Raw genomic sequence first — 60,948 nt, forward strand, 5'->3', positions numbered from 1 at the left:
TGGTGCTCTCCCGGGAGGGGGCGGGGCGAGGCGGCGGGGGCGGGCCGGGCCGGGCCTCGGGGCGGAGGGCTATATAAGACGCGGGGCGGGCCGCGCTCTTTTTCCGGCACCCGCAGGGCAGGGGCGTTGGGGCACCGCTGGGAGGTGAGCTCGGGCGCACTGGCGGGGGCGGGGCGGGCGGGGGCCCCGCCCGGCCGGGACCCACGACGGCCGGGCGGCGCGGCCTCCCGCCTGGCCCCCGGACGCGTGCAGCGTGGGAACCGCCGCCGGGTCCGGGGGGGGCGCGCGCGGCTGGGGCCGGCGGCTGGGGCGGCGGCGAGGCGGCAGCACCAGACGGGAGCCCTCGGGCTTGTGGCGGCGGCCCTGGGAAATCCTTGTGAGCGGCTGCGGGGCCGCCCTGGGACTGGGAGACAGGCCGCGGACGGGCGGCGCTGGGTGGGCGTCCAGCGAGCGCGGGGCGGGGCGGCTCCAGCCGGGTAGGCCCTGTTTACCCGCAGGTTTCTAGATCTGAAGATGGCAGACAAGCCAGACATGGGGAGACGCATTCGACAAGGTGCTCAAGAAGACGGAGACGCAGGAGAAGAACACTCTGCCCACCAAAGAGGGGGCCCGAGGGACCCCCCAGGACGGGCGCGGCCCCGCTCGCCCCCTTCCCACCCCCCGCCCCGCCGTGGCTTTCCCCTCCTCCCCTGCCCCCCGGTTTCCACAAAACGTGTCTTCTGGTCCCCGCAGCGATTGAACAAGAGAAGCGGAGCGAGGTTTCCTAGATCCCCGCGAGGCATGCGTCGTGAAGGGGTCCCTCTCCCCCTTCCCCAGTCCCGGTTTCGAGGGCACTTAGATAGCTACCTGCATTATCCACATGTAAAGTCAAGAAACGCCGGCCAGCGCCGGCGATCGGGCAGTTACCCGTCCGCCAAGGGGTTCGGCACCGGACTTCATGATCTTGAACCGCCGCATCTTAACCTCATTGCCCTGCATTGTTCTAGAAAGTTATTTGTATGACCGATGAAAATAAAGATTACAGGGAAGCTTGGTTGGCCCCTGATTCTTTGGGGTGTGGCCGCCGGTCGGGACGGGGTGGAACGGCCGCCCCCCGGGGCCGAGAGCGAACGGCGAGAGCTCCTGGCTGCCGCCCGGGGGGCCCGATGCCCGGGTGCCGTGAACACCGGATTCCCTTGCCCAAGTAAACCATAGGTAAAATACGGCATTTGCTCGCCCCCAAAGTCCCGTAAACGGGGCCCGGCGTTTCCCACCGACGATGAAGAAAAGGCCGGCATTTGATTAAAAAAAAAATAGCAGCCACCGGCGAGAACAGCCTTTATTCCCCTTGATGAAATCGCTTCTCGCTCTGTATCTGGCTCCCTCTCTGTCTCTCCCCTCACGCACTCTGGTTTTCCCCCCCTGCTTCCCTGCCCCTCCTCGGGCCGCCTCCCCTTCCTTCCCGCCTTCCGTCAGTCTCTCTCTCCTGCTCCCCTTTCCCTCTCAGGTTTTTCCCTCCCTCCTCTTTTTTTTTGGTTTTGTTTTTTTTTTTTTTTTTCCCTCCCCCTTTCTTTTTCCCCTTTCCCTGTTGCTCTTTTTTTTTTTTGTTTCCCTCAGGTTTTTCTTCTTTTCGTGTTTCCCCTTTCACGCCTTTCTTTCCCCTCTCCCCCCCCTCCTTTCCCCTGCGTTGGTCTCCCCTTTTCCCCTCCCCCTCCCTCTGTTCCCCCTCCCTTCTTTTCCTTCCCACCCCCCTTTGGCGGGGGGGCGTGGGGGGAAAGGGGTTCAAAAAAGGGTTGTTTTGGAGAAAGGGGTTTTTTCTTTTAAATAAGCTGGATGTAAAAACGGGAATTTTTCGATCCAATGTTAATTCAGATTTAAGGGGTACAGACCTTTTGAACCAAAACAAAGGGCCTTCTGCCACCTTGCTGCAAAGCCTTGCTAGGCCCTGATTATGGAGGCAAGAATAGAAAGGGGCCTTCGGGAGCCCCTCGGAAAGGGGTGGGGGGCACAGTGTAGCAGGTAAATGCAGATATCTTGCTGGGCAAGTCAAAACCTGAGCCTCCATCTATGTGTCTGAGCTGGCAAGGCTTCCGGTTTTAAAACCGATCCTAAGGGAATTGGAGGGGGGAAGGCTTGGTGGAAGTTCAAACTGAGCTTTGAAGGGATTCAAAGTATAGAAACTTCCCTGGGTGGCTGACCTCGGGCCCTGAGAGAGGGATGGGGTAACCTGAGCAAAGCACCCCTGGAATAAAAGGGGAAATCATATTCTGGAATTTGGTTTCCCCTTGAAGCTTAAAAGATTGGGAACGAGCAACAGGGAGGAAGGGAAAAACATGGCATTTGGAAGCTAAGACCTTGAATTTAAGTCCTGCCTGCTACTTACTACTGGGTGTGAGTTTCAAAAGCAAAAGGATACTATGCCTTCTGTGTCCCTTCCAACCCTAAATCTGTTAATCTGAAAAAAAAATACTCCTTCACACAAAGATAAAGAGTGGGGGCAAGAGAGAAACCTATGGAGATAGTTAAAGCTTTAGAGAAATCCACCAACGAGTGAATACTTCATGTTGGAGATCGGGATATTGGGGGCGACCATATCTTTCCAAAAATGTTCTCTTGGAATTATTATTGGGAAGAATAGTGGCTGGGCCCCAAGTCTCTCCAGCGTAAAAATTCTTAAGAATTTGTGTCACAGAAAAGGTAGAACTTTTAGGGTCACTGAGAAAGATGAATAAACTAGTATTAAGACCTATTATGTGCCAGAGACTGGGATAGGCCCCTGGAGATGACAAAGAAAAAAGCCCTGTCTTCATTGTATAGGAAGATGTGTCATATATAGTATCTTCCCCATAAGGCCTTTCTTTTTTTTTTTGGATAGTATGTTTTTGTGTGTGAAGCAGTTGTGGTTAATTGATTTGTCCAGAGTCACCTAGCTAGTAAGTATCTTAGGCCACATGTGAATTCAGGACTTACTGTCTCCAGGGCCTTTCTTGATCCCTCTTCCCCAAATTATATTTATGAGTTTGTTTTTTACATGTCACATGGTGTGAATAAAGGTTAGGAAGTCTGGACAGTATCATGACTAAGTATGGTAAGGGACCAATAATCCACAAAAGCAATCACATAAATTATCTAATCCACACAAGCATCCCACAAATGTATTAGATAGGAAACTTGCACTGGTAGCTGTGAACCCTGGACTAGAACACAAGACTTATTTTGGGGAGAGAGAGTTTGAAATCCATTGAGTCCCCATTTTATAGTCAAATCTCAGGAGTTGGTCCTTCAAAAGCAGAGTTGAATTAGAGCAGGTAGGGCTTTTCAAACTTCTTCCACTCCAGACCCCTTTTTGCCTGAAAAATTTTTACATGGTCCCAGGTATATAGGTATATGAAATAGAACACAAATCAAACATTTACTGATAATAACTCATAATTGTGTGACCACACACACACTCGATTACAAAACCCCATGTGGGCTCTAGCACCTTAATCTGGGAACGAGAGGACTTGCTAAAGTTTAGGACTAGCAGCTGAGTGGCTCAGTGGATAGAGTGCTAGGCTTGAATACAGACTTAAATTAAAAAGAAAAAAAACGAGCTCAAATCCAGCTTCAGACTGGGCAAGTCCCCTAATCCTGCTTGCCTCAGTTCCTCATCTGTAAAGTGAGCTGGAGAAAGCAAAGATGGCACATCTTTCCAGTTTTCCTGCCCAGAAAATCTCATGGCCAGATAGTGCTGAGGTCCAAAGGCTCACAAAGGGCTGGATGTGACCGAATAACAACAGAGCTCAGCCACAATGAGCAAAGCATAATTGAAATTAGAAGTCCTAGAAATAAATGTTTAGGGCATTTTAATTAAAAAAAAATATGTTTACCCAGCACAGAATCGTGGCAATAATATAATCAAGAATGCAGAACGTTCTTCCTGGTAAACAAACAACTTCCCTAAGAAACCCAAGACTCCCTGCCTGCAAGGTCAGGAAGGACCGGAAAGATGGAAGTTCACAGCCTCATCAGGACTTTTATAGAGCCGGACTTCAAAGGAGGGGAGGTTCCTGGAGGGAGTGGATGGGCGTCAAGGAAAGGCAAGAAGGATGATTTCTGCCAAAGTACAGTTGGGTCAGCTCTGCTGGAGTGAGGAGGCCGGGCTGCCCGGCTGTCATCAAACACTGGGTAAGAGACGTTCTAGCTGGTGAGCAGAGAAATAAAAGGTGGACTGGGGATGAAGGGATGCAGGATCAAGCTCTTATGGTGGGGGTAGATCAAGAAGAAGGGACCATTCGGGAAAGAGAGGAGGAAAGGGTTCTGGTGTCAGCATCCAGGACACCACATCCTAGCTATCAGCATTTCCTACCCAGGACACCGGGCAGATCTCAGATTCCAGAGCTCAGAGACTTCCTCAGTCCTGACTCAGATGCTTGCCCCCTTTGTTATGTCTCCGTGTCCTCATCTGTAAAATAAGAGCAGTGGTCTCCAAGTACTGCCCCCATTCTACTGCCGGGATCCTCATCAAACCCATTCCTTTATAAACTGACAGGATGTTATTCCACCCAAAAGGGAAGCCCACCCCCCCAAACAGAAAGCCCCTTCCAGATCTGACCCAGTAGCAAAGCTAAACTTGGTCCTTTTCAGTTTTCCCCCCATTGCTCCTGGGTCTGCCCTCCAGGGCCCCGTGGAACAAGTCTAGAGTTTCTTTCCGGCCTCTGCTCAAATCCCACTTTCTGTAGAAAGTTTTCCAGGTCCCCTTCAGGGCTCATGCCTTGTTCCCTCGGGATTCCTTCCCATTTACATCACTATACATCATATGCTTGTTTCTATTTTGCCTTCCTGTTCCAATCTGAGCTTTTTGAGGTCAAAGAACATTTTTTTTTTTTTTTGCGTCTTTCTTTTGCCTTTTCCATCTGGCACATCATAAATGTCCCTCCACCCCATTTTTTTCCGGGCGGATCATCCCTAGTTCCTCCCATGCATTTAAGGACCCTCATTATCATAGTTACCGTCCCCTGGGTACTCTCTATATTCATGATGTCCTCAAATAAGGACGCATAACTTGCTTAATTTTATCTCTTCCCCTCTAAATGGATGATCCCATGACTGCCTGGATAATTAGGCAACCAAGAAGGAACACAAATTTGAAGAAACAGAACAGAATAAACACAAAGAACAGAAAATGAACTCAATATTAAATTTCAGGAGTCAGTTTTTGAGATAATCTGAGGTGAACACAGGCAGAAACAAGGGATTAATTATAGGAGTGATCTATGTATGTAAAACACACACACATACACACTCTTCAGTTCACAGAGGTGACTTGGCCATGGCTCAAACTCCATTGGTAGATGAGATAAAATACAGGGATTCTTAACCCTTTTCGTGTCCTGAACCTCTTTGTCTTGGAACCCTCAGAATGTTTTTAAATGTATAAAATTTAAAAAAAAAAAGGATTACACAAAAAAATCAATTCTATTGAAAAATTATGCTGTTGCTAAGTCACTTTGATTATGTCTTACTCTTTGCAACTTTCTTGGGTTTTTTTGGTTTTGTTTTTGTTTTTGTTTTTGTTTTTTTTTTTGTAAAGATAAAGAAGTGATTTTCCATTTCCTTCTCCAGTTCATTTTACAGATGAGGAAACTGGGGGAAATTGAGTGAAGTGACTTGCCCAGGTCACATTGCTAGGAAGTGTTTGAGGCCAGATTTGAACTCAGGAGAATGAGTCTTCTTCCTGTTACCAAAGTTTCCTGAACTGGTTATCATATCTTTAAGACAAGTTCATGATTAAGAACTGCTGAATAAAGAATTCCTGGTCCTGGGGAGCTTAAAGGAAGTCTTATAATACTTCCTTGTGAAGTGATACCCAAATACAATAACCATGATTATGGGTTGTTTTTTTTTTTATTATTTTGATTTTTGAAAGTGTAATTACTGGACACTGTAACGACATAAAAAAATAGTTCCTGTTCTCATGGAGTTTCCATTCTGTTGGAGGAATACTATATATATGCAAGTAAGTAAATTCAATATATATGTTCATCAGCAAACATTTATGAAGGGCCTACCATGGGCTAATTACTGGAGGGGGAATCTCCATTATGGAAGACAGGGGCCCATATAAATATAGACACTATAAAAGAAGGGTAAGGGCACTTGGACGGATCAGGAAAGGCTTCCTGTGGAAGGTCGCTCAGTCAATCGTGAGGCAGAGATTAAGTCAGGCTCAAAATGTGAGGACTGGGAGTGGGAACAAGAAGGCCTGAGCTCTGATTTGAGTGGGGAGTTCTAGGAGGCTCCACGAGACCCCTGGTCATAGGGAACAGACCATACAAAGATGGAGATGGAATCCATGCAAGAAGAACAGAGAGAAGACCAGTTTTTTTGGACCATACAGTGTGGGAAGGAAAGAAAGTGTCATGAGTCTGGAAAGATGTATTGGGTCTGACCTGAGAATAGTTTTAAAAAGCCAGATGGCGAAATTTGACTGTCTTAAAAGGAACGGCTGGTGGCTGGGGGAAGTGGGTGCATCAGGACTGTGCTTTGAGAGAATACTATGGTGGCTGTGTGGAGACTTGATTGGAATGAGAAAAGACCTGATTGCAGGGGGACCAATTAGAAGGCCATTGCCAAATAGTCTGGGTAAGAAGTAAATTCAAGAGGGAGAAACTTAAGGGAAAGTCAGGAACGGCCTCGTGCAGGAGGCAGTGCCCCAGCTGTGCTTTGAAGAAAAATGGGTACCATGCAGGGTTCTATAAATACAGTTTGGTGGGCATTAACTCGATTAACTCATTATTCATTGAAACATCGTTTAAGGAGTGACTTGGACCGCACACATTCCCGTGCATTCTGACAGGGATTTTTTTGCTCTTTTGTACAGAGTGATCTCATCCTGAAGTTCTGTTCCAGGGTTCTCTTCCAGGTACCTCTCGGCCTGCTTCAAGATGGCCCGGCCTGACCTACCTTGGAAATGTCTTCTTATCCAAATGGCCCACTTGCTCTTTGACCTGGATTTTTTTCCTTCCCTCTCTCCCCCATACAGCATTTGTGAATCCAGTCATTTCATGCATGAAAATCCATGCTTATGTAACTAACTCATTTTCTATATTTAACACGATTCTGTCGTGATTTGTCCCATAGAATGCAGACAACTGGAAACACATGATTAGGGAACCTAGATCCGAAGCTGGAAGGGACCACCTACAGGACTGTCTGGTCCCGTTGCTCGTGTGAGAGATGAGGAAACTGAGTCAAGAGCCTCAGAGCTAGGAGTTTAACTCAGGTGCGGATACGGGTGGTACCCGAAGCCTTGGGAACAGATGACTTTTTAGAGAGGGGAAGGGCAGAAGCATGGGCAGTTTAGACTTTAGATTAACTCCAATAATGGGCAGAGGAGCGAAAGGAAGCCAGAAGCAAAAGCAATTCAATTCAGCAGATTTACTTGAGTTCTTACTGGGACCAAGATGTTGCCGAGAGGAAAAAGACAAAGTCCTTGCCCTCGAGAAGTTTATACTCCAGTGCAATAATCTGTTAACACAAAGGAGTATGTGCAAGTGGAGTATTTGGATACAAATTAAAAGGGCCAAAAGCATCACTTTAGCACGGATTTCAAGCCAGATCTGGGCCAACCCTCTTACTTTATCGGTAATGGGGAGGCTGGAGATGGGAGATTCTTCCAATGCTACTGCTCACCATTCTGGGTTATTCCTTGAAATAGCACTACTAGTGACTGGCGCCTCAACCCCATTGATATCTCCTCCACATCACTGATAACCAGTTAACGTGGATTCCCTTTCACAAAGAGGTGTTTACATAAAAGATGCAGCAAAAGACAAAGGAAACCATCTTCAAAGCCAAAGCTCCCCTTGGAATCCCTTTGGTCTCTTGGGAGAATAAATTAAGGTGGTCACTAAACGGCATTGCTCCCGGTGGTCACTCTCCTGCCCGCAGGACGTGGCATCTGAGCAGATTTGGTGCTGGTCATGAAGGTAACTCCTTCAGGCCGGAGGGGCTTCTCAGCCTGCCCCATCATCCTGTCAGCCCCAAGCCCCCTGTCGTGGGATTCTCTGCCAGGGGGTCAGTCCTGGCTTAGCAGCCAGTTAAACGTCACAACATGCTCAAAGTGGGAGAGGGTCCCTCCAGGCACATTTACGTTCCCCTCCAGAAACAGTTTCACCAAATGCCCTGCCTGAGTGGGCAACAGGCGGGTACCCCCTTCACACACACACACACCCTAAGGACTAAGTCCAAATGGCCCATCCCTAGTTACTCACAGTCAAGGGAAATGATGTGTCCCAACAAGAATTAGTAGACCTGAACTTGAACTTTGGTCCTCTATCTTTCCATCTAATGTTCTCTGGGGGAACCTCAAGAAAAAACCTGGAGGAAATTGTATTTGAACAGGCATTTGGAGCACAATGAGAGAAACAGCAGAAGGTTAGTCTTTCTACAAGAATGGGATGGAAAGAGAGAAAGAGATGGGAAAAAAAAAGGTGATTAACAAGCAAACATCATGGAATGGGTTAGGAAGAAATCACGCTCATGAGACTCCAGATATTTAAAGAGTCCTGAGGGGAACATCCACTAATGCTCCGTGGGTGAAGCTGGGAACTGGTCCATCCATTGCGGAGAACGATTGGGAATTGTGGTTACTAGAATGGGACCTAGAAATGCTGCCTCTGGTCTATATCCCGAAGAAAGAGGGAAAGGACCCATGTTCCAAAATATTTGTAGCAGCTCTTTTTTTTGTGGTGGTAGAGAGCTAGAGATTGAGGGGGCATCCATCAAGAAGGAACGATTGAACAAGTACTGGTATGGGATGGACACTACAATGCAATTAAAAATGATGGGAGGAATGGCTTCAGAAAAATCTGAGATTTGTGTAAACTGATAAAGTGAAATTAGCAGAATCAAGAGAATACAATAGCAATAGTGTAAAGACACAAACTTTGAAAAACTTTGGAATTCTAATCAACATAATGGAAGCAACCACAGTTGCAGAGAATCTGTCCCATACATATATAATATATATATATATATATACAGACAGACACTCACATATATTTATACACATGTGTGTGCATCTATGTACATTAATGCAAATGTTGGACTTGGTTAATGCTAGAATTTGTTTTGCTCGACTACATATATTTGCAATGGGTTTTGTTGTTCTTGCTTTTTTGATGGGGGGGAATGGAAATGGGAGGGAGAGAATTCAAAACTAAATATAAAGTAATAAAATAAAATTAAAATTAATTATAATGAAATCAAATTAAAAAGAAATAAAATTAAAAGAAGCGACGGCCCCTAATATGTGGGTTTGTTTTGTTCGACTATTGTAACACCTCTTCTGAGTTTACTCTCTCCAACCTGCATTTATATTCTAGGATTGAGAATACCCAGGTAATAACGACACTGATTTACTCAGCTGAGAGTAAAAGAGCCCTCATGGTGTGATTTCCATTGGTGTCAGTCAGCTGGACTTTATTTTACTTTCATAAAATGTATTTCCTGATAAAGTATAATAAGAACAGTAGTTACAAAGCCATCATTTTCCCCACTCCCCACCTCTATCAGACCCAGGCTGTACTTTCCCCTTGCTCACACAATTTCATTTCCTTGGGGAGAGTGGACTTAAATGTTAAGTACCAAAGTAGAGAGGCCCAAGTGTGGAAAATACATGTGGCAAAGAGTTAGCACAAGTCCTGCTTACTCCACAAGTCCTCTAGTCCTTGGAGGGCTGTTGAGATTCCCTGCAGATACAGCTCAGGGTTTTTTTTCAGGTTCCCAGCCAACACTTGTATTAGTTTCTTTAGGCTGCTTCCTCTTCTAGGTAGCTTTTTTTTTTAAACCTGTCTCTTTTGAGTCTATCTGAGATGAATAAAGAACATGGTTGATGGGGGAGAGGAGGAGGAAAGGAGAGCAGCATCTTCCCTCCTCAAAAGCAATTTCTTCATCTAGACTCAGAATATTGAGCTTCCAAATGTAAAGATTGTTGCCTATCAATTGAACGGACAACTAATGAATTTCTTTCATTATTTAAAGGCCCCAAGTGATGGTGACTCACTTGATTAGACAATCACGCTGCTTCTTTCTTGACACAATTAAAGAAGGGTTCGAGCATAATAAGGGAATCATAGGATATTTTTAAAAAGCATGTTTATCCATTTTGAAAACCAAATCATGTTTTTTCTTGTGTAACATGATGAACATGGAAATATATTTAGAAGAATTGTACATGTTTAACCTAGATCAGATTGCCTGCTGTCTTGGGGGTAGGAGGAGATAAATTTGGAACACAAGGTTTTGCAAAAATGAATGTTGTATTTGGAAAAATAAAATACTTATTTATATATATAAAAACAAAAAAGAAACCTAATTGTGTCTGACTGAGGTTGGGATTTTAAAATCTTATATTACACTTATTAGAAGGAGGTCCAGTGGATAGAGCACCAGCCCCGAAGTCAGGAGGACCTAAGTTCAAATCCAGCCTCAGACATTCAATACTTACTAGCTGTGTGACCCTGGGCAAGTCACTTAATCCCAATTGCCTCAGCAAAAACTAAAAAAAAAAAAAATAGAAAAAGGAGGTCCTTTTTTGAGGTAAAGCAGGGTTATAGGGATAAAGAATAGAGATAGGGACAATAACAACAACAAAAGAAATAAAAGAAAACATAGAAACATTAAAAAATACATTAGGCGAAAGGAAGTTTGGAAAGGAAACCAGACAAGCAGGACCATGTTGAAACTACCATGTCAGCTGAATATAATTTTACTAAATCCAAGATGACATAATACAGTGTCATGTTCCACCTTCTCTTTCTGTTCTTTGTATAAGGAAATGTTCATTTCCTGAAATTCATCAAGTTAATTATAAAAAAAGAAAAATTTAATAACAAAGGAGTCAGTGGAGGTTTGTGAATGGAATAGAATTAGGAGGAGCAAAGGAAGGTAAGAAAAAGGTTATTTGAAAGGGGAAAGGGAGGAGAGATAAGAGTAATGTAGAAAAGGAGCTAGATTTGAAATCAGGAAAAACCTGTGTTTGAGTCTCTGAGACTTGTCATTGGGATACATAGGAAAGCAATCTAGGTGTAAATTCTGAGATCCTGGCTACATCGGTAACCCCAATTGGCATATTGGTTGCACTTAAAAGCTATTTATTTAGCACGCCCTGTATATGAGGCTTTGGATGTGCAAAAACTAGTCTCCAATCTCAAGGCATTTATGAGGGTTCACTTATAAAATGAGGACGTTGAACTAAATGAACTTCAATGACCTCCACTTCCATCCCCCAGTCTAAATCTATGATCTTATTTAAGGAAAAGTGGGTCACAAAAGAAAGGAAGAAAGGGGGCTTAGACATGGGATAGAATTGAGGCTAATTTCAAGGATGCTATATTGATCATGCTTATAGGAAGGCTAGAAATTCAAGAAGTCAGACCATTGAGTTATACTTTTGTTGGTTTTGGTTTTTAGTCATGTTTTAGTCATGTTTAGTAAAGAGTCATACTCTTCAAGACCTTGTTTGGAGTTATCTTGGCAAAGATACTGCAGTGGATTGCCATTTCCTTCTCCAGCTCATTTTACAGCTGAGGAAACTGGGCTATATGGCCCCCAGGAATTGAGACTTCCTTAGTCTGTTCATGAGTTCTGATCTTTTTCTATGTGTAGGGAGTAGAATCTCTGATCTTGGCTTGGGAGTGTGAGTCAGAGGGATCTGGAAATCTAAATATAGGTTGGGTTTGGGAGCCAGTGAGAATGGCTCCCCCAGGAAGCAAGGAGCAGTCTTTGGGAATGACCTTTTGGATTAACTTGGTGGGACTAATGCTATATATGAACAGATCTTAGTTATATGCTCAATCTTTCCTAGAGACTCTCTGGACCCTCCCAAAATCCATGACATTATCTCCAGGTTTGGACATAGTCATCTCAAGAACAAAATTCAATCAGTCACTTACTCAGAAGAGAAAACACATAATGAACAAGGCAGGCAAAGGCCAAGGCAAACAACTTGGGAAGGAAGGGAGGAAGGAAGGAAGGAAGGAAAGAAGGAAGGAAGGAAGGAAGGAAGGAAGGAAGGAAGGAAGGAAGGAAGGAAGGAAGGAAGGGAGGGAGGGAGGGAGGGAGGGAGGGAGGGAGGGAAGGAGGGAAAAAAGCAAAAGAAGGAGAGAAGAAGGAAGAAAGAAGGGAGAAAAGAGAGAGGGAGGAAGAAAGAAGGGAGGGAGGGAGAAATGGAAGTGAGGAAAGAAAAAATCATTTATTAAGCATTTATTGTGTTCCAGGCACTGTGCTAATGGATAGTGATACAAATAAAATATGCAAAAAGAAAGATAATCTCTGCCCTTAAGGAGTTTACCATTCTAATCTGGGAAAACAACACAGAAAAGGAAGTCAGAAAATGGGGGTGGGGCAAAAACAAAAATAAGCAGATAGTTGGATCAGCACAGAGCTGAGAGACACGTTATAGAGAAATAGATCACAAAAGAATGGAAAGTTAGCTGGAGAGACAGGTGAGATGGACAGGCAAAAGGCTGGACAGGTGGATCGCTGATGGACAGCTAGATAGATAAATAGACAGAGAGCTGGATAGATAGAATGTACAACTCAGTAATTATTAAGTTCTTATTATGTGCCAGGCACTGGGCTAAGCCCTGGGGACAAAAACAAACAAAAAACAAGCATAAAAGCCAGTTCCTAGGTCCAGGGCTCACTTTCTATTGGGAGAGAGCATACAGAGTGTCAGAAAGTGGAGGAGGAGGGGGAGGACCTCTGGGGGGAGGTGGTGGTCCTGAGAGTCAGGGGTGACACAAGCTGTGTGCTGGTCACCCCCTGAAGAGCGGCTCCTGATTAGAGCTGAGGATGGCAGGGACCGGGAAAGGATGGGCGTCTGTCCTTCCCTGGCTCTTTCTTTTCATTTGCTACAACCTGCCTGTTTTTCCTGAGCAGCCCCCCTCCACCTTCCCTGCCGGGGCCTCCTCTGTAAAGGGAGAAGGCCGGCGAGAAGACCGTGGCGGGCCCTCCCTGCCAGCTCTGACTCCTGCGCCGCGAGGAGACCACAATGGGCGCTCTGTTCAGGTTGCTCGCTCACCGTTCTCCCTCGTTTACTTTGTCCGATTCCAGTCCTTCCTGGTAGATCTCTGAGTCATGCGTTAACAATCACAGGATCCGCCATGGGGGCGGAGAGCCGTGGGGCCCTCCTGCAGGTTCCCCGGCTGCCAACTGCCCGTGTGCCCAGGGAGGGGGCGGGGCCCACTGGAGCCAGGCCCTTAGCAGCTCTGGGCCCGGTTCCTGCTCTAGAAAGTGGAAGGGGCTCCAGGGGTGGCCAGTCTGGTCCTGGGGAGGAAATCAGGGGGAAGTCAGACCTAGTGGGGCCCGCCACCCAGAGGAAGGGGGGCTCTCCCTGAGCTGGAAGAGCAACCTCATGGCTAGTCAATGACAGGCCCCATAACACCTGCTTCCACAGTGGTCCTTGCTAGAGGTGAAGGGACCTGCCATCAAGGGATCTGGGTTCAAATCTTGGTTCTGTCTTTTACTAGTTTTGTGACTCCCCCCCACCCCAATCAGTCACATTCCTCTCTATGAGCTTCAGTTTCCCCATATGTAAAATGGGGATAATATTGCTTACAGCAATCTTAAACTCCTATAGAAGTGAGAGTTATTAAAAACAAGTGCGGGGTATCCTTCAACAGAAAGTCTGGGAGCATTCTGCCTCTAGGCACTTTCCTCAATCATTCGCTCAGGGTTAATCTCTTCTAAAAACTTCCACCGTGGAGTTGTGAACCGATCCAGCCATTGTGGAGAGCAATTTGGAACTCTGCCCAACGGGCTATCAGATTGTGCACACCCTTTGTCCCAGCAGGGTTTGTCCTGCATTTATGTCCCAAAGAGATCTTAAAGGAGGGGAAGGGACCCACGTGTGCAAAAATGTCTGCGGCAGCCCTCTTTGTAGTGGCAAGGAACTGGAAAATGAATGGAGGCCCATCAGTAGGAGAATGGCTGAGTAAATTGTGGGATATGAATATTATGGAATATTATTGTTCTGTAAGAAATGACCAACAGGATGATTTTAGAGAAGCCTGGAGAGACTTATATGAACTGATGCTGATGAAATGAGCAGAACCAGGAGATCGTCATACACAGCAACAATAAGATTATACGACAATCAGCTCCATGGATGTGGCTCTTTTCAACAATGAGATGATTCAGATCAGTTCCAATGATCTTGTGATGAAGAGGGCCATCCACACCCAGAGAGAGCACTGTGGGATCTGAGTGTGGATCACAACATTGCATTCTCACTCTTTTTGTTATTATTTGCGTGCATTTTGTTTCTTTCTCATTTTTTCCTTGTTGATCTGATGTTTCTTGTGTAGCACGATAATTGTCTAAATATATATACATACATTGGATTTAACATATGTTTTTTACTAGTTTAACATATATTGGATTATTTGCCATCTAGGGAAGGGGCTGGGGGAAAAGGAGAGAAAATCTGAAACACAAGGTTTTGTAAGGGTCAATGTTGAAAAATTATCCATGCATATGTTTTGAAAATAAGAAGCTTTAATAATAATAATAATAAACCTTCCACCTTGAGATCTGAGTTTTTCCTATTTACTTTTCTTTCATCCTCCTCCTCTTCAGTATTTTTGGTATAAAACAGGCTCAGTCAAGTCAATTTGTGAATGAAAAACTATTTGCCTCCATTGTGTAGTGATCTCTGGGTGAAGCCCATTCACAGGTGGATAGAATATGAATATACAGCCTGGTTACATAACAAATTAGCTGGACAGCATTTTCCATGTTAGACTTCGGATCAATCCAGCTGAGAATTCTCTTGGACTCTCCTTATTGTCTTTCTTTGTGAGCCTTGAGGTCCAGCAGGGAAGTTCCAAGGCAAAACCCCTCTGCAAACATCGAAGCCTTGACTTAGTGATGCATTCCCAGAGGCGTCCCATCACAGAATTTGGAGAGCCTTCCGCAGGGCTTTGGCCCAATACAACTAAAAGGAAGGCCCCATATGACAGGTGGCCATCCAGCCTTGACCCTCTAGGGAAGGGGCAGCTGCTGTCTCTCATTCTGGAACAGAAAGTTTTCCCTGACATTAAGCTGAACTGGCCTTTGTGGAACTTCTGCACCACTCCTGGTTCAGGCTCTGAATCCAAGAACTGCCCTTCCAATGCTTCAAGGTGCTTGTCTGGGCCCTTTATCTTTATCTCAGTTCTTCCAGCTGATCCTCATCCATTTGGTCACCAAAGGTACCCACCATATCACCATCATCCACATCACCACTGTACCATCATCACCCAATTATTAAGTGCCTACTATGTGTCAAGCAAAAAAAGAAACAGAGTTCCTGACTTCCTTAAGGACCTCATACTCTACCCAAGAAACCCCATGCAAACAGCTGGCGAGTATAATTGGGAGGAAACTCTGAGAGAAGGCTCTGTGAGGGGTGGGGGTGTGGTGGGGAGACAAAGAGTAAGGCCTTCTGAAGAGGGCCAACTAACCTCCTGGCAGCCCATCAATGTCCCCCATGGCCTTAAAGGCATCCCAATCCTATGAATCTGCCTCAAATCTGCTTCTTCTCCTTTGCCCTTCAACACTGCCTCCTCCTGCCTTACCTGAGCATCCTCTCTAGGGGAGAAGTGTTGGACTGTCTGGCTCTCAGACCATGTCTGAAGTGCTGGACTCAGTTCTACGTAAACTAGAGAATGTCTAAAGGAGATCAGCAAGAATAGTGAAAGCTGTCCGGTCCCTGCCATACCATAAATCAATTCAGATGAAAGAAAAGCCTCAGAACATGGCAGCCACCTCTAAATAGCTGAAATATTTGAAAAACCAGCATAAGGGATTACTTCAGATCTGTTCTGTGTGGTTTAAGGAGCAGAGCTGGGAGGACAGGATGGAAATTATATTGAACCTCTACAGGTTTCAGGTATTAATTTGATTTAAGATTCTATTTCCTAACTATTAGAATTGCTCAAGATGAAAGATGTAGTGGATGCCTCTTCAAATAAAGGCTGGTTGACCATTTGGGGGGATATAGGATATAGAGGGGATTCTTGTTTAGGTATAGATTTGACCACAGGAAGATTATCTCCTATCATCCCCTACTGTGGTTCATTTCTTCCTCTTCCTTATAATCACCACATACCCTCCACTCACAGTTCCATTTCCCTACTTTGCTAGTAATACCAAAATTTTATGAAAACAATCTATACACACATTAAAAAGTCTTTATAAAGAAGATTTGAATAGAAGGAAGATTTTCTCAAGCAATATTTCACTTATAATCACATAACTGATAGAAAGACTATGGTATTCTCGGTGTTTTTGCATGTTGATTGTAAGGAAAGGCAATAGATTTATTAGTGCGAAGTGCCATTTTGGAGGGTTTCCCCCAACCACATTTCCTATGCACTAGCAAGAATCATGCAAGGTTCCTTGAAAGACATAGTGAAAAATATGGCCTTGTTCAACCATGTGCTGATGATTACTATCGAGGGAGGCATAAAATAAGACTTATTTTTCCCAAAGGTAATTGTCACTGTCATTGAGGACATTCAGCACAAAGTGTAGCTCAAAGGATTCTATAAAGAGAGCGATGGCTTGAAACACACCTGTTTGAATATGACACAAATGTTGGGCTGATTATATCAATCCCTAGTAGATTGATGAGCCTCCTACATAATATTATCATTCCTAAGAGTCTGACCTAAATATCCACATGGAAAAAACAAGTGGATGAAGAATATCTATTGTCCAGACTATCATCATTGGCAACCTATGGAGCTCATTTTTCAATAGTAATGATAATAACTATATCTATAGTTATTATATATAGAATATATAGATTATATATAGATCTATAGATCTCCAAGTCCCTGTAAGATAGCTGTTATTATTATGTCTATCTTACAGATGAGGGAACTGATACCGAGAAAGATTAAGGGACTAGTCACACAGCCAGTAAGTTTCCAAAGCATGAGTTAAGCCTTGAAGGAATGCAAGGGTTCTAAGAGGTGACAATGAAAGCACATGACAGTTGTCTTTAAGTACCATAAATATGAGAGAGGGATTGGATTTCTTCCATTTGACCTCAGAGGGCAGAAACAGAAGCAGAAATGTAAGCTATCTATCCTCTACAGTACTGAGGTACTTGTACCTTGGATAGATATTTTGGAACAATGAGTTGGATTTAGAATTAAGCAGAAAATTCCACAATGGTTCCACATTTTCCCCTGGAAGAATAGACCACATTTCTAATACCAATATTCTAAGAGTATTATTGTATGGTTCTGAGATAGGGCATGTAATAGCTGTAACACACTGGACATATCAATTAACTTGTCTGCCTCCGTTTCCTCAACTGTAAAGTGGGAATAATAATAGTACCCACCTCACAGGGTGTTGCAAAGTAATATCTATAAAGTACCTGTCATGTAGCAGGCACTTAATAAGTGCTTATTCCCCTTCCCTTCTCTTTGTAACCCGGAATTTTCTGGGCTTGTCCAATTCTCCTAACATGGAGCTGCCTAGAGGGACCTTTGGAGCAAGTTGCCTAATATGGAAGCCTCTGCATCTCCTACTGTGGAGATTGTGTAAACCGAACAGATCCTATCTTGTAAAACTGACTCTGGGTTGAGATTTAAGAGTTTAATTTTCCTGTAATTTCCACCTGCTTGCTAACTGTAGGAATTGAGTGACATCCTCTTCCATATCCAGGAAAGTCTGCCTGCTCAGGATCTCCTCTTCCAGCTCCTGAGACTCACTCCTTCCCTTCCCAACTCAGAAAGTCCCTAATCTTTCCCCCACTTAAGAATCAGATTACTAAACCTGCATCCTGCTTGATATCCTGTTAATTCTTTGCTTATAATTCATTACAAATGGATCTCCCCCCTGCAGTCGGGACCGGTGCCTTTCTGTGGGAGCCTGGTCCTGATTTGTGTAACCACATCTTGCCAATAAATCGATTAGTTAAAAAGTCCAACCTGTGTTTCCTCAATGACTGTGGCACCGTCCCACTATCTGGGGCGGGGGGCAGCCTTTCATTGGCTGTCTGTGTCTTTAGCACTAGGGAGTCTGAGACAGGGCTTTCCCACCATGTTTTTGGCCTCCCCTTCCTGCTTTGTTGAAAGTGAAGATCCCAAGCCAGAGAGGGGGGAAGGACTTCCTCTGTCTCCCCTTTCTCTGTCCTGGCTCTGAGAGAATCTGTTTCTATTCTGTGTCATTCATTCTTTCCGGTCCCAGGTCCAAGTGGGGGTCCCCACTGAACCTGGGAATTGGGGTGATGGTGACCTAGGAGCGTGGATTCCAGGAGGGAGGATGCTGGGTCCGGGCGCCCGGCACTGGCCTGAGCAAGGTTTTGGGCTTGGAATTGGGACTGTGCTCTATGGCAACTGAGCTAAGTCATAATCTTAATCCTTTTCTCCTCCACAGAGACCACGTGATGGGGTTGAGGGTGGATATTTGTGATTATACTTTCTCAAGAAACTATTTCTGTGTAAAAGCCAGTTTGTCTGTGAGGACTGCCTGGAACTGGGGAGCAAGGGAGCACCTGCCCTATGCTTAGGGATACCATCACTGGGGACTGGAGCCGTTGTGAGAGAGCCTGGATACCTCAGCCCCTTTAGGGTGCTTGGGTAGAAAAGCAAAATCTGACCTACCTGATTCCTAGGGAATCAGTGGGGGACAGGGTAGGCTATGTTAGTTATACCCACAGATATCAAAGAATTGAACATTATTATCACTCAGGACAACGGAGAGGTATGTAATAATAATTACAATAGATGTGTTACTTATGAGAATAGAAAGCAGCACTTTATAAAAAGGAACTTATGAAAAAGACAAATTAATTTCATCAGTTAATCAATAAATATTATTAAATTAAATACTAAATACACACGTGATGCTAAGTGCTGGGGATACAAGGGAAGGTAAAAGGGGACAAGGGCAGAGGAATAAGCACTTAGATAGCACCTACTGTATGCAAGGGAAACAAATGTTAGACCACTGATTGTTAAAGCAACACTGCAAGATGGGCAATGTTATTATCCCTGTTTTACTGCCAAGAAAACTGAGTTGAACAGAGGCTAAGTGTCTTGCCCAGGTTCAAGGCTGAATTTGAACTCAGGATTTCCTGACTCCAGGCTTAGCACTTAACCACTTGCTAGCTATAAAAGTCAGTCCCTGCCTTCAAGGAGCTTATGATCTATTTCATTCGAGAAGACAACATAATGGAAGCTGAAAAGGCAGGTGGGAGTACCCAACGAGGGGACATGTTGGAGAAGTCCAGAGACAAATAAAGAGGTAACTGGCCCAGGTGGCCTTCTCAAATGGGGGTTCTGGGAGGAATGCTTTGCTGTTCACTGCCCAGAGGGAGGGAGGGAGCCCAGGGCAGAAGGATGAGGTCCAGAGCTGAAGGGATGGAGCAGGGTTTATGTGATGCTGTATAAGTGAAAAGGAAGATAGACAGGTCTCCTGACAAAAGCAAGGGGCAATGAGTGCTTCTGCTGCCAAGAGACAATGGGGAAGGTTCCCAATAGAGTGTGTGTGTGTGTGTGTGTGTGTGTGTGTGTGTGTGTGTGTGTTGGGGGAAATCTGCTACCCTGAACTGATGGGAAAACACCCAGGATGGGCTGCCATGAAGAGCCCTGGAGTAAATCCTTTTACTGATAATAAGATCATGGCTCTGGTTGAGTATTTGAATATTGACACAGTTGAAGACAGTGTGTATAGTGTTTCAATCATACTTTCTTTGCTGCATGGAACAGAACTTGAGTAGGGGGAGCATGGGCTGGACTGTCTTTGGGAAACTATAATTCTTTTAATGATCCCAAGCGTCTCACCTAAACAAAGAGCCATCTTCTTTAACATAAGGGCTCAAAGTTGCCTTTCTTGGTTTTGCATGACGGGATAGGAGTTTTGGAGGCTTCCAGTCATATGTGACTCCTATTTGACTGCTGAACCAGCGTAGCTGATGACTTAATGCTTTAAAAACTTTCCAGTTTCTTAGAAGATAAATACTGTTCTAAGCTATTTCCTGGGGGTTGGGAAAATTCCTGTGCTGTCAAATGGTCCTGGAAGGGCAGCTTGAGATCTTATGTTAACACTAATATTTCTTTGAGTAATGTTTACATGACTGAATCATGGAATATTACACTGTCCCATGAAGTCAAAGGAATTTAAGCTGAAGACCACCCAAAAGGTAATAAAGAGGCTCATGGCAGATATAAGCTGGGTACAACATACTTCCAATTTACCCCAATTTAGCATTCTTCCCAAGTTCTCTATTTCTGTGAAGGACACCGCCAAACTTCTGGCTACTCCATCTCACGTCATCACTAATTTCTCATTCTCACTCAATCCACATATCCAATCAATTGCCAAAGCTTGTCGTTTCTACCTCCACAACACCTCTGGTGTCTGTCTCTTTATCTCCTGGAATAACTCCCATCCTCATTAAGAAAGGCTATTAAAATAACCTCCTAATTGGTGGTCCTGCCTCAGGTCGATCCCTTCTCCAAGCCATCAGCTGTCAAGGGAAGGGAGGAGGGAAGAGAAAAAAGAAAAGGAGAACAACTGTTTGGGGCAGTCAACAGCGAAGGAGACCATTGCTGGAGCTGGGCAGGCTGGTGCTCTCTGGGGAAAACAGTCCCGCTGAGGGAAGAGCTGGCTGGGCTTGTCCTGCTGCTCGTTAGCACCCCCTCCGGCTGGAGAGCTCCCTGAAGGTGCTCTGGAAGCAACTTCTTGCAGTTTGTCCTTCATTCTCATGGGGAAGGCGATGTCATGACTGGCAAGGGAATTGGACTGAAGTGAGGGAGGAGACAGACCCTCTGGGGAAGAATTGAGCCCCTGGAACTTGAGAGAGGGGAATCGTCTTGCAGGCACTTGACTGCCTTGCCTGGTACTGTCTTGAAAGAGAGAGAAACTGCTGAGAAACCTAGAAAGGAGATGTGAGGAAATTTGCAGTTCTCCGACTTACAGCAACTGCTTGTCACTGAAATAGCTTCACACTGCTTTAACACCCAGCTCAGGAAGCCAGCCTGGAAAGCTGCAGACTCCAGAGCCAGGGCAGCTGTTTCACTGAAAAAGAATAAAGCTGTTGCTTCATTCACAAGCCTAATACCGGTTCAGCAGCCCAGAAGTAGCAGAAAAGCAGCTCCATCCTGCCGAAGAGCAGGTGACCCTGGTGCAGATGGTTTACTAAAACCACCAAAATTGGGCCTGCAATCCATTATTTGAATATTTAGTCTAGGGTCATGAGGTATATGTTTCCCTCCTTCTGTCCTTCACTGCTACTTTCTGTAAGTTTTTGCCCACTCTCCCCACCCCAAACCTGAAGTAACGTGACCCACATTTGTTGGAAACAGTTTTGTTTTGATTATTCCTGCTTTTGCCTTCTACTGAATACGTTTTGATTTTTTTTTTGTCTCCTCAATTAGCAAAAACTTTATTTTTAGAGGTGGAATGGTGCTCTTGATGAGCTTACTCACACAGCAATGATTAACTACAGCTTCAGAGGACTGAGATAATGAGATATGCTATCTACCTCCTGACAGAGGTGAAATGAACTCAAGGTAAATAATGAGATATACATTTTTGGATGGGGCAAATGTGTCCATTGATCTTGCTTGTCTATATTTATTTATTTTTTACAAGTACTGTGTTGTTTTTTCTTTGGGAGAGCTATGAAGGAAGAGGAACTTGTATTAGTATTGACCAAAAAAGGAAAGAAAAGTGAGTGAAGTATTTTTAAAATACATGGAAGAAAACAGAAGGAAGTTCAGAAGTAAATACAGACAAGCGAGACAGCTTTGAATGTTATATATTGGTCTACCTGCCATCTGGGGGAGGAGGTGGGGAAAGAGGGGAAAAGTTGGAATAGAAGGTTTTGCAAGGGTCAATGCTAAAAAATTACCCATGCATATATATTATAAATAAAAAGCTATAATAAAAAAGAATATTTGTTTCCCCATTTTTAGCTCTCAGTTCATGAGAAGGAAAAGACAAAGTGGAATATATATGTACAGAATAAAAGTTTAATCTTCTACATAAAATGGAAAATCAAAACAAAAAAATTACAACTAAAGAAAAAAATTTTTAAATTTTAAAAAAGAAAGTAGCATGTTGGATTTATTATTTACTTTTTTTTTTTTAAAGCACACTCAGTGTAAAAGAGATTCATGGTTTCATATGTAAACCTATTTTATGGTCCACTTTATGTATGGAAATGATTTCCTTTATTGGTGTTTAATAAATTAAGAATTTTTTTAAAAATTTAAAGAAAAGTCAATAGTGTCGTAGTTAACTGATTTTATAAAGGAGAAGCACTTGGGAACTATAGCAGGGAGTAAGAAGATGGTATTCCCCCCCACACCAGGATTACTTCTAGGACCAATAGAGTGGACTTGTAGCTGAGTGTCCATGGTATTGGCCAGCCTTTCCTAGATCTCCTGATTGGGGTTGAGTATACCAGCCTGAAGACAGAGAAGAGGGATCGGGGTAGAATCTTGTCAGTTATCAAGCCTGAAGATTAAACTCTCAGTATAGGTATAGTGGCCAGATTTTGTAGCCTCACCTGTGCTGCATTGTCAGGACTCATCTAGGAATTACTTTTGCTTTAACAGAGAGATTCTCTATCTAGGATTTATTTAATATTCTAATGTCACAGTGATCTGCTAAAAAGTGATTTTATATGAAAAAAAAGTTTTTTGTTGTGCTTGACAAGTCAGATAATTTTTGGTGATGTGGTTTTCATTATTTGAATATTTAAGGATCGAGGTCTGTTAATTTGCTTTACCTGTTTACTTGACTTACTATACCCAGCTGAGGTTAAGGTGAGTATTAATGATGTAATATGCCTAGAGACCCTGATTACTACAGAGAGAGCCATATAGGAGACTGTTCAGGTAAGAGAATACCATCTAGCCTTTGAATGAAAGGTATTGAGAATATTTTACAAGAGGCTATTGAAAATGTAGGGAAATATGAAGAACTAAGAAGTATAGGGAAGAAAGAACACACATCTGTTTTGGGGAAATTAAAATTCCTAATAAGACAGATGTCATATTATGGTAGATAAAGAACTAGACCTGGAATCAGAAAGACCTGAATTCAAATCCTAACCCCAGATACTTAGACAATGTGATCCTGGCCAGTGACTTTATATCCCAAAGACATCATAAAGGAGGGAAAAGGATCCACATGTGCAAAAATGTTTGTAGCATCTCTGGTGGCAAAGAATTGGAAAATGAGTAGATGGGGAATTGGCTGAATAAGTTATGGTATATGAAAGTAATAGAATATTATTGTTGCATAAAAAATGGTGAACTGACTGATTTTAGGAAGGCCTGGACAGATTTATATGAACTGTTGCTGAGTGAAGCAAGGAACCAGGAAAACATTATACACAGTAACAGCAAGAACATGCAATGATCAACTATGAAAGACTTGGTTCTTCTCAGTGGTTCAGTGATCCAAAGCAATCCCAAATAAACTTTGGATATAAAATGCCATCCGAACCCAGAGAGGAAGCTATGGAGACTGAATGCAAATCAATACATGCTATGATCACTTTTTTCTTTCTTGGTTTTTTTTTTCTCATAGTTTTTCCCTTTTGTTCTGATTTTTCTCTCCTAACATGATTCATATGGAAATGTTAAAAAAATGTACATATATAACCAAAAGATGCTGTTTTACATGTAACTGGGGAAAATTTAAAATAAAGATTAAATTAAACTTAAAAAATTAAAAAGACAACAGGACACTGGGAAAATCACTTGACCTCTTTGTCTAAGTTTTCTCATCTGGAAAATGATGATAACAATAGTAACTACTCCACAGTTGTGAGGATCTACTGAGGTAATATTTGTAAAAAAGGCTTTGCAAACCATAAAGGTACTATGTAAATATTAGCTTTTATTAGTATTAGGGATTTTAGAGGATTATTGGAGTCTGATTACCAAACCTCTCACAAAGAAAGAAAGAATACAGCATAGAGTTAGAAATGTTGTTCATTAAGGAGAGAGTAACTGGAGATAAATTATTAAAATTAATTTATAATAAAAAAAGAAACAGTTATAGATGTTATTAGACTTGACCACACCATTGTGTATAATATGATTGTTGTTTGTCTTTCATTTTTGAAGACCAATGACAACCACAGGGATTAAGGCTCACTCTCTTCCAGAATCACTGAAGTCCAGTGACAAGACAAAAATTAGGATGATTGGTGATGGCCCCAGATGTGGCAAATGACCTTGATGTCTGAGCAAGCCTTCATTTACCTTCAGAGCCATTGGAACAGATTGTTCTCTTTCAGCCATTCTGCTGGGGAAAGTCTTTGCCTGCTTAGAGTAGGTATTCCCCTAATTCATGAATGGCTCCTGGGTTACTCTCAACTTGGCTTAAGACCATCTACCAAGATGATTTTATTGGGATATGGCCACAGCACATAGTATAGCTTTTTAGAGCCACAGGTGAGAGGGTGTATATAATATGGTATTACATCACAGTGGAACCACAGACCCACCCTAGGAATTTCCTCAGGGGAAGAAGCATGGCCCCCTAAAAAAAGAAAAATGGGATATTTGGGCAAGAAATCTAACTGAAGCCTTCCACTAGTGGTAGGTACTACTGCTACCTAAAGTTGGGGAAAAAAGAGGCAGATTGTTAGTCTTAAAGGGTCAGCCTTTAGATTTATATAAAGTATGAAGGTAAAAGCACCTGACAAGGATCCTTGCAGAGACTGGAAGAGCAGTGTGGTATTGGTAAAGCCCTTTAGCAAGCACATGCCAGTTTTGTTTAACATGCTATTCCACAAAAGGGGAAATCCCTTCTGAGTTTCTAAGTAGAAGACAGTCAGTTAGAAAGACCGATAGTGAGAGGAGCAGTAAAACCCAAGCAGATGGGATTAGGCTGCAGTGAACATGCTGGCACTTGGCAATGTAGCTCAAAGAGCTGACGGTATATCTCATTAGTCTTGATTATTAACAAAAGCTGCCAAATGTTGATGAGCTGTTAAAAATAGCAAATCATTTTGAGTGTTATTTCCAAACCACAAGAGTGAATTAACCTGTGAAAATTCAACTCAGTCTGGCTTCAAAACATCAATTTATATGTGGAGAGTAGAAACTATTCAAGAAAACTCCATGATTTCTCAGAAATCACGAACCTATCAACGTCTCAAGGATAGAAAGGCCAACAGACAATAGCATTCCACTTGGTGGAGCTAAGGACTGAGGGCCCAGAGATCCAGACCATCTGATGGCAGATCACCCTCAGAACAGTACAAACAGAGAAATATCAGAGGTATCTTCCAGGGTTTGGATGGACATAAATGTACAACAGAGAGAGAAATGTCAAATTGGTGGGTGGAAAGGTGCATAGAGAAATCAGCACCAGAAAACATGGATTGGACCAAAAATGGAGCTTGGTTCAGGAAATAAGTAGGATTAGTTTACCAGCAGTACCATTTCATGGGGAGAAATAAAACCTTGCCCTAAAATGAGAACAAAGATTGAAAAGTTAGAATGTATGGTTGTCTTAGTGAGTCTCAAGTAATCAAGTATCCCAGTCTTTTTACAAACACTTATCTGAGGAAAGACTTGAACACAGTTCCAGCTGACAGTGATTATTCATTATCCATTTTGCCATTCCAGGAAAGGGCAACAGCCTTTTCCAAGGTTTGGAAATAGGAGATGAAATGTTATAATCAAGGTTTACATAATATAATGATGATCTGGCAAAGGAGAATGAGAAGGATGAGTGAGACACGGTGGAGGAGAGCCAAGGGAACAGTGTCATGAAAAGAAAAGCGAGATCTCCAGGAGGAGAGCGTAATTAAGTGTCTCGGATTGCAGAAAGGTCAAGAAGGATAAGTACTGAGAAAAGATGATCATACCGGGCAATTAAGAGATAACTGGCAACTTTGAAGGAAGTGGTTCCATCTGAGTAATGAGGTGTGAAGGTTTTCCCCTCTCAGCCTGATTCTTTTGTCAAGGCAAGCTAGGCCATCTTTTGCCTCAATTCTTATCTGGTCTTTAATCACAGAATGGGTGCTGATTCCGACAAATTGAGACCTGCAAAAGACCTTAGCTTAAATGGCATCTGGGGTCGCTGCCAGCCATTCTGATCTATGTCTTGCCACTGGACCAGTGGCTCTGGAGGAGAGAGTGAGGTTGATGATTTTGCACAGCCCTGTCTCTATTTCACAGACCTAGACTGCAAATTCATTCTGAATCTTTTTCTTCACCTCAAAAATGTTCTTAGGCTATGCTCTCTCTAGTTTTTGCATGCAAGCCTCCTTTTCTACAGGAAAATATTTAACTTGTTTCCTGTCATCACTGTGTTTTGTTAGTCTCGGGGACCAGAAGTCCTTGCCAAAGGGAATTGCCTCCTTCAGCCAGCTCCAACATAGACTAACTAGGGGAACCTGGACAAGTCAACTAACTTCTCAGTACCTCCAAGAGCTTCTTTAAGACTTTTCATGGTAGACAAGAAAAATATATAAAAACAATTTCCTCATGGAGCACATCTTGTCCAAGTGCAGTCCTTGAAAGGTGGGTTTTGCCTTTGGGCCCCTTCCATCTCTCCTGGACACTCACAGCTCCCCATTGTTGTATTCCTTCTTAGGTGCCCAGTGGCCTCTGACTGAATGCAGACTCTCACTGTGGCATTTCATTGCTCCCTCACTCCTTTCCCCCCCTAATCTCCATGCTCCTATCTCTCCCTCTTCATTCCAAGTTTAGCTTGCAAGCATCCCTATTTCTTAGGGGTGGTATTGTTTGCTGAGTGGCAGCTAATTGATCTGATAAATCAGTCTGTTCTGAGATATTAAAGATTAATATTAGCTTAATAAACTTAACTCTTTCAAGCTGTACATTTGCATGTAAAGGAGCTCCTGCAGATACAGGTTCTCAACCAGAGAGAATTTATTTCAGGTAGGATATTTCTGATAAGGCAATAAGGGAGGGCAGAAAGGGATGCTCTCAGTGCCCCTTACATCCAGGCTACTTGGGCTATTCATTATGAACTAAGGGCAAGTGAAGGTTTTGGAGTTCTGCATCACTTTGTCAGCTCACTTCTTCTGTCTTGGAACACCACAGTATTTGATTCCATGGCCCCTTGCCCTTTGGTACCCCTACAATTAGGTCCTGACCTGTGTGTGTATGTGTTGATACAGAATAAATATAAAATTTTGGGAGGGAACTAATATCTCCTCCCCAAGGAGCCCTCCTTTTATTATATGGAATGGACCTCAAAGGAGCAAAGATTGCTGATTGCTGGCAAAGAGATCTGGAAGCTGGTAGCTGTGGGGAGCAATAAGACCCTATTGGCTTTGTGTGTTGGGAAACAGGAACGAAGGCTCAGTCAGCCATGGAAAAAGTGATTGAATGTCATGGGAAATGAAACTTTGGCAACATTTCTATGGGCGTTCTCAGCCTGATGAACGAGCTAGGAAGGCGATCCAAGGAGCCATTTCAAAGAAGAATCAGGATCATGATTACAGATGTGGGGTCCCCTTTAGGCTCCTGTTCCTAATCCACATGAGGCTAGTAGTTTGCCAAAGAGTAGTAGCCTACTAGCCCCTCTAGCTTGTAGGGTAATAACCCCGAGGAGACGGGGCTTCTGTTATTGTTGTTCTCCAGTGTCCCACCAGTGTGTGGTCCAATGAGCAACCGACTGACACGAACCAGCTTTTGAAAAAGAATACTTGCTAAGACTGGGCGGCTGCTGTGGACAGGGCACCGGGTCTGGAGCCAGGAAGTCTCCCTTTCCTGAGTTCAAATCCACCCGAGATGAAGAATAAAGCAAAAAGCAATAGAGCTGCCATGTGCTCTAAATGAACACACCCAGACTATTGCAATAACCTGCTGATTGGTTTCCCTGCTCCCAACTTGTCCCTTCTTCCTCACTGGAAGTTCTGTGCAGTTCTCCTAACTCAAAGAGGTACACAGAGGATGTGGGAAACATCCCCTTCATTCTATCACCTGAGTTTTGACTCAGCAGCCAATGAAATGATTTGCCATTTGGTGGGGGATCCCTGAGTCATTGTCAGACAGTAAGAAATCAGTTACATCTGTGCAGGATTTTAGTAAAAAAGAGGAAGATCCTCTCTTTCCCTCAAAATAAGAAGCAGGTAAATCCTAAACTTCTGGGGGGCCTGAGAAGCATGTTACAAGGTGGGAGGCTACAGGGGGACATGACATAGAAAATACCTTCAACCAAATGGTAATTCAATGAAAATAATTTCAATAGTCCTTTAAAGCTCTTTGATTTTGTTAGGTTGCTGTTGTTTGTTTTGTAATGAATTTGTCTCCTAGTTCCTACTTTGATTCTGTGTGCTGGCAATAAGGGGATAATAGGGTTTTTTAAAATAGCTTTTTATTTACAAGATATATGCATGGGTAATTTTTCAGCATTGACAGTTGCAAATCCTTTTGTTCCAACTTTTCTCCTCCTTTCCCCACCCCCCTCCCCCAGAAGGCAGGTTGACCAATACATGTTAAATATGTTAAAGTATAAGTTAAACACAATATAACTATACATGTCCATACAGTTATTCTGCTGTACAAAAAGAGTTGGATTTTGAAATAGTGTACAATTAGCCGGTGAAGGAAATCAAAAATGCAGGCAGACAAAAATAGAGGGATTGGGAATTCTATGTAGTGGTTCATAGTCATCTCCCAGAGTTCTTTCGCTGGGTGTAGCTGGTTCAGTTCATTACTGCTCTATTGGAACTGAATTGGTTCATCTCATTGTTGAAGAGGGCCATGTCCGGGATAGTAGGTTTTTACAGGCTATTTTAGTGAAAGGCTGGTTCTGGCAGGTCTTATCAAGCTGGAAGAGCTTCTAGAGGAGATGGTGGTGAATTGTCCCTCAGGATCACTGCTGAAAGACTAGCCATCAGAGAATGATTTTTTTCTGACTACAACAATTTATGAAACTATCTACTAAGACATGGAAAGCCTGTCACCAGTGTTAGCGCAGGAAATACCAAGTTGGTGAACTCACAGATCTTCTGAAGTACTTAAAGTAAACAATCTATGGGACTTATACAAATGCTGCTATGAAGAATGCATGTTAGTCTAAATGGAAAGGGTTCCAGTCAGAAATTCTTAATGAATCTCTTAATATTACAAAAACATAATTTGATGATATAGAAAGGAAAGTCTTATTTGCATTTTCTGTTGGGGGAAAATGCTCACCTGGGTGATTTACTGGGTTACTACCAGAATGAAGAGGGAGGTAGATGATAAAGGGATAGACTGGGAGCAAGAATGGTCAGAACATGATTACAGTAGAAATATATCTACATGATTGCACATGTATAATCTATATCAGATTATTTTCCATCTGGGGGTGGGGGAGAAGGCTGCAGAGGGAAAAAAATGGAACTCAAAATCTTAGTTCAAAAAATGAATGTTAATGTTTAACATATATTGGATTGCTTGCTGTCTAGGGAAGGAGGTAGGGAGAAATTTGGAACACAAGGCTTTGCAGGGGTCAATGTTAAAAAATTGTTCATGCGTATGTTTTGAAAATAAAAAAGCTTTAATGAAAAAAAAATGAATGTTAAGTGGTATAGGGGATAGAGCATCAGCCCTGAAGTCGGGAGGACCCAAATTCAAATCTGACTCCTGAGGCTTGACAATTACTAGCTGTGTCACCCTGGGCAAATCACTTGCCCCAGATTGCCTTGCTTCTGCCTCCCCCCCCCCCCATGTTGAAAATTATCTTTCCCCATCATTGAAAAAATTATTTAAAATTTTTTTTTCAAATGATTGGAATAGGAGTTAGTGGATCAGTCAGTAGTTCAGGTCAAAAGGTGAAGATTCAGGGTCATCCATTCAACAAGTGTTTATTCAGCACAAATATTTATTATGTGCAGGGCACTGTTCTCTGAGCAGAGATCAAGGTCAGAACTCTGGACAGCAACACATCTGCTAGGACTTCATAGTGTGTGGATGGAAGATCATTGAGCTGGACTATTGAGATTCTCAGAAAACTCAGCTGACTGCCTGTGCTTTAAACAAGAGCTCCTAGCCAGGCTTTGCCCCTCCTGCATACTGACCCTTCTCTGTCCAGACTCGGGGATAGACACAAGCTAGGGGAAAGGCAGACAGCTTTTGTCCTAGACACAGTGAGCCACCCGCCTCGTTGGAGCAGGGGATAAAGTGCTGGACTTAAAGAAAGAAACCAGCTTTCAGATCCTGTCTCCAATACTTAGTGTTTGATCTTGAGCAAGAAATTTAACTTCTCTCTGCCTATTTCCTCATTTATAAAGTGGGGAGGAAAACACCATCTCACAGGGTCATGAGGATAACATTAGATTGATATACAATATATTATTAGATTGATTAGATGATATATAAAATACTTTGCAACTTTAAGATGTTGTATGAATGCTATTATATTATAATTATTGCTATTCTATACTACAGACCTCTCTGAAACTGCTTGCTTGCATTTCTCTAATCCAGGGATTCTTTGTTTTTTGTGTGTCCTGGACCCTTTTGTCATTCTGGAGCCAATGGACCCTTCTCGGAATAATGTTTTTAAAAGCATAAAATAGAACACACAGGATTACAAAAGAAAACATTCTATGGAAATAAAGATGTAATTTTTTTCTCATCAAGTTCACAGATCACATTCCTTGGCATTGAAATTTTGCCATCTGCTTATTTAGAACCAACTAAATAGATCCACAAAGAGACAGATGAGTGATAGAGAGACAGAGAGGAAATAAAATAACAAATTCAAAAATGAAAAAGAACTGATAACAAAATAAAGGAAATTGTTACAAACTTTTGCCAAATTATATGCCAACTTAAATGAAAGAGGAATTCTTACAAAAATAAAATATCCAAATTAATAAAAATCAAGCAGAGTATTTTAAAAACTCAACTACAGTAAACCAAGAAGCATTTATTAAGTGCTTACTGTGTGCTCAATTTTGGACCTTTCCTCTCTTTCTCTTGTGATAATCACATCAGATACTATGGATTCAATTATTCAATTCATTGTCAGGCCTAATTGTCCAGCCTTACTATCTCTCTCATGACCTCCCATCTGCAACCGTCTCTTGGATAACTTGAATTGGATGTCTTACAGACAACTTAAATTCAACCCGGTACCTCAGATTCATAATGTAGGAATCTCCTTTGACTTCATGCTCTTGCTCCCATAGCCAAACTGTTCCAAGGCCTGTTGATTCACTTTTGCAATATCTCTTAAATATGCTAGCTTCTTTCTCTCCTCTGATACTATCCCTATTATGTTGCAGGCCCTCATCATGCCTGAACTATTGAAATTACCTATTGGTGGCTCTGCTGGTCTCAAGTCTCTCCCCATTCTAGTTCATCATTATTCCAGCTACTAAAGTGATTTTCCTAAAGCATAGGTTGGACTATATTATTCACCTATTCAATAAACCACAGTAGTTCTCTGTCATCACCAAAATAAAACAGAAAAATCCTCTTTTTTTTTGATATTCAAAACCCTTTATAAGCTAGCCCTATGACAAGAATAAGCATGGGAGCAACCCAGTAATCCTTTGAAAAAGGGATCTCAACTCAGGTACCCACATTATTTAACCCAAAATGAGCCATGCTGCCCCCATGAGCAAACTCTCAATACCAGAAAAAAGAACAATTATAATGAAAACTAATTGACCTGGAAGATAGTCAAGGAGAGATAACCCAAAAATTATTAGACTATATGAAAACCATGATAGAAAATCTAGATACCATACTGCAAGAAATTATAAATGAAAATTCTCTAGGATTTTTGGAATCAGAGGGCAAAAGAAAAAAATCATTCACCTTTAGAAAGAAACCCCAAGGGTATGGATATTTTAGGAAAAAGGGAAAAAAATAATACATGCAGCCAAAAAGAAGGATTTCATAATAAAGGTAGACACAGTGAGAATTATATAAGATTTACCAGCTACAACTATAAAGAAAAAGAGGGTTGGAATCAAATATAAGAAACGGGGGGGGGGAGGGTCTTTGGAGGAACAGAGTATTTCTAAGTATTCAAAAATGTCAAACAAAATAAATATTTTAAAATGGAAATGTAGGCACTAAGAAAACAAATAAAGGTACATATATCTAATCAACAGAGAACACGTGGGAACAAACTATTTACATAGTAATAGGAGGAAAAAGAAACAAATGTCCTTTCAGAATCTTAGTATCTTTCAACAGAGAAAGGTTGAAATGGCAGAAAGTGTGTAGGTGGTTTTGTTCTGTTTAATGGTCTTCAAGAAGATAAAAATAGAAAGGAGAGGAAACTATGCTGAAGAAGGGGAGGGAAATCATCACATAATAGAAGTACACAAGATGAAAATATATAGCCATTGAGGAATGGGTGGAAGAATTAGCATCTCATCACTGATATGGGATTTTCCATATTTCTATGGAAATATTTCTATTATTTCTGTGAATAATCCATATCAATAACTAAGATTTCCTCTTTAACATGGAATGCATACTTAGTTCTATTAAAGAGATTAAAAATGGGGTTAAGGCAAGGCAGAATCATAATGGGTTTAAATGGTCTCCCTGAAAGATACCACATTTTACTTTAGTCATTCTTGACATCGGGTTTATTGTGTGTTTTAAATAAAAAATAGTTTTTAATGGAAATAGCTAAACTTTGTTTTATTACCTATATCTAAAGTACGTGAATATGCCATATGAATAGAATGGGGCCAAATTTCAATAATCAATAGGAGCCTTTTGGGAAGGTTTATTCAATAATTATTAAATTGATACATTGCTCTTCATATCTCTCAAAATTTTTGACACATCCTTTTTGCTTCTTGGTCGATATACTATTTTCTAAGGATTGATAGATTTCTTTTTTCATGAATGTTTCATGAGTTACAAAAACATGTAATTGGCCTGTATTTTGGAGTGGTCCTATTACTCTCATCTTTTGGAAATAGATATGTGATGCCTTTTAATAAGAAAGAAGGGAATCTTCTGAGAGGCAGATAGTAAAGTGTCTTGTTAGCAATTCATAGGTCACTGAAGTACTTGAATCAATAATTATGGATCTGATCTAGTCCTTCTGCTTTGCAGGGAAGCCAGAATTCCAGGTACCTCCTTTGATATGTGTTGTCATTTATTAATATTAGTAGTGTGTGCCAAATTTGATCCAATTTGTATTTCATTGTCATGAGTCCTTTATTCTTTGAGATCATTGCTTAAAAAAAAAACCAATCTGTTTATTGACTTTTTCTTTTTACTTACATCATCACGGTTATCCCATGTGTCCTTCTCCCTTCGCCTCCCTGTGAGCCACCCCATATTACAAATAGTATATTTTGGAGAGGAAAAAAACTAAGTGGTACACTGAAAAAGTTTGAAAACACGCAATGTCTAACTGCAGACCTTTCATTTCCATAAAAAGGTAGGTTGAGAATGTCTTTTTGTCCTTCACTTGAATCATGCTTGATCTTTATAATTTCTTTATTCCAAATCTTCTTTATAATTTTGTTAATTTTACTTTTGAGTTTTTGGTTTATAATTATTTCCCTTTACATTAATGAACTTACTGTGTATATTGTTTTCTTGGCTCTGTTTACTTCATTCTGATCAATTCATATACCTCTTTTTATGCTTTTCTATATTCATTATGCACATAATTTTTAAAAATTTTACTATTTTATTCTTTCAATTACATATAAAAACAAAGTTTAGCCCCTTTTTTCCTTGAGTTCTTTCTCATCCCTTCTTCCTCACTGAGAAGGCAAGCAATTTGATAAAGGTTATCCACATGCCATCATGCAAAACAGATTTCCATATTAGTGTTGTGAAAGAAAACACCAAAAAAGAAAAATTAAGTAAAAAAGCAACCCCCCCAGAAAAAAAATCCCAGTATACTTCAATCTGTACTCAGATTCTTTCAGTTCTTTCTCTGAAGGCGGATTTTTTATGATAGGTCCTTCAGAATTGTCTTGCTGAGAACAGTTGTCATTCACAGCTGATCATTGTACAATACTACTGTTACTAAGTTACTACTGTTCTTTTGCTTTTGATCACTTCACTTTTCATCCTTTCTGAGTTTTTCTGAAAACTTCCTGTTCATTTCTTATAACACAATAGTATTTCTTCATAATCATATAACACAACTTGTTCAAACATTGTGAAATTAATGAGCATCTCCTCAATTTTCAATTTTTTTCCACCATAAAAGAACTGTTATAAATAATTTTTGTACATATTGGTCCTTTTCCTTAAAAAAAAAATCTCCTTGGGATACAGACTTAGTAGTGGTTATGCTAGGCCAAAGGGTATGCAAGGTTTTATAGCCCTTTGGGTAGAGTTCCACATTCATAAATATCATTTCTTACAGTACAGTAATATTCCTTTATATCCATGTACCATAATTTGTTTAGACATCTCCCAATTGATGGGCATTTACTTTGTTTCCAATAGCTTTCATGAAAAGTGTTGCTATAAATTTTCAAGTTTATGGGGATATTTTTCCTATTGATGGCTTCCTTTGGAAGTAAGCCAGCAATGGAATCTCTCAATAAGTATGAACATATTTCTCACTTAATTTGATAATTCTACATTGTTTTCCAAAATGGCTGTATCATTTCACAGCACCACCAATAATATATTAGTGTGTCTATCACTTTACAGAACCACCCACAATGAATTAGTGTGTCTATCATTTCACAATCCCTCCAACATTAACTTTCTATTTTTGGTCATTTTTGCCAATTAGAAAGGATATAAAGTGAAATCTTAGGATGGTTTTGACTTGTCTTTCTTTTATTATTAATGCTATATAGCATTTTTATGTATTTGTGAATACTTTGCAATTCTTCTTTTGAGAACTGATTGTTCATATCCTTTGACCACTTATCTACAGAGAAATGGCTATTAGTGTGTGTGTGTGTGTGTGTGTGTGTGTGTGCTGATAGAGTTTTTACCAAATAAGATTTTTCCTAAATAATTAATGTTTCCATTTTATTAAATACTGGGTTCTTGAGTTCTGCTTTCTGATTTTTCCTTGGTTAGTCTGCTTTATTTCTCTCTCTTTTTATGCCAGTATTGGATAGTTTTGATCATTGCTGCTTTATACTGTAGTTCTGGGTCTGCAGGTGCTATTTTCCCTTTATTCCTACTTCTTTTCATCATTTCTTCTGATATTCATAACCTTCTGTTTGTCAAAATAAATAGCTGTTATTTTATGAAATTCTGTAAAATATCCCACTTGTAATTTGATTGATATAACATTTAATGGGTTATTTATTTTTGGCAGCATAGTCACTTTCATGTTATTAACACTTTATATTATTGTTGTTGTTCAGCCATTTCAGTCTTGTCTGACTCTTCATGACCCCATTTTGGGTTTTCTTGGCACAAATAATGGAGTGGTTTGCCATTTCCTTCTCTATCTCATTTGACAGATGAGGAAACTGAAGCAAACAGGATGAAATGAGTTGCCTAGGTTCACACAGCTAGGAAGGGTCTGAGGTCATATTTGAACATGAGAAGAGTCCTGACTTATAAACTGGTACTCTATCATGGCATCAGTTACTTAAGTTATTCTTCACTTCTTTAGAGAATTACTTTGTAATTGAATCTATACAAGCCTTTGATAGGTCCACCTGTAGCTATTTTATACATTTAATAGTTATTTGAAAAGAGATTTCTCTTATTATAGCTTCTAATGTTATTTCTAAAGATTTTGTAGCCTGAAACTTTGATAAAGCTATTATCTTAACCATAATCTTGCTGACTTTTTAGGATTTCTAGGTAAATGATCATATCATCAGCAACGCAATCTTTATGCCTTTAATTTCTTTCTCTTGTGCTATTGATGTTGCTAGCATTTCCAGAATTATAACAAATAATAGCAGGGAAAGTGGCCATTCTTATTTTACTCTTGTATTTATTGGAAAAGGTTCTAGTATATTCTCATTGCATACATTTGGATTTATTTTTTGTGAATTTTTAAAATCCCTCTCTGACTCTACCTTGTATGGTTTTTTAACTTGTTTTGATTGAGATCATTTATGTGGCTTTGGATATTTAGTTTTTAATAAGATTCATTACGCTGATTGTTTTCTTAATATTGAGCCATCTTTGAACTGCTGGAATAAACCCAACTTGGTCATAATGAATGGCTTTTGGCTCTAATCCAATAGAAGTTTGTTTAAAATTTTTTAATCAATACTCATTTTTTTCTGTATTTTGTCTTTTCCTGGCTTAGGACTATATGTATCTCATTAAAGAGTTCTGATAGGATGCTTTCCTTCTTATTTTTTGAGATATTTTGTCAATAGGTATTAATTATACTTTAAAAGTTTAATAGCATTCGCCTATGCATCCATCAAGGATTTTGGTCATTTGGGCTGAGTTTTTTTTTGGTGGTTTTTTTATAAGTAGATCTGAGATTAGGTTGTTTACGATCTCAATCTGGTCTTCTGGTAGTTTTCATATTTTTATACTTTTGAAGGTATTCCTCTATGTAACTGTAAGAGTATTTTAAAATTTTTTCTTCTGTTTTGCTATGACCTAACCTTTCTTATTCGATGTTAATTTTTTTGGCAGTCTTCTTTTTAATCAGATTAGCTTTATTGATTTTTTTTTCAAAAAACCAGATTTTAGTCATACCACTTTAAAAAAAAATAATTCATTGGTTTATTCTCTAATTTTCAACATCTTTTTGTTCTTATTCTAGGTTTATTTTTTTAAGTTATGATTGTTTCCCTCTTCTAATGTAAACAGATTAATATGTTCTTTCAATTACTTTAATTCTTTTTTTTTATTTAATAGCCTTTTACTTACAGGTTATATGTAACTTTAATTCTTTTAAAAGTGTCTCTGTTCCCTTTGGCTTGCTTCCCCTCACTCTTGAGCCCCTCCTTGTTAGCTTTGCTCTTTGAGGTTTTACTTATTCTTTTTCCCCCTCTCTCCTGCTTTTATCTGTTCATGTTCTCTTAATCAAGATTTCCCCTTCCTTTCCTCCTCTCATAGCAAATAATTTTCTTTCTCTTTGATATAGCATATTTCGGTTTGGGAGAGGTTTGAGCGATTGTGTCTAGTCCCTCATCTTGTTGCTCTGTGGTAATTGTTTTGGCAAGCCTTTGTAGAAGTGGTTTTTTAAAGTTCCATTGGTTTTATGTTGCTGTATGACGGACTTCTTTTTGCTTTTTACTTTTGCTTTCAACTTCTCATTAAGTGAACCAAGAATTTCTAATACACCTTTGCTTCCTATATTCCTTTCTACATATTTTTTGTTGTTGCCTAGAGTGTTCAAGTTTCCTATTGAGTTTACTACCTAGATATTGTCACCTAAATGCCTAAATATTAGTAACTATTACCTTTATACCTTCCTCTAGGACTGTGTGCCTAGATGTCTGGGATTCTTTGGGCTCTATGGTTCTTGCCCTGGGCCCGGGATGAGGAAGACATTCTATTGGAGACACAAGCTAGCCGACCCCTAAATCCACTGAGTGAGCTCAGGCTGCCCTCCTCCTCTTCAATCTGTTCTGAGTCTCCCTGGAAGTCTGACCCTTCCGTCCCATTCAGTTGGTGAGAGGTCCATTAATTAGTCCATCTTTAAGCTGATTCTCTCTTTTATAGATAGGCTTTTCCACCTGGGTTCTAAGCCAGCAACCCAGCTTATAGCACCTGGAGGATAAACTTCATCAAGTCACAGGATCACAGGCTTAAGGACAAGGACTATCTAGTCCGGCCTCCTCCTGCTATACACGGGGAGAACTTGTTTGAGAGGCGAGACCATCCCGGTGCTGTGCTCCACCTAGAGAAGCAATTCTGTTTTTGATCTTACTTTCCCTCCTTCTCAGACTGTTTCCTTTAGGGCACTAGGCTCTTCAGTTTAAGGGAAAGAATCCCAGAACCTGAGTTTGAAAGGCCTTCAGGAGCTACCAGTCTCCTCCTTAATGCACTGACACCCTTCCCAAGACCCCAGCAGGTGGGTCCTCTGGTCAGGGGAGAACATTTGCCCCCGAAGCAGCACGCTCCCCTTTGGAGAGCTCAGGTCGTGGGGAAACGCTTCCGAACATCATGCTCCAATGGGCGCCTCTGAAACCGGCTTGGCCTTTGGGGTCAGAGCTTCCTCTGGCTCACTGTTCCTTCATGGGGTAGACAGGCCCGACAAGTGCTGGGCTTGCGTGGTCTGGCCAGCTCAGGTCACCAGCCCTGTCTGCTTTTATGAGATCTCTTTCTTGGATGAATCAGATTTTCTTGGGAAGAGGCAGAACTTGGGCACGTGCCTGTGGTGGAACCTCATCAGTGAAACTGGATTTAGCACGGGAGGGGGCACTGAGGGGCACCTGCCAGGAAACCCCTTCTCTGGTAGAGGGAGGCCCTGGGAGGGCTCCAGAGAAGAGACAGGATATGCAGGTCAGTGGCTAGGAAATGACAATGTTGACCCACGGCCAAGCCATGAGGGACCGGGGCTGGTGCAACTGCTGGTGACCCGGCAGGCCCCTCTGCCAGCCTCAGCCACGCTGCCTGTTGGGCCAAGGACCAAGGGAGGCTGGGGGTCCCACATGGACGTAGTTAGCTGGGAGAGCTGGGGTGGGGAGTTGGTGGGGTACCTCGGGTGGCAGGCCCCACGGCAGTGATGTAAATGTAGGGCAGCAGAGGGGCGGCTCTCCAAGGCTCACCCCTGCCATCCGGTGGTCATCTCCAGGCCTGTTTTGGGGTCAAGACTGGGGCTCAAGAGTGGCTGCCCTGTGGCCATGCTTGGCTGAGGGGCTCTGCCCCATCTCCGTGCCTCTCCCTAGGCATGTCCCCACAGGCGCTCACCCAAGGCCACAGAAGCTCTGCACAGTCTAAGCCAAGCTGTGGGAGGGAGGGGGCAGCCCCTGCTGCCATTCCACCCCCTCCAGCCTGTGCCACTTGAGAGATCAGGAGTCCAGGAAGCTCCCTGTCCTTGCTCCTCCCGGCCTGCAAAGCTGCCCTAGGGATTAGGTCTCAGGCCAGCCAGCTCCTGGGAACATAGGTCCTTTTTTCTATTTTTCCTAAAAATTTTATATGCAGCAATTTACATCTGATTTCAAAAATACTAACCTGGTAGGAATCAATCTTTTAACAAGCCCCCCAACCTTAGTTTTATTACTATCTGCTGAATTGCCAGCTTCTCATAATAAAGGAACCTGGAATTGTGTTTTTAAAAAAATGTAGAACTCTTCTGTTTCTTAAACATTAAGATTATACAATCACGTGATTCCAATGTGAATAACAAGAGTACCATCCAATAGCTCTGTGTTCTTTGGGGTCTGCTTGACCAACAAAAAGGGTTTTGGAGGTTACTAGACAAGGAATCTCTCTGAATGGAAACGGAGACCATTAGGACTAAGCTTGAGTCCTGATCACTGGGAAGATCTGTGACCTCTTTGTGCCTTCTTCCCTAGGATGGTCTTTTAGATCCTCACAGCTTGGGCAATGCAGACTTTGAATTACATGGCTGATACTTCCTCGTTAGGAGCCATGTGCCCGCCAGGTTCCTTCCATGAGCCTCTTCCCTTCTCTGGAGAATGGGAATAATCCCACTGGCACTACCTCACCCATGGGTCAGAGGCCTTGGCAGTGAGCCTTTTAAAACGACCCAGCCCGATTCTTTCATTTTAGAGGGTCTTCAATTCACTGCATAACAGAGCAAGAGATAAAAGGGACCTGAGGCCTTCTTCTAGTCCAGTTCCCTCACTTTACAGAGGAAGAAATAAAGGAAAAGAAGGTGAGTAACCACTCCAAAGTCACACAGATAACAGACTCGAGTCCTCAAACCGGGAACTCAGTATTTTCCCAATGGGTTGTTGTGAATAAAGTGCTTTGTAAAACCCAGAGCCTTGTGTAAAGGTGACTAATTCTCAGTAAAGCTGGAAGAGGTGGCTACAGAAAGGACGATATACTGAAGGTCAAAGTTGCAGGGTCAGCCCTCAGTGCACCTGGTCATTCCCACCAGCTGATGTCCCATGTCCTGATTCACTCCTGCTTAGAGAGAATGGGGAGCTCCCCCCACCCAGCCTCCATCTCATCACTTTCCATTCAACTGCAAACCTTCCTCATGCCCCCCCCCAACCCTCTTCTCTGTTAATGTGCCACCTCCCCCCATAAGGCTATGAGCTCTCCAAGGACAGGTACTCTTCTGCCTTTTTGTGTGTCCCTAGCACTCAGCACAATACCAGACACAGTGGTCATTGTAAAAACATTTAAGTTTATTTTTTCCTTGTGTGCTTATGAACATTGCCCCCAAACACACGTCAGGTCCCTCATGTTGGTGGGCACTCCCGTGGCTGCAGATTTCCTGAGGGCACAGACCAGTACCAGGACTGTAACTGGCACACAAGGATCTCTTAATAAATGCATACTGTAATGTCAAAAAAAAGGAAACGAGGGGAAAGAACCTTCCTTGCTTTGGTGAAGAGGTGCGGAGCTCCACTGGGCCATGTTGCAGACTGTCTTGGGTTAGCCGCCAAGGTGATTTTTGCTAAGCTGTCCGTCCTGTGGTAGTTCCGTGCTTGTTACAGGAGGGCTTGCCGGGTAAGGCAGAAGCACAATCAGGGCTGAATGGGACAAAAGGCATCAAGGGGAGTTTGAAAATAAAGGCTGGTGAATGGGTCACGTGGTGCTCCATCCCACAAGGGTAGGGCTGGTGGCAGGGCTTCCATGCACATTTCCTCTTGAGAGCTTAGTCAGATCCCTATTTTGTGTAAGACCCTGAAGAAGTTTAAAGAGGGGGGTGATGAGGACAGGGAGGCAATCTAAAACTATCAATCAATAGGCCTTTACTAAGCACTTACTCCTAGCAAGGTATTAGGTAAAAGCAAGATAATGCCTGCCTTCATGAAGCTCACCTTCTTTTTATTCTCCTATATTACATGAGAGTTAGCTGAAGGGAAAATTTAACATGAAGAAGAGACGTAGGAAGTCGAAGAGGAAACTTGGAGGGATGAGTGTCACTGAACATGGGGAAAGGGCTTAGATTTAATTCTGCCTAACTCCTGGAAGGTGGAAATAGAGCCAATGATGGGAGTTCCGGGAAGGCAGATTTCCTCTCATTACAATGGAAGGAAGAATTGCCAGAAATTCGAAACAGGCCACCCTGGCTGAAAATGAAGTCTTTTTTAAGGAAGCGTTCAGGGCAATACCGATGACAATTTGCAGAAGTAGTGGGGACAATCCCTCTGAGGTTCACAAGGACCCATGACTGAGCTGGCCTTGAGCCCTTCCATCTTTCTCATTCACATATTACACTCATGGCAGTTTAAGATCAGAGCAGAATGAAACATAAAGAACACCTGCGTCTGGAGGGCATTTGAAGGAAACCCAGAAGGGGCTCCTCCTCCCATCTCCATCCCAGGTAGACGCCATTTCTTTTCCTGCTCCCAAATGGCAGAGGAAGAGGTTACCTACAAACTCTAGGGGCTAAAGGAGAGTGGAAGGAAATCTCTTCCCATTGCTCCTCAAGCTCCTCAGTCATAGGGTTTGATGCACATCTGTCCGAGGCTCCGTGCCCATCAAAAACATTTCCAACATGGACGGGTGGCGTTTTGGATCACATACACGGCCCACATTTCAGCACTTTGTTAGTAGGATCTGGCACAACTCTCTGACCATGGAGCACTTGCCTACTGAAATGATATCTTTTTTATAGATTATGCATGAAGAGGTTTTTATTAAACTGGGGGGGGGACCCCAATAACCAAATTCCACAAGACCTCTCTGAGTTGTCTTTTTCCATGTGTTAGACCTGGCAGCCAAGACCGGGGCAGCCTGAGTTGCGTACTCAGCTGAAAGCCTCCAGTTGGCCTACCCCGGGCCAGTTCTCAGTAGCAGGGGCCCCCTGCCCACTTGAGCCCGTGACAACACATTCCCTATGTTGGGATCCGGGCCGCAGGAAGGCAAGGATAAAGCACACACCCAGCTACGGCCCCAAGGGCATCAGGTTCTGCACCTGCTTCCTAGCATGAAGAAGCCTAACTGGAAGCACCTGCTGTCATTTTCTTCAGCAGGCTGAGACAGGTACGTAATGAGACCAAGAGCCTCTGATGAATACCCAGAGCTGGATGTGAGCTCCAGACCAACTCCTTCCAGTGGGGACACTCATCAATGGGCCAGTTCTAGCTGAGCCATTGGAGAGTGCTTTCAGGTCACCGTGCCCTAGTGCTCTTGACTCCTGGAGGCGATTCAAGCTGTTGACTGGGGCTGGCTGATGAGCATGGCCCCAGTTGAACTGCTCCCTGGACTAATTAGATCCTGTCACTGGAGTCCAGCACCATCTGCAGTTGTGGGACACTTATTCACACCACGTTCCCGATTCTGCAGCCCAGGCTGCTCCTGTCCTTACATTCGGTCTGGGGAGCAGTTACACGGGGTGGCAGTTTAAACTGTTTTAGATTACCGGCCACAATTTACTGCAAATTCGGCTTCAGTGGGCAGTTGTGACTAGACGGCAAGCTCGGGGCTTCCACCTGCTCGTGGCTGATTTCCGCTAGAAAAATGCCATCCACATGTTAGATACTGGGAAGCTCTCCTTTCCAGGGTTTCATACATCATCTCTATATATAATCAACCCCAGTCGGAGCAATAAGTACTTGTTGAACCAATTTTAAATGAAATATAAATTCAATTAAAAAGTACTTTTAAGTGTCTATTACATGCTAAGGATTGGAGCTATAACAAAACAGAAACACTTCTTGACTTCAGGAAACTTACATGCTACTAAATGGAAGTAACATGTATACACACACACACACAAAAAAAAATGTGTACAAAGTAATGTCCAGGGGGAAGGGAACTTGAATGGGGAAGGAGGGAGTGGAGATCAGGGCAGGTTTCCATTTGAGGGCAACTCGGGATCCTGAGTCCAGAATATCCTGAGCTCAGGAGACAAACTGTACAGAGGCAACATGGAGGCAAACTGCAAGTACAAACTGCAGGGCTCTGCCTGCCCCAAGCCTCTCTCCGTTCAGCCTTTTAACCTGTCAGCCTAAAGCAGGTCTTTGCCAGTGCCCAGACTCTCTGGACATGGCCATGTTCCCTAGCTGCCCTCCAAACCTGGCGCTGCCCCTCCTCCTCTACATTTCCTAACAATCACTCTGCCTTGGAAAGCCTTTGCAACCTCCTGGGGATCTCTACTCTCCTGGGCATCCATGGTCTGTAGAGTCTCAACCAGGAACTCCTGGGCAGCAAGCACTGCTCCTTTGTGTCCTCGACACCGTCCTGAGCAGCATCCCAAGTACTTAATAAATGCTTGTGGACTGGAAGCTGACCAATGGATTGGACATCAGGGGCTTGTCAGTGATCCCGAGGTTGCAAACGCATAAGGACAGGCACGGCATCAACACTAATGTCGACTGGAAAGAGCAACATTTGGGGGGCAGAGGGAAATAATGAGGTGTTTCCCATGTGCCAAATTTAAGGTTCTTAAAAGTAATGCAATGGACTCTGTGCAGCAGGCAGTTAATAAGGAATTCAAGTTCATGAGAGAATGGAGCCAGATCCTGAGCTGAGGGTCACCTGCACAGGGGTGACAGCTGAACCAAGGGGAGTGGGTAAGACTCCCATCACACAGACTGCAGCAGCCAACCCAGGAATGCCAGGTTCCCACCCCAATTTTTTTTCCCACTTTGACCTTTCTAATTTAAATGCCAGGACACAATGGGCTTATACAATATAGTAATCATTTATTAAGCAACTACACAGTGCGAGGCATTTGGCCAGGTACCGGGGAGAGCACCAAGTTGAGATGTCATGGCCTTGGGCAAGGAGGAACTTCAGGCGAATGAGAGAGCAGAATAGCCAAACCACAGCCTCACACAAGTGCAGCAGAGTTACAAAATCAAGTGTTCCATGAAGTACAAAGAGGAAGACTGTCAGTAAATCAGGAAGGTTTCCTAGGAGCCAAGATCTAGGTTTGGGAACTGGGTAACAGTTTATGAGGAAGGGCAAGGCTTCTAGACACAGGGAAAAGCCTGAATGGCAAGGAAACAACAGATTGTTTAAGGGCATAGAAATATCTTTCTAAAGAAGTGACTATATGGCAGACAGCGCTCCAAGACAAAGCTGAAGAGGCAGTACAAGGGTCTGGCAGAAATCATTCCACTCAGATTGGCCTTGTTATGGTTATTGAGAACATCTTGATTTTTCATTAGGAGTGAGCAAGGCCTAGAAACTTCCCTAAATGTGACAGGAAATCTGTTCAGATTGGCTGAAGCACTAGGTCATACCTGCCAAGATCTGTAGAAAAACTACTTTCTAGAATCTTAGAGTAAAAGCCTTCCAGCTAAGCTCCTGAAAAGGAACTGCTGAAGGCTGCGGGAGGGAAGAAGACTGCCTCCTCCTCTCTCTGGACACCCTAGCCAGAGGAGGACCCTTCCATCTCAGAAAGTCTGCCAAATTGTGTAGTTCTCACCTTGTCCCTGGTATCCTGGCCTTGACCTCAGAATAACAGCAGCTCGTGGCAGTGTCTTGAGAACCAATTGGACTCCATTAGGAATAAAGCTCCACAAGAATCTGAACAGAAACCTTCATTTCCCCTAGGAGGGGGTCACCCCCACCAAGAATAAGAAAAGGACCACCTGGTAACAGTCAGAAGTGGTCACTCAGCCTGGTCCCACTTTCTCCACACTCTGTATGGATTAGTGGGAGTGCTTGTTACAGACTTATAGGGGGATGTTTGTAGCAATTGGACTTACCTTACCAACTCAGTAAATAAAAGTTCATTAGATCTGGCTGATAATTGTGGGGGTGAGTCTTGTAAACTACAGCATCTTCCAAAGTGTCCCTCAAACTAGAGTGTGAGGGGTCTGAGAAGAGGGGGCGTGCAGCTAGTGGGAGTGGGGACAGATGCCCCAAAACTTACAAAGGCCATGGGAGGATGTCGTTGGGTGGTGAACACCAGGGAGCCACCATGATTGCTGGCAAGATCCACCCCTAGGAAGTATGTCTGGGTGTTGGTCTGGATTGCAGGGAGGACCTGGGGGCAGCAATTTGACCTGCAAAGAACCTACTGCAAAAGACAAATGGCAACATGGAACAGTGGACGGTGTCACATGGGAGCAGAGAACAGTGCAATTTTTCAGCGATATTAAGGAAAAGGACAAATGTTATATTGACTTTCCCCAAAGGGAAGAAAATGGAATCTGCCCCCTTATAGGCTAGTGAGCTTGACTATGGTTCTGAGAATATTCTACAACAGCTGGAGCTGGTCAAGAAAATGCTGAGCACAAAAAGCCACCAGGGTTTCCTCAAGAACAGGTTATGCTAGATTAATCTCACTCTCCTTTTTGGTGGAATAACTAAATAGTTAGATCAGGTCAACTTTGTGGACAGTTTACCTGAACGCTTGACAAAACACTGAATAAATCCATAGACTTGTGCAGGACCACAAATATTTGTGAACTTAGGTCAGCCTCTGGCACTCCCCTCCTCAGTGGCCTGGGGCCACTCACGGCCCTTCCTGTCATCTCCAGCTGAGCGCTGGCCAGATACAGGAGGGGCCGGAAAGCCTGGCCAGCCGGCAGGTGCTTGATGGCAGTCCCAGATCTGCCTCCACCACTGCAGGACGTGGAGATGTTTTCTATCTGCCCATCATTGCTCCCCATGACTCATCTCATACATAATGCTTTCAGGCTCACCCAAGTCTCCTTGGCGCACTGGCAGTGTGGCCCATCGGAGTCCTCCTCTCAGGGCGCAGGTGCAGCCCCTGTGACTCGGGTAAGCCCCCCCTCCCCCATCACTTGGGCCCCAGTGCCCTCACCCGGCACTGGCTGCACGTCTCCACTCAAAGCCACCCAAGTGAATCCAGGCCAGGGTCTTCCTCATGGGGTTTCATGTCTTTGTGAATGACTCGATCAAGGCCTCATTGTACCCTATCAAAAATGGAGAATATCCTTTATGCATGTGGTCAAGATTCAAAACCACCAGGGGAATAACTCTATTGATGAAATCTAATAGAGTTACATATTAAGTCTCATGCTCGCATTCAAAAAAGTAACCCTCACATGTATCAAACAGATGAATGATCTGGTATTTTAAGTAGAATTAAAGCTCAATATGAACGAACAAGGTTATGGCAGCCAAAAAAAGGCCATGTGATCCTAGGCTGTATTGAGAGCGATGCACTGACTTCCCCCTGGATTCTGCCCCACTTGGAGATCTGGAAGACCGAGTTCGGTTCTGAGCCCTGGACAGATGCTGATAAAACTGGAGGATATACACAAGAAGGAACTGATGTGAAGGGTGGAACGAGGAATAATTGGTGATGGTTGCAAAGAACCAAAAGTGGTCAATACTAAGCCCTGGATGACCTTCTCTGCAGGTAGCAGGTGCCCTCTCACCAGGATTTTTCAAAAAGGATGCCAGGATCTCACTGATCAGGTACAGGAAAGCAAGGATTCTTGCTCTGGTCTGCATCAGACTGGATTTTGACTTTCTGTGATTCTAACAAGATGGAATTGAAGGGACACGTAAAACCCTGAAGATGTTTGGAGAACTGTGGGAAAGAGCCAGCCATGAGGGCAGGATTGAGGATGCACGGGAGAGAGAGATGCCCACCAGAGTGAGTTACTGAAGGAGGAAGGAGGGAGTGGGATCCGGGGCACATGTGAGACCTGACCTGCACGGAGGGAAAGAACAGCTCTCTTGTGCCAGAAAGAAGGAGAGGTCTGTAGGAGCTAAGGACGGATTAGAAAGTCTCCATCACCTCACTGGAATGTAAAGTTAGGTTAGGTCATCTGGGACACACCTGCTGGTGAATGAAGAGAAGGAAGAGTTTGGAACAGGCCCCTTTGAGGAATGAAGTAAAATGCCAGGATAAAGAAGCGCTTGTCTAGCAATGGTGACACGCCTCTGGTGTCAATTTGCAACAGGTAAGTTTTTAGGACTTCTTTCACTGATGTTGTCACTGAAAATTTGAGGGAGTCATCTGAAAAGCAGGTTAGACTTAGGACCTTGAATGGAGTGGGAGCTTAATAAATGTTTACTGAATAGAGGGGTCCTGTAAGGAGAATAGCTACATACTGGACCACAGAATGACAGATTTGCAGCCGGAAAGATCTGGGGCCACCTAATTCAACCTTCTCACTTTATACATGAGGACGCTGATGTGTGCTGTAGTGAGTAGCAGAGCTGGGATTTGAACAGAGATCTTCTACCTCCAACTCCCAACACTCTTTTCTGTACCAACTTGCCAATCAAGGTATGTCAACTGGGGGGGCCAGGACATTAAAGGGAAGGTAGACGGGGCAAGGGCAATTACAAAAATATAGGTGTAAGAACCAACAAGCTTTGTACAGAGGACAGCCAGCTAACAATTCCCATGCAAATTGACTTAGTATCCCCTTTAATGAACAAAAAGCTTTTCTTAAGCACCATGGGTCAGGTTCCATGGAGATACAAATACAAAGAGGGAGCCAGTTCTAGTCATCTAATATTCTCGAATGGGTGGAAATGGTACATTCAGGGGAGTGGCCCAGGGGAGTCACTAACAGTCAAGCCATAAATCAGCCACAACTGGCCTGCTTTTTCCAGAAGGTGTCACACTGATTTGAACATTCGGGTCTGAGCCAGAGGTGGGGTAGAACCTGACTTTCTTGGGGAAAGTAGGGAAGGGCCAGGAATCAAATCTTTACTTCTCCTGGGAAGCTTTGCTTCTTATGTTTGAACCAGTCAGGCATGGTTTTCTTATGTTTTATTCCTCTCAAAAGAGGAAGAAGAAAAGATATATACTAAGGGGACATAAACTAGCCAGGGGGTGCCAGGGATAGCGGGCCAGGCCTGGAGGCAGGAAGACAAATCTGGCTTTAGAAGCCCTGGATGTGGTGTCATCTTAGGTAAGTCACTTACCCCCACCTGCCTCAGTATCCTCCTCTGTAAAATGAGCTGGAGAAGGAAACGGCTGACCTCTCCAGTATCTCTGCCAAGAAACCCCAAATGGGGTCATCAGGAGTCTGAAACGACCCAACAACAATGGAAAGAAAGGTGGAGGATTATTTCACATCATCAGCAAGTACAAGGCCAAACAGATAGGGAGGAAAGGGGAGGGAGAATGGGAAACATCTAAGTCTCATTTTCAAGTGAACTAGGCAAGAAGGTAAAAACAGAGACTTATGCAGGGAGGTGTAGAAATGCATTTCACTCTACCAGGAAACCAGAAGGAAAGAAAAGAGAAGGCAATAGGAGGAAGGGTAGATTCAGGAAAAGAGTCATTTATAAGGGGAAAAAAAGTCTAACAACAGAGAGCAAAGTCCAGAAGGGTTTACAAGGAAAGAAGGGACAAGAGCCCATGACTGGGCTCTGTGCAAAGAGGGATTACCTCCAAGAGAGCACAGGGGCCGGGTGCACTAAATGAAAGCTACCTTCTTCTCTGTAAAGACACAACGGGAAAGAACAAAACCTCTCAGAGAAGGGGATAGAGAGAAATACACAATTAATTCCAATAGACTATGGATAAGCTACACTCACCCACAAAGCGGTGCCAAACGAACCTCAAGATCACGGCTACAGATTGAACACCCAGAACAGGTAATTCTTACTAAGTCTTGAAGAATCTAGAACACAATATGGGGAATAGTTCAGAAGGTCAGAGTACTGGCTGCTCAATTTTAATCCACAGCAAAGTGGGCTTCTCTGTTCAGTACCATCCCACCAGGCAGCAAGGGCAACCTCCTTTTCGGGGGAGTTTAGAAAATATTCCCAATATCTCAAGGGTTTGGGTTCCTAGCCCTTTGAACATCAGTGAGGTCGGCTTCCATGGTATGGATAGGGGCTGTTACACTCCCACTGATGGTCTTTACTATATACCTTTGGCTACAAAGAGAACAAGGGGGGGGATAATAAGGTTTCTCCTTTCTAGGTGTAAAGGAAATGACCAAATTACAAGTGACTTTGATTACAGAATCATGGCAAACTAGGACTGATGAGAACCAAAAGTGCCTTCTACTTGTTTCACAGAGAAGCTGTGACTTTTCCAAGTTCACACCGTGTAATATCATCCTCAGCCTTCACAGCGGCTGCCTCCCGAGTCCAATTCTAAGCTATCTGAGGGTCCATCTCTTGCCCAGCAGGGAGCATAGAGCTCCACGTGTTGGCATTTTGTTTAATGGATAAACACTCATTTTTATGAACAGCCTGCAGTGGCTCATAGGATCTCCAAGCAGGAAGCAATTTTTAGACCACTGAATTGTTATAAATGAAGGCTATGAGTGTTGAGCAGCTCAAGACATAATTAGTATCCTGTAGGTGCTCAATCAGTCCTGTGGATGGATCTCAGTTAAGGGACTAAGAAGGTCCAGCACCCTGACGGCTATGATCGACACTTCTTGGTGATGCCCTCTTCACAGGCTACCAAGTGCCCACGTGAGCCTTCTGCTTTACTGCCTGCTCACACACTTACAGAGGGACAACTGGGTGAAAGGAAGGGTCCCGGGCTGCTGTTTCAGTTACATCTAAATCTCGGGGACCTCACTGGGGGTTTTCTTGGCAAAGATACTGAAGTGGTTAGCCATTTCCTTCTGATGGTTTTCCAGCTAAGGAAACGGAGGCAAACAGTGTCAAGTAGCTTGCCCAGGGTCCCATAGCTAATAAACATCTGAGGCTAGATTTGAACTGGGGGAGAACAGGCTGCCTGCCTCCAGTCTGGCTCTCTGCCCTCTGTATACCACTGCATACCCAACAGACCAAAGGTGCCGCCTTCTAGTATTGTTGGGCACCAGGGACACAATGACAAAGACACAGCCGTGTATGACCTCCAGGGAAGTCCCACACTAACAGGGAGAGAGACGATCCCAGCAAGCACTTAGCTACATCCCTAGAAGAGAAGCTCCAAGGACAAGGGCCTGCTGGCCAAAGGAAAGGGAAGGCTTCTTATACAGGGTCTCTGAACTGGATCTGGAAGGCACGCGCACGCGCATGTGTGTGAGAGAGACAGAGGGACAGAGACAGACAAGAGACAGAGAGAGACAGAGAGAGACAGAGAGACACAGAGAGAGAGAGAGAGAGCACATGAGCGCAACATCCCAGGATGCAGGGTGGCCAGTACAAAGGCACAAATGCTTAGTGCTGTGTACAAGCATTGTGGAAGGTGAGATAAGAGAGAAATGAACATAGTCTGAGCTTGGGTCAGTGACAGTTTTGTGGAAGAATATGAGCTTGATCTGAACCCTGAAGAAAGCTAGAACTTAGACATGATGAAGGAGGGCACTGAAAGAAAGGGATGGTGGGGGAGGGCACTGAAATCACATCATTACTCAAGACGCATCCTAGTGTCTGACCTGCCTTTAATCTTCCTCAGCTGGAGCTCACAGGGCCCCAGTCCATCTTCTGTCCGCTTTGGTCATTTCTCTCTTCTGAGCGTTCACGTCTCCTCCTCAGTCCTCAGTGTGAGGTTAAGTCAGCACATCAACCTTTCATATGGACGGGGCAGTCCCAATTTATAGGTGATGCTCCAAAACTTCATTTGAAATTCAGTTGTTTGTAACTTGGAATATATTTTCCTATAAAAAAACAATGTTACAGCCCATAAAACTTATTTCACCCATAACCTACCTGAAGTTTGGTAACAATATCTTTCCTACTTTCCCTAATCATTATTTAAAATGAATTCCAGATTTCAACAAAGGATGACAGGAGTAATTATCCTTTAGTGGGGAGAAAGGTTAAAGGTGGAAAAGAGATGGTCCCGGCAGATAGAAGGCTGGGCTTCTCTTTGCTACATTTGGCCTGGACTCAAGTTGATCTGAAGCTAAAGTGGAAATACCATATTTCTGCACAGGTGCAGAAATGAACCTTGTCTTTCCCCCCATTCCTCCCAATTCTACTGCTATCCTTACTAGCAAATATAGGCCCTGAAGGAATATACACATATGAGGGACCCATGGAGTAAACCAGGAAAGGAAGGTGGTTACTCTGGTAGTTTTACCATATGGTTTGATTTACCTAAACTATCTGAAATGCAAAATGACTCCTTTAAATAACCAGTGAGAAAAACAGTACAGTTGGTATTGAATCATTGTTGGACTGAATGATGCTGAAAAGAGCAAACTCAACCTGTTGAAGGATAATCATTCTCTTTTCTCCAATGCTATTTATACGGGCAGTGCTATACTCCTCCCCTGAAATCCTATTTCACTGCTGTACTATGATATAAAATTTGTTCTCAGAGGCTATTCCAGAGGTATAGTTCTGGCTGATTTTACCAACAAGGAAGGTTTAAGAGTGTGGACACTCTTAAAAGGACAGACTCCATTTACTCATTACCCAAGTGCTAAGGTTCTTCAGCAGAGTGGCCAGAACTACTCTTAAATATCACCTCCCTGGGGAGAGAAATCAGAGATCTTTTGAAAGATTAGTGTAACTACTATTAAGTATTTAAAGGGGATCACATATTTCTTGAAAATGTTTTGATTTTTTTTTAATGGAAGTGTTTTCCTATAATTTCTTCCATATTGGAAAGTATTTTGGAAGTTCAAACTCCAAATTGTTTAAGAAGTTCCTCTGTGAACCAGCAACACTCATCCAGGTTTGGACGAATCATACCAGCATTTTCCGTCTCTGTGGTTTGCATTCAATAGACAGCTGAACTTAATAGGAACACACGTTCACACATACAGAACTGATGGGGCCTCAGAGACCATCTAGTCCACCTAACCCTTTTCAGATTTTTTTTTTTTTTAAAGAGGCCTAGGAAAGTTAAGGGACATCCCCAAGATCACCAAGTTGGTGGGATTTGATTCCAGGCAGGACTAGTGCATCCCTAGACTAATAAATAGGGCACTTCTAGAAGGCAGGGAGCTGTGAATCATATTCTTGTCCACGAGGGAACAAGCATTTATTTATCACCTACTACGAAGCCACTGTGCTTTGTGCTCTTCAGGTATTATCTCAGTGGCTTAGAATAGTGTACTCAGGGGGAAATCAAAAAATTGAGCTTGAATCCCACCTCAATGGGTAACCAAATCTACCAAGTATGTTAAGGGTATTTCATTTGACCTCTCCAAGCCTCAGTTTCTTTCTTAATTCATTATTATTAATTCATATAATTATCATCATTAATTCAGATTAACAATACCCTTAATTCCTAGAATTGATGCAGATCGCATGAAACCACATGTGCTACAAGCTAATTGTACAATATTTCAGAGTCTGATTCTTTTTGTACAGCAAAATAACGTTTTGGTCATGTATACTTATCGTGTATCTAATTTATATTTTAATATATTTAACATCTACTGGTCATCCTGCCATCTGGGGGAGGGTGTGGGGAGTAAGAGGTGAAGAATTGGAACAAGAGGTTTGGCAATTGTTAATGCTGTAAAGTTATCCATGCATATAACCTGTAAATAAAAGGCTATTAAATTAAAAAACAAAACAAAACACATGTGCTATATACCTGGAGATTGTTATCTCCTGACTCCACTGGGGAGATTCAAGGCCTGTCTCTGACCCATACTGACCAACTGGGCCTCCACATGGTACTTCATGTCCCGGGGATCTAGTTATAAATTGCAAACAGGTGCCTATGGGGGAAAATTCAACCAAAATCATTTATATAAACAGCCCGACTGCAGAGGCATCGGACAGCCTTGAGTCTCCCTCCCATAAAATTGGATATTAATGAGATTTCTAAAATGTAAAATAATGCCCCCATTTTCACTAACTTACTGCTGTGGAAAATGCAGTTACTTTTTCTTTTTTAAGACCTATTACTTACGCTAACCTGGAATGGTTTCTTGTTGCTATTTTTCAATGAATTAATAAACATTCCAGAAACTTCCGTTTTTAACTCAAAACTTTAAATGAAAATGTTAGGTTGAAAACGGCTCCGTTTTCACTCCTGACGCCGTAAGGGGAGGAGGCCTCCGGCCCCTGTGATTTACCGGAGCGGGAGCTCCCAGCTCTCTTTCCGGGGCTGCACATGGCCGCGCCCGGGGCTCCCGGGATAAGGCCGCAGGCCAGGCCGGGGCCGCTCCCCCGCCACAGGCCCCGCCGCGCACATGGCCGGCAGGAGGGGCGACGCAGGGCGGGCCTCGGCGGGAGCCCGGCTCCTGGGGCATCCAGGCCCCGGCCCGGGAAGCAGGCCCGGCTCCCGGCTCTGCGGCCTCCCCACAACTCCAAGGTCCCGCCCGGCGCCCTCCAACCCCAAGCGGGGCCTCCCCTCCCCCGGCCTCGGTGTCACCCGCAGTCCCGGAACCGGGCTCCCGCCTCCGTCCCAACCTCTCCCCTCCCCGGCCCCCTCACCCCGGCCTCGGTCTCGCCCCGCCCAGCCCGCTTGGCGGCGCCGCGCTGAAGGGGTCCGTCAGAGGGGCGCCGCAGGCCCGGCATTTCCCTCTTCCTCCCGGGCGCCCCGGGGCAGCGGCGGCCCAGGCGGCGGCGGGCGGCGGGCGGCCCAGCGGAGGTAGCGCCCCGCCCTCGGCCGTGCGGGCGAGCGCGGGCCCGAGCCGAGCGCCCGGGCCGCGGCCGCCGCCGCCCTCTCGGCCCGCCGTCTCGGCTTGTCTCGCCGCCGTCGCCGCCGCCGCCTCCTCCTCCTCCTCCTCCGGCAGCCTGCGGGCCCGGGCCGGGGCGGGGCGGGGGCGGCGGCAGGCGGGAGGGAGGGAGGGGTAGGGGAGGGGGAGGAGGGAGGGGGGAGGGCGGGGCCGGGCCAGGCCGCCACCCCACTGCCGCCGAGCGCCGCCGGGCCCGCCGCCCAGCGCACAGGGACCGTGTCACGGTGACGGGCGCCGGCTGAGCGAGCGAGCGGCGCGGAGCTGCGGCGTCGGCCCCGCCTCCTGGAGGAGCCGCGCAGCCGAGGGGCGGCCCGCCCGGCCCGGCCCCATCCCTCCTCCTCCTCCTCCTCCTCCTCCTCTCCTCCTCCTCCCTCTTTCCTTCCTCCTCCTCCTCCTCCTCCTCCTCCTCTTCCTCCTCCTCCTCCTCCTCCTCCCTCCTCTCCTCCTCCTCCTCCTCCTCCTCTCCTCCTCCTCCTCCTCCTCCTCCTCCTCGCCGCCGCAGCCGACCCCGGCCCCCCGCCGCCGCCTCGCCCCAGCCACCCGCCCCGGCCGGCCCGGGCGGGCCAGGCCGCCGGGCCGGCCCGGGCCAGGCAGGGCGCCCGCCGCCCGCCGCCGCCGCCCCCGGCCCCTCTGGGGCCGGCCGCTCCCGTCGGTGCGGCAGCGCCGCCCGCAGGACTCTGCGTGCCGGAGCCCAGGAGGGGCCGCGCCGCCTCGAACTGGATGTCCGACATGAAGGTGGGGGGGCCCCCCCGCCCCGCCGCGCAGGAAGAGGCCGCCAGGCCCGCCCGGCCCGGGGCCCTGCACTGTCGGGGCGGCTGGGGAGGCCTCGCGGGCCCGTTGGCGGGGGTCTGGGCTCGGCGGCCGATACCGGACGGACGCGGCGGCCTGGGCCTGGCGGGCGCGGCCTAGCGCCGTGCGGGGTCCGCGGGACCCGGCGGGAAGGGACGGGACGGGACGGACCGGAGGCCGGGCGGCCGCCGCCGTCTCCTCCTTCACCAGGGCCCAGGCCCTGGCACCGCGCTGGTCGCTGGGGAGACGCCGCCTGGCTCGCCACGGCTCCGCGAGGGCCCGGGAAACCCTAGCGCGGCCCTTCTGGCTTAGGCCGCGCCGCGTCCCGGGGCTCGGGTAACTAGCTCCCCCGGGGGACTCGGGCCTGCCCGGCCCTGCGCCGCTCGAACTGCTGGGGTGAAGCCGGCCGGCTCCGGGCTCGGCCCAGGCGGATTCGGGGCCATATGGTCGGGACGAGCAGGCGGGGGCCACCTGGCCGTCTTTGTTCAGCCGCGTAGGGGCCCCGGCGGCCCCAGTGTCCTAGGGGGCCGGGGCCGGGGCCCGCGCTGGCCTCTGCTCTGTGCTGGACCCCGGGCCGAGCCTAGCCGGCTGCTGGAACCGCGCCGGGGCCCTAGGGGTTCACCGCCTAGGGAGAGAGCAGCCTCAGGCTTTCTACCCCTTTTAAACTCGGATCGATTCCTGCCCGGTTAGTTTGGATTTTATTCCTAGTAAGTTTCAAAAAATAACAAGGCTCCGTGCCAGTTGTTGGGGGCCCGGAGCACTTTGGACTCGAGGGCCATGCTCTGCCAAAGTTTAGATTTTAAAGGGAGAACAGAGGAACCGAGCACCCCGGGCTCCAGGTTCAGGGACTCCTTAGGAAATACCCTGTGGGCCGTGTATTGTGCTGGACTGGAAAGTGGCACAGGGCCCAGCCCAGCCAGGCCGGAGATTGCTCAGCTCTTCCCGGGGTAGCCCCTTCCCTGCAACTTGTCCTCGAGTGGGGGCTGCCCAACTGAGGGGGATATGTGCCCGGAATCCCCCAGCTAATGCATCATTCTGCCTCGCAAAGGGTAGGAAACAGCGGCAACAGCCCTAAAATATTTAGGAAGCTAGTGCCATTGTAACATAGTAACATTTAGAAGTTACACTTATTTCTTCCACTTCTCAAAATTTTGCCTCCCAGGCCTGAGTCATTTAAGGATAGGCTATAATAAAGTATTAGATTTTGTAATCAGATTTTAGTTGTTGTGTTAAGTTTTATTTCAAGCTTCAAGTTTTAGGTGTGTGGGACCTATGTCAAAGGGATAGAGACAGTATGACATCCCCCTCACACAGCAGGCCTGTAAGTAAAAATCACATAATCATAGCCTTGGAAGGGACCTTGAGAGGTCAAATAGTCCATTCCCCTTGCTTCAAGCAGTACTATTTTTAAAGATATTTCAAAAGAAAACTGATTTCAGATCTCCCAGTAACCTTTTCTTAGTGCTAAAGAGTCTCTTGTTAAACATTTTTCCTTATGTCTAAGTACTTTGAGATCTGTGGCTTAACCATTTTCCAACATTTGATAATTTCCCAAAGAACTAGTTCTGAAAGTCTAGAATAACTTTTGATTCACTTTAATAAACTGGTACCTTAAAAAAAAGCAAAACTGATTATTCTGCCAGCTTAAGTTTCAAAATTAGTCCCTATCAATTATATGTTCCTTGTTACATTATAATAATAATAATAATAAAAATACTTTCTGCTTCTTGGGACCCTATTCAGTTCCCAAAGTTTGAGTATTAATCATGAAGCTACAATCTAAACATGACACTCATTTAAAATCATCTTTTAGTTTGTGGATTTATTTTTTGTGAACATTTAGCTTGTGTTAGGATTCTCATAAGAATTTTAGTCTATTGGTAAATCTGAGTATGACTCTAATGAAGATGATTAAAGTTGCTTTCTCACATCTTTAAACCAAATCCTTTTTCTTTCACTGTTTCTCATTGCTATAATTTTTCAACCTATTAATCATCTCTATTGCTATTATCTGAATACTTTCAGCTCCCCCCTCCCCCCCCTCCTGTGAAGTTGTGAAGTTCAGAGCTGGGTATAAAGATCTAAACACTGTGATTGTAATGAGTTTGTTAAGCTTTATTTCCACTTATGGCTCTCTGCTTCCTTTTTGGCTTGTGTGACTGTATGCATTTACTGACATCATACTGCCCATTTGTCTAAATGCCCATTCTGTAAACATTTTGCTGAATGTGAGACTTTACAGTGAAACCATTTACCTTTGGTAAACAAGGAAGCTTGGAGTATTAAGACAGACTTCTACCTGGCAAGTCTATACACATACTATGCCTCTTAAAGGAGAATGTTCTCTCTGGTGAAACAGCAAAGGAGAGAGTTCATGGCAGCAGGAGTGATCTTTGAACAGCTAATGATAATAGAACTCTATGGTAATGTCAAGGTGAGCTTGGTGGAGCAGGTGACACTCCTGTGTAGGCCACTGTGGTGTCATTGACTAGGGAGCAGAGAAAGTGGAAGCTCTTCTCTATGAGCAGAATGAGATGCTGCTGAAGGTCGAACCATTTCCTTTGAAAGAAGAGAGCCAGAGAATCTTGAGACTGATTCTCTAGGGCAGTAGTTGATAATTCAGTTCACACATGCTTTGTGTGAGTTGGGACAGGCAAACAGGCTGTTCTATCACACCAGTATTTCCCAGCCCCTTCCTTTCCTTCATCTAGGAGACTCCTGGGGAGCATTTTATCTTCCCATCCTCCTAGTCTATAAAATGGGAGTGTTGAACTAGAGGAGCTCTGGAGTTCCTTCCAGCTCCAGATCTGGGATCCTGAGAAAGCCCCTACAGGAGCAGAGCTGTCATTACCTAGACCTGGGGTTGCCCAGATGAGCAGACTTTGGCAAAAGAGCATGAAACATCTTGTAAGCTGTTGTCCCTTTTTACAATTTAGGCAACCCCAGTGGCGTGGCAGAAAATGTTTTCTTTGAAGCTGACCTGAGACTTTGCCTGTAATACTGTATACTTATATCAACCCTAGCTCTGTCAGTTTAGAGTTGGAAAGGCTGTACAGGTCATGTTATCCCCCTTCCTGATGGGGACACTGGAGGGTCAGAAAGGTGAAGTAATGGGGAGCTAGGCTTCTTCTACCGCCCCATCCTGTCTCTCAGGTAAGGCCCTTAATTTTTTTTTTTTTTTTTTTTTTTTGTATTTGCTGTTATTAAACACTTTGTTGAATACATCTAAAACAGATGAAAGACATTTTTTTTACATTTCACATGAATCTCATTTGACTGTAATTTGGTAAATGAAAGAATTAAAAATATTTTCATGCATTTTTTAAAATATTGCATTTATTCCTTAATATATCACTCACTCTCCTCAATGACTTCTCAGCCTGACATTATATAGTGAAGGCCATCCCCTTACTTTCTGATATGCCTTTACTGCTTCTATTTGATTATCTGGGAATTCTAGGACCACGACTCGTGTTTGGGATGCCTGTCCAATGAGGTGATGAAGCATCTCCTTCGTGGCTCTGGGCTAGAGAATCATAGGCTTGCATTTTGATCTGAAGCTGGAAGGGGAGCTTCAGAGCTGATGACCCAATGGATGTGCCAGAGAGATTCATCTACCCCCTACTGCTCTCTTCCTGTGAAAGAATTTTTTTAAAAATTATATTTAAATATTTTGTACTAGGCAAATTGAAATTATCTTGTATCGTACTTGCATTACTCAGTATCATCTAGGGTGAAGATAGATCTGTCTTGATGGTGTCATAGCTGGATGTTGAATGGTAACAGACAATCTGGAAGTATCTGGTCCGAAGGAAATACTTTTAAGATGTAAAAATAAACATCACGCTGCCATTGATTCCCAATGATGTTGAAATTGTGATGCTCTCTTTCCTTATTGGTTTCATTTCATAGATTAGAGCTGGCAAGGAGTTTTTGAGGCTGCCCAAATTGCAGTGTTCATTAGTTATAGAAAGGTTGAATGACTTGGGTAGAGTCACAGTCTGAAAGGGTATGAGGTGTAGTATTTGAATTCAGTCCTTCTTGCTCCAGTGCAACACTGTAGCCACTCCCCCTTCTTGTTCTTTCATTTATATATACCCCACCCCTACACATACACTCATAAAAATTAGGGTTAGGGACTAGATGTATTTCATTGTTACTATAACTCCCTCTTGAGAGAATGTCCTCTATCAACTTGATTCTTTATAGTCTTAAGAGTTTGTTACTTGGCCCAGGATCATAGAGCGTGTGTGTGTGTGTGTGTGTGTGTGTGTGTGTGTGTGTGTAAGTGACAGAGACAGAGGTAGACCCAAGACTTGGTTTCATGGTTGTCCACTGTCATACTATCTCAAATACATGTTAAATTAAATTTTGTTTTGAGAATTTAGTGCAAAACTAAGTTCTCTTAGCAATCATCTCTTCTGATGATTTCTGGCTGTCTCTTTTTATGACTGTCAATTGGCACATCCACAAAACTTTTTCATCTATACTTAACAGGTTTTTAATGTATGCTTTACATTTCAAAAACATTTAACTTTCTATCAAAGCATTGTATCCCTCTTCACCTTTAAAAAAAAAAAAGCTGTGCTAAACTCTAAGCTGTTAATTACTGTAATGTCTTCGAACTTAGGATACTGATATTATTAATTATGGCTCAGATTTAAGTTGACAATTGAATTGTCTTCAGTATGATTGAAGGGGATAAACATCATAGGTTCTGATTTCATGCTGCTTCAAGCTTGGTCTGAGTAGTAGAAGGATCCAGTTGAAGCAATTGCTCTGTGTGCCTGTGTGTCTGACGGAGATTTGAATTCTGACTTCCCAAACCTTACTTAGCAATTGAGCTCAGGGACAGGAAGCTCCAGTTTTCAGACAAGTCAGGGCTCAGCTTTGAAGGGAAAAGCATTTGTTCTATGGCTTTGGAGAGAAAGTCAAGACATGCTGAGTTTATTTGGGTGTAGTTGCCAATTTTACAACAGAGTAGCAGCTCAGCACTGTAACTTTTGCTTGGAAGTTTCGTATCAGCACTATCACTATTTTTAAGCTAGGCAAATGATTCCTTAGTCTCTTAGTTTTCCCATTTAAGTATCCAGTATTATCAGATTGGTAGTACAGATTCACCAGATTTGCGGAACTAAATTCTCACAACTGTTTTAAATGGATGTTTAAGTAGTCTGGACTTTGAATCTCTTCTGATTCATGTAGCAATAAATGTCTTGTTTATACTGGAAATATCAGTGTTACAGAAAAGGCAGTCACTTGAATTTCAATTCTTATAGACATCAGTTCTCATACTGTTTACAAAAATCAGGTTTTGGTTAGCTAGAGGGCTTGATTTCATTTTCTAAATCTGTAGCAGTATATTTCCTTTAGTCTTCAGATTGATTTATGATATGAGATGGGAAAACCAAAGTAAGTAGTCTTTAGGAAGGACTACAATCATAAATATTTGTCACAATTGTTTTTATAATTTCAGGGACACTGAGAGATAATGTAGTGATTATCAGGTTTAGCGGCTGGTGGTGACCTATAATTCCTTTGTAGAATGAGGGATTGCTAGAAGCAGTTTCTAGAAGGAATATATGCAGATGAAGGAATTGGGATGCCCAGGATATTTGGCAGGAGATGTTCAGAGATTGGGGGAGAGTAAAGAAGAAGGCCCAGTGACTCTCTGCTAGGTGATCTCATTGTAGACAGGTCTTTAGAGGGAGGAGATCATAGGTTTGATGGAGTGTTGGGGGGATGGATTTCTTATGAACAGCCACCCTGTTTAAGGGAAATGTGGTTCAGGTTTTTTGGGGTTTTTTGGGGGGGGGGTTGACTTGAGATGAAAGGACTTCTCACACTCTTGTAAGGTAGAGGTCTTTAACCTTTTCTGTGTCCCAGACTTCTGGCAGACTAGTGAAACCTCTGGACCCCTTTTTTAAACACATAAAATAAAATGCATAGAATTACAAGGAAAACTAATTATATTCAAAAGCAATTATCCAAGTATTAAAACCCCAAATTCAGAAGGGGTTGAGGCATTCCTGAAAAGATGCTTGGGATTGAGGGCACAGGCCAGGCCCCTTTGTCTGTTGACTCTGTTGTACGTGAAATGAAGGTGTTTGAATGGGGTAGCTGAGGTCTCTCCTAAGATATAAGAAGTCTGACACAATGTTTCCATGTTTTAATATGCCTTTGAATACCCAGGGCCTAGTAATTTTCTGCATAGATGTTAGGTACGTGGACATATTTGTTTGTGGGGGAGTAGTTATTGAGGCAGTGGTCCTGAACTATGATTTAATTCGTTTGGCAACTCATCACATAGCTAGTATATGTCAAAGGCAGTATTGATATTCAGGTTTTTCTTCAGTGCTACCCTTCTACTATTCTGCTCTAGTCAATTACCAACAGTTTTGATTTCTTTTTAACAATTAATTACATGCCATTTGCAAAAACACTCCTGTAGGGGCTTAGGGAGATAAGAAGAGGTGGTAGCAACAGAACAAAAATTTGAGGTCAAATCTGAACTCATCACTTCTGCTCTGTGAACCTCAGTTTCCACGCCTGTATTGTACTAGATGACCTCTAAAATCCCTTTCAGATTTCAGTCTAGGAACCTCTGTGATCTTGGATCCGATGGGTCTCTGTCCTTGTGGTGCTTAAAATTACATTTGGAGGATATGCCACGTATGCATGGTATGTGCCTTTGGTATTGCCTCAGT

The 60,948-nt window shown here is 43.8% G+C and overlaps 1 protein-coding gene and 1 long non-coding RNA gene across 2 annotated transcripts; one reads left to right on the forward strand and one right to left on the reverse strand.

Annotated features, from left to right (window-relative positions):
* Positions 1-495: 495 nt before the first annotated feature.
* On the forward strand, positions 496-1,023 carry TMSB10 (thymosin beta 10). Its single transcript, XM_031949484.1, is given in 3 exon segments — positions 496-539; positions 541-604; positions 732-1,023. Coding segments are annotated over 3 exon segments (126 nt in total). The 5' UTR covers positions 496-513; the 3' UTR covers positions 768-1,023.
* Positions 1,024-40,463: 39,440 nt separating this feature from the next.
* On the reverse strand, positions 40,464-53,244 carry LOC105749139. Its single transcript, XR_004231549.1, has 7 exons — positions 53,208-53,244; positions 52,360-52,486; positions 50,243-50,464; positions 48,435-48,520; positions 48,286-48,336; positions 47,817-47,920; positions 40,464-40,531 (listed from the first exon to the last, which is right to left on the reverse strand). It is a non-coding gene; the product is annotated as an uncharacterized LOC105749139 (long non-coding RNA).
* Positions 53,245-60,948: the final 7,704 nt, after the last annotated feature.

This window comes from Sarcophilus harrisii, chromosome 2 (assembly GCF_902635505.1).
Source record: "Sarcophilus harrisii chromosome 2, mSarHar1.11, whole genome shotgun sequence".
NCBI lineage: Eukaryota > Metazoa > Chordata > Mammalia > Dasyuromorphia > Dasyuridae > Sarcophilus > Sarcophilus harrisii.